Below are 65,507 nucleotides of genomic sequence, written 5' to 3'. Positions count from 1 at the left end.
AGGGCCCGAGGGGAGGTCTTTGGGATCTCCCCCACCCTGCCTGGACTCGGGTGCGTCCTGGGAAGACCAGACCGAGGTCCCGGCACTGGCACCCCAGAAACGTGCCCTCCTGGTCCCGGTGAATCCTAGGGCAAGTTAGGACAATTAGGCAGCCTCGAGGACAGTGCAGGGACCGCAGGAGAGCTAAGGAAGGCTCCAGAGAGGACAGCAAATTCCAAAGGGGACTCATCAAGCACCCCAGGACTTAGGACACTGGGGACTTACTTTATGACCTTGGGGCCAACAGGATATTCCAAACAGAGGACAGAGAAGACAGAAAGATAAGGGCTGGGCACAGAGACTTAGTCCGGGCACAGAGACAGTAGGGCAGTGACGAGACCTCCGAGGACTACCCAGCCCAGAGAGCCTGGGGGGCTTTAGAAAATTAGGGAGACAGGGTCCATATTCCCTGAGGCCGGCTCCACTTGCGTTTCCCTGCCCCTCCCTGCCTGCCTCCACGGCCGGGGTCCCACTTTATTTCTGTTTCTTTTCTCCTCGATAAACCTTTTTTTTCTCTAAACAAACCTGCCTCTCCTCGCCTGCTTGCCTGAGCGCCTGCGAAGTTCCTGCAGCGGCTTCATGAGACACCGGCCTGTGGGGGTCAGTGGCCGGGACTCAGCGCTGCCCCTGCGTCCTGGGGTCCGTTCCTGGCCGGGAGACTAGGCCTGAGAACCTGCAATGCCGGTGTCCCCGGGGCCCCTTCGCCTGGGCTGGCCCCCGCGGGTCGTGTAGGTCGACGCTCTGGACGCGACAGCTGCCGCGAAGGCCGTGTCCACCTCAGCACTCATGCGTGCGTTCTGGGCCAGCAACCCCCAGCGGTTTTGGGGGGACTCAGTTTGACCCGTGACAGTCACAGGCCCTGGGTGCCGCCCCTACCCCGGCTCCCGGTGTGCTCACGTGTGGGCAGGCAGGGCTTGGGGTCCAGGTGGGCACGCACTGGGCACAGGGCTCCCCCCAGGCCAGCCTCGGGGCAGGCGGGTGTGGGCGCACAGGGGGAGCTCGTGCTGGCCCCTCTGGGGATGCAGGAGCTGGTGCAGGGAGCTGATATGGGAGCCCCGGGGGCAGGAACGAGGCTGGGAGGGAGCAGTAGCTGCATCCTGGGACTTCCCACGTGTGGGGGCAACCGGGCCTGGAGAGCGTTTCAGAAGGGACAGTGGGACAGGGTTTTGGCAGGACCCCTCCGACCCCCCGAGGAGACAGGGCAGCCGGCGTGGTGGCCCCGCAGCCTGCTAGCCTCCAGCTGGGGGTCCTGGCTGAGACCCTCAGGGGCCATGCTGAGCCCCCAGCCCCGAAGCCCTGGCTGGGTCCCGGCATGGGGCCTCGGCTTTGGAAACAGGCTGTGCTGGAGCAGAGGCAGGTGCGAAGCGGAGCCTGGCCCTGCGTCCTGGCTCCAGCTGGCCACCGGCTCTCATGGGCTGCAGGGGCGGGTGGGTGGGGCGAGCGTCCCAGCAAGTTCCTGGCAGACAAAAAAGCCTGTGATGTGGCATTCTGCCTGCACCCCAAGAGTGCTGCCTGCACCCCAAGAGCGGCATGGGGCCCCAGGACTGCTAGGCCAACTGGTCCATGCCCAGCTCTCTGGTCCTGCGCCCCAGGAGGCTCCTGGCGGCACCTGTGTCTGCCCACCCTGTGTGTCTGACGCCCTGTGGGCACAACCTCCGAGCCTGGCAGGGGCTGGGCGTCTTGGGCTCTGCTCCCTGCACTGCAGGGGGTGTTGGGGCTGTGTCTGCAGGGGTGGGGGGGTGGGCAGGCTGTGTCTCCAGCGTCTAGAGCCCTGACTGCCCCTGAAGAAGCCCACCTCCCCCTGCCTGGACTCTGGGGGCCCATGGCCCCCCAGGGGAGGGGGTACATCCTGCCTGGTGGGGTCGGGTAGGGCCACTGCTGGTGGGATGTGAGGGACTGAGTCCGGAGGGGAGGCCACGTGGGTGCTTGTGGGGTGAGCCAGCGGTCACTGCCGGCCACCGTGGCGCTGCAGGAGCCTCCCCGCGGGGCTCCGACGCCCGAGCAGGCCTGGGGTGGGGTGCCCCTGGATGCACATGGCCTCGGGTGCAGCCCTGATTGGAGCCACGCCTGCTCCCAGCACCTGCCCCGCCCCACGCTCCCCCGTGCAGCTGCGCGGGCCCCTCCACTGCGCAGGCTCGTGCTGGAACCTGACGGACAGCTGGCAGGTGCGTGGGGGGTGCCAGCGTCAGGGGGCCCCGGCCCGGGGGCGCGGCTACTGGCCTCTGTCTGCGCTCAGGCTGCCCCGGCCGCTCACTGCCGGGGAGGGCAGCGCCCCCGGCCATGGCTCGGGCGGTCGGGCCACAGCCGGCTGGTCAGCTCCGTCCCCGCAGGGCGGCGCGTCGAAGGGCGAGTGTTCTCCTCCCAGGCGCCCGTCGCCCCCCGGTCTTTCTGCGGTCGGGCGAGAGATGGGGCCTGATGGCGGCTGCATATTATTGTCGAGACTTTTCTGTCTCATATCCCTGGACGTGACTGTCTCTTGAAACGCCTTCCCGAAGGGTGTTTGACTTCTGCAAAGGTTGCAGGATTTACTGACTGTTTGGGGTTTTTTAGTGAGCACCGCCCGGGGCCCCAGGCCGGCGAAGCTGGCAGGGTGCTGGGCTCGGGCCAGAAGCACCTTCGCGCGGCCTGCGCTTGCCTGTGCGCGCACGGGCCCCCGCCCCAGTGTCCTCGCGGTGCTCGCCCCTCCCCACCGCTGCGGCCCGGCCCTGCCCTCCCGGGCGGGCTCTGGACTGGCGCGGGCCGCGGCCGGGAGCCTCCGTGCCCCGGCTTGTGTGCCCCGAGAGCCTGCAGGGCTGGTCTTTGCCTTCCCGACCTCCCGTGCAGCCCACGGCTGTCTCGGCCTCCCCCACTTTGTGAGAACCGGTGCGTTTCTTCCTTCGCAAGGCCCCGAGGTGGGGACAGGCCTCTGACCCGGCGGGCTGGCCGGGGCGTGGACACGGTTCCCAAGGCCTGGCTTCTGCGAATCACGGAGTGTCCCCTGGTTCTCTGCACTGCAGCGCGGGCTTACTAGGGGAAACAAGAGGAAGGCGGGGCCTGCGCGGGTGGGCGGGCGGGAGCTGCACCGGCGTCCAGGCCGATGTCCCGGGCGGGTGCCGGCCATGCGTGGAGCCGGCAGAGACACACCCCCTGTGCCCGGGAGCGGCCGTGGGGCCGGCGGCCTTCCTGGTGGTCTGTCTGTGTTGTGTGGTCCTGAGAACCACGGCTCACGCCTCCGAGGCAGGCACGGCCTGCGGCCCAGGCAGGGGTCTCAGCCAGCACAGGCGCAGCCCTGCAGAGGCCAGCTCCTCCCGCTGCCCCCTCGGCCAGTGCGGCCGTGTGTGGGCTCCGGCTCCGGCTGGCGGGCTTCTCCATGGCTCCGCAGCGTTTATGCCCGTTGCACCGCCCCTGCCCTGCAGACACCCCCTCCTCGGCCCTTCCTGCATGGTTCCCTGCCCTGGTCTCTGCCCTGGCCTCTGGCCCAGGGCTGCTGTGACCAAGGAGCTCATGCTGGGCAGCCTGGACAGCAGAAAGGTCCTTTCTCACCACAGGGGGCCAGAGGTGCTGGGTGCCCCGGTGAGGCCCTGGGGTCCTGGCTGAGTACTTGTCGAGACTGGGGCCAGGTGGCTGGGCCCACAGGACTGTGGGCGGCGGGGGGCGGGGGAGGCACCCTGGCATGGGGCCCCCGGAGGTCCAGCTGAGGGGCTGGGCTGAGCATCAGGGAGCAGGTGCCCTGCCCCCAGGGAATGGTCCGGAAGGAGTGAGAGGGAATGTGGGGTGCAGGTCAGCGTGGTGGGGGTGAGAGCTCAGGTCTGCCTCTCAGTTTGGGGGCATGGGCACACTTCAGGGGCGCCAAGGGCCGCGCAGCACGGGCCCGCCAGGGAGACAGGCAGAGTCGCCTGGACAGGAGTCCTGCTGCGGTCGGGGGCAGAAACTCATGGTGTGGCCCTGATTGGAAAGTTCTGGAATTGCCGTTGGGATGCCAGACTTGAGGGGCAGAGTACAAGGGTGCTGCCGGGGGAGCCCCTGGGGACGGCGAGGGAGGTAAGGTCGGGGGAGAGAGGGGCAGTGAGTTCAGGTTTGGCAAGAGGGCTCGAGGCCGGGCCCTCCGTGTTGGTGCCTGCGGGGAGGCGAGGGGAGGGGCGAGCTGGGGAGGGGAGACAGCAGAGGAGAGCGGGGAGAGAGAGGGGTCCCCAGGCCCAGGCTGGGAGGGTGAAGAAAGCCCCCAGGCCCCAGGGAGGGCCCCGCTGGCCTCCAGCTCCGGTGGGGCAGCGTCCTTAGTGCGTGGTTGCCCCTGCTCCATTCCCCACGGCCCCTCCTCCCCGGTGCCTGCGTCTCCCCCTTCTCTGCTCCAGACGGTCAGCCCGGGCCAGGACAAGCCGCTCTCCAGCTCCCGGTGAGCCAGCTGCCAAGAGGTGGGCTTGTCTCTCCGGGAGACTGTCCACTGCTAAGGGGAGTGGCCAACGGTTACCGTGGCCAGGGAGGAGCCGGGGCCCGGTGCGGCCTCGGCCATAGTCTCCCCAGGACACCCTCACTGCCGCGCCGAGGAGGGCAGGAGACCCTGAGGCCGGCGGGCGCCGCCCCAGCCCCACGCCGACCGTCCCGGCTGGCGGCTCGGCAGTTCCCCTTTCTGTCTCCAGTCGCCAGCGCGGGCCACGGTGAAGGCGGCCGATAACCTCTCGGAACCCCGACTTCCTCATCTGCGGAAGGGCGATAACCCCACTTGCCGGACCAGGGGCCAGCGCGGGAAGGAGCTGGAATCCAGCTCCTCCCGGGGACCCCTGGTAGCCGGGCCCCCCCAGGGACTGAGGGTCCAGCCTCCTTAAGGGACGGCCCAGCGAGAGTGGAGGCCCCGATCTGAAAGTGCAGACCACGGGGAAGACCGGGCCGGTGGGGGGTGCGGGGAGCACTGGCACACCCTCGCCCGCCTCAGCCCCCCGCCTGGCCAGGGCAGGGGCAGCGGAGAGATGCAAGCGCGACCCCCTGCCCATGCAGACAAAATATTCCCTGCAAGACATTAAAATGAAGTAAATAAAAGAGATAAAAATGGAAATATCAAGGCAGCAACTTCTTCTCTTCTGATTACAAAGTGGCCGCGGTGGGGGTGCGGGCGGGGTGCGGGCGGGGTGCGGGCCCAGCGCAGCTGCAGCCGCCGGGCTGATAAGGGCAGCCGCCTGGGCCCTCGAGATAAGCCAGATAAGCCGCTGTCCCGGCCCTCCCGGCCATCAGTATGCGCAGCGCCCGGCCGCCTGGCGCTCCAGATAGAGCAAATATAGACGCTGCTCTTCCCAGCCCTTCTTAATCCGCTCGCAGGCATTTAAATGCCGCGGGAAATACGGCGTCTACGAGCGCCGGCGAGAGCGGACGCTCGTCTCTTCTCCTCGGCGTCCTCGCCGTGGTCTCTGGCCTCGGCTTCCACGGGGCAGGGACGTGGGGCGGGAGGCGCCGGACCCCTGGGGGCCGGGGGGTCCGGTGATGCGCCTGGCTTGGCGGGGCACAGAGCGGGGGCAGCGGTGGGCGCTGGCGGTCGGCCCCGTGTCCTTTGTCTGGGGGTGCGGCCTTGGGTCCTGAGGGGCGCCCGGGACTGGCACGGTCGCTCCAGTGCACGGTGGTCACTGCACAGGGAGGCGAGAGGGCGCCGTCCAGGCATTCTGCCCAACCCACCCTCTCCGCTCCTGCCCCGTCTTTGGGAAGCCCAAGCCCCCCGCCCACCCTCCCTCCCGCCCCGGGGAGCTCCGCCCGGCCTCCCCCAGCGGGTGCCCGCTCTCCGTCCACCCTCGCCCCACGAGGCATTGCTCCTTCTCAGAGAGGCTTGACCCCTCTTCTCCCCAGTGTGTGAGCTCGGCCATGGCCCGGGCACCAGGACCAGGAGCAGCGCGGTGTCCATGTGGAGGTCCAGGTGCAAGAGAAACCGCCTGGCGACCTGCCGGGGGCGGGATGGAGGTGATGCCCCGGAGGCACTCAGGCAGCCGGCTGTGGGAGGCCAGCAGCGGGGGGCCTGCGGTGGGCGAGGGACACGGCCTGGGCTGGTGTCTGGGGAGGGGAAGAGGAGCAGGGGAGGTGGCAGAGACAGGCGAGTCAGGCAAACAGACTGGGCCATGGAAGAACCTGCGGTGCTTCTCTCAAGAGAACAGGACAGCACGCCTCCCGGGCACTCCGCACGCGTGGCACCGCTCACAGCTCTGCTCAGCCGTCTGACTCAGGAGCCCACAGAAGCTTGTCCCAGGCGGCTGCAGCGGCCTGGCGGGGAGACATGGGCCGCTGGGTGGTCTGTCCTGGTGTGAAGTCAGGGCCAGCAGGTGCTGCAGGGTCTCCATGTTGGCGAAGGCGGGTTGGATCCTGACCCTGGTGACAGCCTGTGGCTGAGTGGACGAGGTGGTCTCGTGGGCTCGCAGCTGGACAGAAGGTCCAAGACGCAGATGCTGAGCCCCGCAGTGGGAGCCCCTCTGCCTTTCAGCTGCCCCTGTGCAGGGCAGAGCTCATGCACCCCTTGGTGGTCACACCCTGGATTCCTCATCAAGCCTGTGACCAGTTTCCATGGGGTAACCAAGGCGGGGACCACCCTGTTTCCCAAAATGAGGCACCAAGTCCCCCCAGGATGGGTCGTTGGAGCGTCCCCGCCAGGAGGAGAACCAGCTGACGTGCTGGGCCCCGTCCCCGTGGCGCTCTTCTGCCAGGCGGGTTCTTCTGTCTCTGTGGTCTGTGAGCTGACCACGCCTGACCAAAGCAAGCACTGTGGGCATGTGAGAAGGGCCAGCATGCTGAGTGCACTCCCTGCTCCCTCGGTGCCCGCAGCAGCACCCTCACCTCCCCACGCGGCAGCCCACGGTCTGCACAGGGCTCGCAGCTGGCCGTGGCTCCCTGGGGGGCCTGGAGCCCCTCCCCTGGAAAGCCTCATCTCTGCAGCGCTAGGCACCTGCCCACAGACGTGCAGGAGCGTTTCTGAAGGCACAAGGGCCAGAGGAGCCGCCAAGTCCCAGCGCCGTCTTTTTCCAAGGGCACAGGGTGTCGGTCTCCCGGTCTCCGGAAGCCTCAGCCCTGCGCGCCCGCGCAGCTGCTCCAGCGTGTGGCTGCTGCTCCCGGCATCCGTGCTCCCGGCGGCCAGGCCGCCCTCGTTCTCCATGCAGGCTGGTCTGCTTCTGCCCCCGGCTTCACTCACGAGCAAATGCCAAGTCGCCCAGGCCCGGAGCTTGCTGGCAGCAGGAAAGGGCTGTGCAAATATCAGCAGTCGTTAATAAGTATTAATGAGGACAATAAATAAGTGAGAACTGCGACTGGATGGGCTCTCTCACGGGGTGCTCGGGGTGCGGGGGCCTCGCCTGACGCACCTGCTCCCCCTCTGCCCCGCCTCAGGTTCCACCTGCCCCACCAGGCTGGACTGAGGGTGGGTCCTGGTGGCCGGGGCTGTCCGTGGTGGGTCCTGGCCAGCGTGGCTTCTGTGGATCCGTGTCCTCACGGCCTCAAGTGTGAGCTGGGGCGGAGGGCCGGTCGTGTCTAGGGTTGGCCAGCTTCCCGTCCACCCTCAGACTTGGCAAGGACCCGTGAGCTGGGGAGGGGTGCCTGTGTGGCCAGCTTTGGCCCTGGCCAGCTCACTTCCCATTCCGAGGCTTCTGTTTCCTCATCTGCAAAGTGGCCGTTACAGGGGCTCAACAGACTGACGCGTGAGGTGCGGCGCTGCTGGCCCGAGCATGTCACGGCCGTGCTGCTGTGGACGCAGCTGCTGCCCAGGGTTGGACAAGCGAGCCAAGGAGCCTGGGGAGGGTGGCAAGGGGTGGGGGCGGTTCTCAGGCAGCTGGGGCCGAGGTCCACTTAGGCCCGGGCCTCTGTCCGCGGTGCTGAACCGCCATCCTGTGCGAATGTTCTTCTGCCCAACCTCGCCGGCCATGTGAGCAGGCGACGGGCAAGAAGGTGTCAGGGACGACGGAAGCACAGAGGGAAGCGCTGCGGGAGAGCAGGAGAGAGACACGGAGATGGACGCAGCGAGGCCTGCGGAGATGCGGCTGGGGGAGCAGAGCAGCTTTCCCATCACTTTTCGACAAACCTGGCTACCGAAGAGCGTGTTTTCATGGGGTGACTGCCTGCCTGCTCTTCTCCAGCCCCCGGGGAGCCCCGACAGCTCGGCTCAGTAGCGGGGCAGCTCCCCTCCCGGTGTGTGCCTGTGTGCGCACGCGCCTGCGTGTGCGTCTCGGGGCTGGGGGGTGAGTAAGGGCTGGCGTGCGGTTCACCAGTCACATGACCACACGTGGCGACGCAGCTCTGGGGGCTGCTGCCCGAGAAGTGAGTGGCTGTAAGATGGGGTGGGAGGGTCAGCTGCACCCCAGCCTGGGCGGCGGATGGGGACAGGTCACCACAGCGGGGGCAGCCAGTCACTGGGACCTGGCAAGTTACCTGTGGCGAGAGGTCAGCTCCTCTCAGGTCAGAATGGGCCTCTTACCTGTCTGCGGGCAGCCCCAGGGAACTGCCCACCGGTAGCCGCCTGCTGGGCCCTCAGTGCTGAGCCAGACCATCCCCCCAACTCTGCACCCGGGCCAGAGACAGAGAAGCTGCCGTCCCTGGGAGAAGCTGGATCTTGGCGCGCTGAGCTTGGCCTCTTCTGCTCACCCGGGTGTGTTTTAAGTCTCCTAACCATTTCCCTGACGCCAGGGAGGACAGAGTCTTAGGCCGGTGGCCCCGTCCCTTCCTGCCGTGCCAACGGCACCCCGTCCCTTCTTCTGTTGAGTCTGAACATTGAGAAGGAGCTTCCGAGTGGACAGAGCTGTCCCACAACTAGATGCAGGGGACCTGGGCTGTCCATCAGAACCCTCCTGCTGCAAAGAGTAGAAACCCCCCCAATACTGGAAGAAACCAAAGAGCTCACATTCTGGATGATCGTGAGGGCGCCCAAGACAGATGAGGACTAACCTAAACTTGTCTTCTCGTCCACCCACCCCCACCCATCCAGCCATTATCCACCATCCACCCCCACCCACCCACTGCCCATCTACCCACCACCCCCTGACTCATCCACCTGTGCACCCTTCCACCCAGCATCACCCCCCACCCTTCCACCCACCACCGAGTCACCCACTATCCACGCACCCACAGATGTTTGTTGTGTCCACACCATGTGTCCAGGGACTCTGCCCGCCTTTGAGAAACACAACAGTAAACAAGCCCCCTTGTTGCCCTCAAGTTTCTGATCCAAGGAGGGGCTCCAGGAGTGACCCCTGGAGTGCAGGAAGGGGACACCAGCAGCTCCACTTGTTGCATTTTACCCCGTCCCAGGGCCCAGATGGCTCCTCCGTGCACTCCGTGCTCTCACAGCGCACGGGGCGGTGCTCAGTCGCTTCTTCCTGCGCGGCGTTTCCAATCAGGGTGTGAGTGGGGATCGCCAGGTAAAGAGCACAGCTGCACCCACACCCTTCATGCGGGGGCGCGAGGCTGCAGGACGAGTGGCGTTTGGAGACCTGGGCGCACCCCTCGAGGGTGAAGAGGGCGCACCTGGGTCTTGGCAGACGAGTCTGTGAGAAGGGAGGCTGGGGAGGCGCTCCCCAGGCGGAGCCGGCACGAGCGGCCGGTGCTGTGGTTCGGGCCGCAGGCCCGAGGCGCGGCAGCTGGGGTGTGGGGCTGGCCCGGCGTCGCCAGCCCGTGAAGTCAGCCGGTCGGGCCACTTGGACCCGCCGCCAGGTGTGGCGGGAGGACGGAGGCGGAGCCCGTCGGCAGGAGGCTGGCATGGCTGGTGCTGCCCAGGAGAAGGGGCTCGCAGCACCCGCGTGCTGGCCGCTCCCACCAGTGGCCGTGCGGGGCTCCTCGCGAATGGGTTTGCTATTTTGCCTGGTCTCGCGCCTTCCGCTGCGCGTCGGGGCCGTGGGGCGGGCGGGCCGAGAGCCGCACTCAGGAGCGTGTGCGTGGAGACCCTCGGGCGCCCTGGCCGCACGGCCCCCGCCCCGGTGACCTCAGCGTCCTCCCCGAGGCCGCCGCGGGCCGGGGCTGCAGGCGCAGGGCCTCGCTGTGGCCGCCACGGCCAAAAGACTCGAGGCCCGAGCCGGGTGCGTGGGGTCCTTCCCCCAGGGCATCTCTGCGCGTCCTCTGCGGCCGCACCGCATGGCTGAGAGCGCTGCCGGCGCGAGAACCGCAGTGCCGGGGCCGTGGCGGGAGCCGCCTGCAACCTGCCACTGTTGACACGTCTCCCCTTGTACCCTCCAGCGCTCGGAACCCCAGGCGTTTATTGTAGTGAATCCACAGTTGTTCCCGCGCCTGCACCCCTGCAAAGCCCTGGGCGCCGGGCAAGCCTGTCGGGGAGGGTCCCCGGAGCGGTGGACACAGGGGCGCTCGGACTCCAGTTCACTGAGCCAGGTTTGCCAGGCGGCGGGAGAGTGCAGCGGGCGCGCTGGGGCTGGTGTTGTGGGGGCGCAAGCTGCTGTGCTGCTCGGGTTCTCTGCGAGTGTGGACAGAGGGAACAGGGTGGACCGGGCTGGCAATTTCAAATCTGCCCTCGGGACCTCCCTTCCGCCCTTCCCAAGGGGAAGAGGCTGGAGTGGCAGGAAGCCCTCGGCCTTCTTGCATCCAGGCGGCTGCCGGGGGCCCGCAGCCAGGGGGTTCCCCAGAAGCTGGGGAGGTTCTGTGGACAAGGAGGGCCAGGCCCGAGGAGAGCCCCTCCCACCGGCCAGCGTGGAAGAGGCGAGAACCTGGGGGTGCTGGGAGGGCGAGGGTGGGCTCGGGGCCACTACAGACACCTGCACGGTCTGTTTTCCTTCCTGGCAGAAACCAAGGGAGGGAGGGCTGGGAGGGGAGGGGTCTGAGAGAGTTGGGGTGTCCGCATCATGTGGAACCCAGAACCTTCTAGGGAGGGAGGGCAGGCTCCACTCAGGGTGCCCACTGTGGGTGGTGTGGCACGGGTGTCCGCTGTGTGCCTGGACGTCCCTTAGAGCAGTGGGGAGCCCCTGGGCTTTCCCAGAGAAGGCGCAGCTGGGGTTCCAGGAGCGCCCACTGGGGAGGAGCGGCTGTGGCAGAAAGGAGGGCAAGCTGGGCCCACCTGGCAGCCTCGCTGGTCTTCCGGAAGCCTCCAGGGTCTGGGCCCTTGAGGATGGCCGGAAGCTCTGCAGCCAGAGGACCCAGATGGAATTGGGGCTCTGGAAGCAGTTGGGGGAGCAGCCTCGGGCAGGCTTCTGGGGCTGCCCCCACCTCTCCAGCCAGGAGGGCCAGCAGTGGTGGCCAGATCCCTCGCCAGGGGTGCAGCTGCCCTGACCCTGCCATTTCTGCCGGGCTTTGGTGGGGCACCAGGCCTGCACCCCATGCGCCTTCGCACCTTCCCTGCCACCTGCAGATCAGAGGCGCTGCTTCGGGAGGGCCTGCTGCTCGCTGGGCCCAGCGCGTGAGTCACGGCGGGCGGAGTCGGCGCCGGGAGTGGCCGTCAGCCGAGAGGCACGAAGCCCGCAGGTGAGGCTGCAGGTCTGCCCCAGCAGGTGGGCACAGGATGCTCCTCCTGGTCTGGGCCTCCTGGGGCCGCTTCCTTGGCCTCCCACCCCCTGCACCCCTCAGCTAGTGGGGAGGGCTTAGGCAGAGGTTGGGGCTCAGGCCAGGTGGTGGGGTCCCCCAGCCCCAGTTAGGGCCTGAGCGGGGCGCTGGGGGCTCAGGCCGGGCGGCCGGGGGACCAGCGTGGTGGGGAGGGCCCCTGAGTCGGGCCGGGCCCTGCTCCCAGCCGGAGTGGACGTGGACTTTGCCATTTGCCGCCCGTGGCCAGGCCCTCCTGCCTCGGGGCTGCCTCTGCCCTCACGGCCTGGTGACCCCTGATCTGTTGTGGCCGCCGCCAGCTTTGTGGGGCTGTGGGGGCGGGCGCCGGCCCTCAGTGCAGTTGCCGAGGTTTCCCCTTTCCTGTGCAGGGCCCCGGGCCGCGGCCTCCTCGAGGCCAGGGCAGTTCTGAGAGTGGAGAAGCTGCAGGGTCCGGCGGGGCCTCTCCGCTCGCGCGCGTGGGCGCCAGGCCTGTGCACACACCCTGCGGGACCAGGCTGGCCCGGAGCAGGCCCCGCCGTGGACGTCAGGTCAAGTTTGGAGCAGGGACCGGGGCTGCGACGCCGAGGCCGGGCCGGACGGCAGCTCTCCGACGGCGCGTCCCCAGCAACCGCAGGCCGGGGAGGGGACGTGCGGGCCGACAGGCGAGTCTGAACTTGCAGCTCCTCCGGCAGAGGCTTGATTTGCTTTCAAAGCTCTCCAGGCGGCCTGCGTGGCGCCGCTGGACTCCGGCGCGCCGGGCCGTGGGCAGAAAGCGGGCAGATGTCTCAGCATCAGCATGTGCCGAGCGGGAGGGCTGAGCCGAGGGCTGCCGGCCTCCACAGCGCTGCAGCTCGCGGGCGCCGGGTCCGGCAGCCGTGCGGCCAGCCTGAGGGACCCGCAAGTGTCCCCCGCGCTGGGGCTGCGCGCTGGCTGGGTGCTGAGGGGCGGGGGAGGGCGCGGGGGATGAGGCTGCGCACGGAGACGGAGGAGGGGACGAGGACGTCTGGGGGTGATGGAGAGGACCGTGCAGGCGAAGGGGGCACCGGGCCGCCGCAGAGAGGGAGGCCTGGAGGGCCGTCGCGCCGCCGGCTCACGCGTCCTGTGTTTTTCCTCTCTGAACAGCGAAGTCTGGAAATCGTCTCGGCGTCGTGGAGGAAAGCAGCACGGGTCACCCCAGCTTCGCAGCGGAGAGGCTGCCAGGCGCGGGAGGGAGGGCGGGCTCCGGGCCCTCGGGGAGACGGCCTCCGCCCTCTCGCCTGCTCCTGCGGGCGAGCGCAGCGCCCGGGGCCATCGGGCCGCGCTGGCTCTGGGGACAGGACGGAGGCCGACGGGTCAGCAGTGAGTGGAGCCCGGGACAGGAGCCGCCGACCCCTCCATGAGTGGGCGGGGGTTGGAGCAAAACCTGTGCCCGAAGACTGAGGCTGGTGGCCGGAGCCCACGAAGGCCGCCAGGGAGCGCAGGGCCAGCGTGTGTCCCTCTCGCCGCGGTGGGCGCACGGGCTAGAGAGAGGGACTCGGGAGACTGGGGTGGCCGGAGCGCACAGGGCAGTTCTGGGTCCAGAGGCGCCTTGTGAGCTGGCCGTCCCCACAGTGAGAGCCGGGGCGGGCGCGCTCAGCACCGCGCGGGCACCCCCGGGCACCGGGAGACGGGCTCCTTCAGCCATGCAGTGGCCGAGCCGACCCGGGCGGTCAGCTGCTCCGTGGAGGGAGTGCTCGCGACGCCGCTCCTGCCCGCACGTGCCCGCCGTCCTCCCCCGGGCCCCGGGCCTGCGTGTTGGCCTCGGCACCTGCGCTCACCTCCCCCGCGGGGCTGGGGCTGCTGCGGCCCGGGGCAGGCAGGGGCGGAGGGGCCGTCCTGGGACCGGCTGGGGGCATGGAGGGGGTACGCTGGGTGGCCGCCCCGGAGCTGCTCCCCCGTTGGCCGGGCACCCTGCCCTCTCGGGACAGAGGCCTCCCAAGGCTCCTCCAGACAGCACCCCGGGCCTGCACCCCGGACCTGGGGCCGTAGCCAGCGGGAGCAGCACCCACCACCCACTGCGCTCCCAGGAGGCAAAGGCCTCTTGTTTGACTCTTGGCCTCTCCGTCTCCCCAGAAAGGGGTTTCGCTTGTCAGCCAGAGGGGTGCTGTGGGGGCTGGGCCCACCCCCCTCCCTCCAGACCCTCCTCTCCTGCCAACAAGGAGATGGGCTCTGCGGGCTCCCCAGGTGGACGCACAGGCCTGCCCCCCCCCCCCCTGCCCCTGCCCCTGTCCCCTCGGGCGCCTGGTTTTCCTTCCCTGTGCCCTCCCTCCCCCTCCTCTCGGTCCTGCCCCTCCTCCCCCAAGCTCCCCCCACCCTCCCTCCTCTGTCTCCCTCTTGAAAGGCAAGACACACGCCAGTGAGGACCTTCTCCGGCGATAATTACTGAGAAGTTGGGTGCGGAGCTGGCGCTGCGCGGAGGGGCGGCATTAACATGCATGTGCACAGCTTGGCTTTGCAGCAGATGTTGGCATAATTAGAGAGGAAAAAATTATGAAATTAATTTGTGGTTCAATGTAAATTTCAGCGGTGGGGGAAGCTGGCTCCCGTCACCTCGTGTGCACAGAGCGCCGCGCACACGGGCACACAAGCACACGCGCACACACGCACGCCCACCAGCTGCCAGGGACCAGCGACTGTCAGAGCCTTTGGGGGGGCGGCAGGGAAACAGGAGGGGGCCGGGCGGGCTTCGTCCTCTTAAAGGCGCAGCGCCTGGCGGGCTCCGGGAGACGCTGCCCCGGGCAGGCAGGAGCCTGACCTGTCCCCCGCTGGGCCAGGGTGGCGGTGGCCGGTCAGCCAGCATCGGGGCTGCGAAGTCACTTTGCAGCACGTCAGAGGGAGAAGTGCTTGGCTGTAGGGGCAGGTGGGGGGCAGGACTTTGGGGTGCCAGGACCCCGAGAGCCAAGCCACACAGCGGCACACAGGGGCCGTGTGACCCTCAGGGAGGCCAGTTGTGAGGTGCCCAGAGGGCACGGGTGACGGCTGTGACATGGGCCTGCTGAGCGTCTGCCCCTGCTGCACCCCACACGGCTCCCAGCACCGTCCCAGCCTCTGCCCCGCCCTCCAGGAGCCCAAGCTCACACCTCCTTCGCCAGGGGGCCCCTACCCCTCGGCCATGCCCCTGCTGCCCCCGGGCTCCGTGGCCACCCACGTCTGGACAGGCGGGCCTCTGCTCCCACCTCCTGGGCCGGCCTTTCGGAGATGCAGGACCTCCCGGCTGACGCAGAGCTGGGCTGGGCAGCCCTGTGCAGCCCGATCCTGCAGGTGCTGGCGCGGGCCTGGCTGCAGCCCCCGGGGACCCTGTGCCGGGCGGGCAGCCTCGGCTCCCTGCTGCTTCGGCTGTGCCCCTTCACGTCACCCCAGCCCTCTGCACCCCGTCCTGTGTGACACCACAGGAGGCCCAGAGAGGGAGGCTGTGCGGTGAGCACGTGCCTGCCCGGGCGGCCCTCGGGGCGCGAGCGAGTGTGTGCGGGCGCAGGAGGCCGCAGGAGGCCGCAGGCCCCCGTCCATCGATCCATGCCGCGTCCATGTGGCCGTGGCCTGGTGTTCCCCAGCGCTCCCAGCGGCCCCCGCCCTCTGCGTGCAGCTCATTAGGCACCCCATTATTCTGACATTTGTGCGCGTCACGTACCGGCAAGAAGTAATTTACTTAGAAGAAATTAAAAGTTCATTTTAATTGAGCGCACACTGCAGTATGCAAATGGGCACATTATGCACCCACTGCAGAGACAAAGCTATAATCAGCGCTTAACCCTCCCCGCGCCGGCTCCCCGGTGCTGCCCGCCCCGCTGGCCAGCCCAGGCCGCGGGGGCCCCCCGAGCAGTCTGGGCAGAGGGCGCAGCCCCGCAGGCGGGCATCCCTCCCGGCCCTGAGGGCTTCTAGGTGGAGTGCCCTGGGGAGAGGCCCAGGGTCTGCGTCCACCTCACACCCCCCAGGCCTGGACGCTGCACAGCCTCCCTCACCAGGCTCCCCTCAGCCCAGCCAGCCCAGCACAGCGTCCTGAGGCCGACTACTGTCCACTGAAGGGGACCTACCCAGCTGTGCCCCAGGGGCCGATGTCCCTGAGCAACACCGTGCTCGGGCAGGGAGGTGCCCGGCCCCCAGCCCAGCGCTGAGCACCCCACCCAGCCCAGCCTGGGCAGAGCCCGAGGGACCTGCAGGCGGGCCACACGGTGGAGTGCAGGGGCCTGGGGCCGCGTGCCCCACGGCCGCGCAGCCGCACTCGCCCTGCCCTTCAGATGCACAGGGGCTGGACGGGCAGCGCGGGGATGGGGTCGCATGAGGCAGGCTGCTGTGCCCTCCTGCCCGCTGAGCCCAGTGCCCACCTCACGGTGCAGACCCAGCCAGTCACCTTGGCCACAGCCCCCGTGCCTTCCTCCTGCTCAGGTGAGGGACTGTCCTGTGGCCCGGAGGGGCCGAAGCCCAGGGCCAGCCTCTGCCACTCTGCCTTCCAGCCCCACCCCTCCCTCTGCCTCTTCTGTGCCTGGGGGCGCGGTCAGCCCTGGTCAGCTTAGCCCAGCCCCCAGACTGGGGCAGCCTGGCTGGAGCTGCGAGTGGCCCTTGGGGCATTTCACGAGGCCTTCCTGCCTCTGGGACCGGAGTTGTCCCGTCCAGTGCTGGGGAGGCGCCCCCACCCCCACCCCTGCCTCTGCCCTGGTCGCTGCACCTCGCACCCCACCCAGAGGAGGAGGGGGAGCCGGGCCGGTGGCTCCTGACCCCAGTGCAGGGTGGATCCTTAAAGGGCCTGGCCTGGGCCTCGTGTGGGCCTCAGTGCCCCCCAGCCCCGGCGCTCAGATCAGCAGTGGGGGAGAAGACCTGTGGGGTCCAGCTGGCAGCAGCGCCAGGGCGGCCGGGCCCAGAGGCGGGACCCGTCCCCCTCCCCCTCCGCTACACACGCCACGGGCACCCCCAGGCCCATCCCACAGTCGGCCTCGCTGGCCGCGTCTGATGCTGCGGGGGCCTGGGCACAGCACTGGCTGCAACACAGTCTGCCGAGGGGCACAGGGCGCCTCTTCCTGGGCACCGGACAGTCCACGGCCGGGCCCAGAGCCTGCTCCGTCGGCACTGCGGCCAGGAGGGAGGTCCTGGGCCACCTCCTGGGTGTGCGGGGCGAGGATGCCTGTGGCCCCTGGCGCTGCGGATCGTGGACCCTGTGACTGGCCTTGGGCAGAGCTGGTGGGCAGAGCTCCCCGGCGCCCCTGGGTGGTGGGGGCTGGTGCTGGGCAGTGATGTCCCCCAGCTCGGGGCCCAGCAGAGCAGCCCAGTCCCGCAGGGCAGAGCTGCTGCTCCGTGGAAGGGGCCAGTACACGTGGCGTGTCTGCAGATCCCCGGCCGTGACCCTGGGCTCCACACCCACCATGCAGGATCCCCAGCAGCGCCCTCGGGGGCAACGTGGGGGAGCCCCGTCTCTGCATGTGGCAGCCCAGCTATATGGAATTAACCTCAGGACATCCTTTCCCCCAACAGGAGGACCACCCCATTGCACGCTGGAAGCCAAGGGGCACCCTCTAGCTGCCGGTCACCCCAGGGCTGTGTCCGCAGCCCCAGGCCAGCCAGGAGCCCCTTCCTCCCCCAGCCTCCTCTCGCCCAGGGAGCCCTGACCACTGTGGGGGAGGCTGCCCATGTCCCAGGGGGGCCGGATGCCGGGGACCCTGCATTTCTGGTTCCCAAGAGACGTGCATAAGGGGCAGCTTGGCTCCCCACGTGCCCCCGCCGCCTGTCCCAGGGGCCCCCCACCCAGGGAAGCCTGCCGGGAGAAGACCCAGCTGCCTGGCCGTGGGCGGGCAGCTCTGCTGGACGGGCTGGGCTCCGCCATGCCCTCCCGCGCCCCGGCGCCCGGCAGCAGGCACGGAGGAGTTAAGTCCTCCCGAGTGAGAGGGAAGCGGTAAACAATTTTTCTCTCCCTTGGCTAAATTAATATGCAAATTCCTAAACCCTCCATTCCTTCTCCTGCCTGGAAATTAGCGAGGTAGAATGCTCGGGCTAATTACGCATTCAGACGAGCAGGCTTCGCGGGTGGGGCCGGGCCAACCCGCCCAGCCCTTGGGCGCATCTGGAGCTGAGGTGCTGGCAGCTGTGGCACCGCTGCCCTGCCCGGAGCTGGGGTGTGGGGAGCCACACCTCACGTCCCACCTGGAACAGCCCGAGGGCCCGGCGGCAGCAGGGTCCGGGCTGGTGGGTCCAGCCTCTGCAGCCCCAGGCCAGCGGGAGGATCGGCCCAGCCCCTCCCGCTCTCCCCGCTTCGCTGGCGTTTTCCTGCCGGACGGGTGTGTGGGGTGGCGGGGCAGGCGGTCCGCTATCCTGGCGGGCCCCAGCGCCTTTCCCAGAGGGCTTCTTCCTCCAGCTGCTGCCCGCTGGTTCTCCTAAAGTCTCTGTCTCCACGGTGGCCCCCCCTGGCGTGGGGTTCAGCGTCCCTAGGTCTGTGTCTTGCCTGTGGGACTCGGGGGCCAGGCCCTGTGCTGGGCCCCGCCTGGACGTGCAGCCAAGCAGCGGGTGGAGGCATTGGCTGCCGGGCGCCCTGCGGCCTCGGTGTCCCCGTTGGCATCCCTGTGCACGGTCCACACCAGGCCATCACCCCTCACACTCCGAGACCTCGGGTGCCGGGGCAGGCCTGGGCAGCAGGGCGGGGGCGACCGAGGGAAGGCAGTCCCGCACGGGCCTCCCGCCAGCCCAGGTTGGACCCGCCCTGGACTCCTGCCTCGGCCTCCAGGGAGAGTCTAGGGCGGGCGGTCCCCTTAGGAACCCACCGTGTGCGGTGATGTGCGGCCTGCGGCCTTCCTGACCGGGGCCACTGGTGGCTGACGGGGGTGAGGGAGGCAGACTGCCAGGGAGGCGCCCCCAACAGTGTGGGCCGGCGGCTCGGGCTGGACGAGGCTTGCCCCGCTGTCCAGGGCGGGCAGGCCCCCAGCGCATTGTGGGCGGTGGTGCGGAGGGACTGGGCTCCTCTGGGGGCCGGAGCACGGCAGCGGCCTTTGTCTCCTGGGGCGCGGCCTGGCCTGCCCTCCATGGCCGAAGCACGGGCAGCAGCCTCCCCACCTCTGCCCAGACGCCACAGAGCAGGCCGCTGGTGCTGCAGGACGTGGTCACTCCACCTCACACCCGGCCATTGCCTCACAGCGGGGACACAGGGTGGGCCAGGGCCCTCCACACCCCTCCCAGGGCCACTGCCTGAGCATCCTGGGCCCCCTCTGTGGAGGGCCGGCGGGGTCCTGTCTGCCGGCCCCACCGACGTCCTGGTCGCGTCCCTCTGCACCTCAGCCTGTGGCCTTGGGCAGGCGGCCTGACCTTGGAGCCTCACCCAGGGCCCCCGGACAGCAGCACTGACAAGGCCCCGCATGAAGGCCACCGTCGTCTTCTGTCCCTGGGGCCCGTCCTGGCTCGGCCAGGTGGGGTCGGGGCCGGCTGGAGTCCACGGGGCCTCAGCTGGGCGGCCCAGGGGTGGTGCAGGGCCGGCCGGGCACAGCGGGAGCCCCTCACCAGGGCTGCGGACGGCCGGTGGGTTCTCGGCGGGCCACTCCCCACACGAGGGGGCCACGCGTCCAGAACCCGCCGGCCCCGAAGGAACGCGTCACAGGTGGACGCCTGGGAGGGCGTGGGGGGCAGGCGTGGTGGGGCTGCGGGGCTGAGCCGGCCAGGCCCCGGCGCGCTGCTCACCCTCCAAGGTGTGGGAGCTGCGGGGCTTTCAGTCAGGAGCAGACACGCCATGAATATTTCATAAGGGAGAGCCTGGGGCCCAGGAACGTCTCGGGCGTCTCTGGGGAGCGGCCGTGGGGCGGAGTGCGAGGGGCGGGGCGGCCGAGGGAAGCTGCTGGCCGCTGCCCCGGGTGCTCTCCCGGCCCTGCCCCCGCTCTGCCCTGGCTCTGGCCGCACACCCCATTCTGTGGACAAAGTCCTGCCTGGCCAGGGCTGCTGCAGGCTGGTCGTGGGCACCTCAGGCTGGTGGCTGGGGGCCTCGCCGTGCAGACCTGAACGCAGGTCAGCACCAGGCCGGGCCCAGCCCCGGGTCTCCCATCTCAAGGGTCCGGCGGCCCCGGGCACCAGGTAGGAGGGGCTGTGGGGCGAGGCTGGCTGGGGAGGGGTCTGCACCCGCCAAGCTGCTGCCGCCCCCTGGACGCACAGTCCCCATGTCTGCTCAGAGCTGCATGGGCGGCTGTGGGGGCTGTGAGGGCCTGGGGCTGGGGCCACGCTTGAGGACCCGGCAGGCCTACAGGTGAGGGCCTCCCACAGCCCCCTCTGACCTCCATGGAGGGCACCCACCACTTCACAGCCCAGCACCCGAGGCCTGGACTCCAGGGCCCTCTGGGCAGCAGCCCCTGTAAGCCCCCCAGCGCCCAGCCCCGCGCGCTGCCCCCTGCGCCGAGGCCGGCCGGGCCCCTCTGCACAGCCCCGTTTTCCTCCTGCCACGGGGCTGCCCCTTCCTCTGCCGTACCCTGGGGGCCTGAGCCCCACGGATGCCGCCCCAGCTGGGGTCTCTCGTCTGTACCCACCTGCCTCACTATGGTCCAGCCTCCCTCCAGGGCTGGGTCTCCCCAGGTTGCTGCCCCTCATTCAGCACAGACCTTAGAGTCCCCGTTTTCAAGGTATAGGGCCCTCTGGCCCATGGGTGCCCCCAGATTCAGCCAGCGCCTGGGGTGCACAGCCCCTGGGCCCTTCTTGCTGGGTCTTTACGGGCTGCTCTGGGAGTGTCCAGCCTGTCCTGGTGCCACAACAGTATCCCCTCTGCTGGACCCCCAGCCCAGCCTCTGCTCCCCCAGCGTCCCTGAGGTGATGACTCCCTCCGCCCCCCACTCACGCCCCCCAGCCACTGAGCAGCCTCCCAACCTCACCCCATCTCCACGGTCCAGCAGGGCCGTGTCCTGGGCACAGCCCAGGGCATAGCTCCTCCCTACCGGGTGCCTGCTGGACCCTGGCAGCTGGGCTCCTGGCACAGCCGCCAGCCCCTCGATGGCTTGGCTGCGGTCCACAGTCTGCACACGGCGCGGGGCTCCAGCAGATGGGGTGGGCAGGGGCGCGGGCACAGCTCGCCAGGGCCTCCAGCCCTCTGGACTTGCTCCCCCCATGTGCCTGGCCCCACCGAGGCTAACCTTCAGGATGTTGGGGACACCTGCCAAATAGTGGGGCTGAGCGGGCCGGCCGAGCGCCTGGGGGGGGCTGAGGGCGGAGCATGAGATGCAGCTGTGCGGGACCCCACCTGCCGCCCACAGCCCGCTCTGACTAGCTGCGTGCAGGCCGTGGCCCCGCAGGACACCTGCACCGTACCTGCAGCAGGCCGGGTGGAGGCCACCCCATGCCAGCGCGTGCTCGCCCCCCGGCCTGTGCCCAGGAGGGCCGGGAGCCTGGACCAGTGCCCCTGGAGCTGGCTGCCACGTCCTGTGTGCGGCCGACATGCACCAGCCCAGAGCCCCTGACCTACCTGCAACGCCTACTGCCTCCACCGCCACTCCGGCGGGTCCCGCTCGGCTCCTCTGCCCGGTGGTGGCGCCTCCAGACAGGCTGCCAGCCGCCTGTGTGGGTCTCGGTCCCGGGTGCCCGCTGGCATGGGCACGCCCGCCCGCCGCTTGTCCATGGCAAGCGTCCATCTTCCCGCAGCCCCCGCCCTCCCTCCCCGCTGCCCATCCCCACGGGGCCAGCACGGAGGGACTTGGCACGGACGGAGCCGGCCGGCTCCCAGCACAGTGTCGCCACGCTGCCAGCTCTGTGCCCGAGACACGCGTACGCACGCGCCGAGCCCCGCCCCCTGCGCCCCGTCGGAGCAGCCCAGCGCCGGGAGGGGCGGTGGCGCAGAGCTGGCCTCGCCACGGCAGCCCAGGCGAGACCCCAGGGCGGCCACTCCAGTCCCTGGGCACAGGCAGGATGGGGCTGCTTCCCCAAGTGGGGTGCAGATCTGGGGGCAGCAGTGCTAGCAACACCAGAGTTGGGGACCCTCAGGTCAGGGGCACTCCGGAGCCCAGTCCCCACTCCCTTGGGAGGAGCAGGGACGGTTCCGGAGACCTGAGTGTTTCCACGGACCCTGGAGGGTCCCCAAGGTGCTCAGAACAGCTGTGGCCTGGGGCTGGGCCTGCCTTGGGGGGAACAGGATTCCTGGCGGGGTGCAGAGGAGGGGAGCCCTGGGTTCCAGGTCCCACTCACCAGGACCCTGGGGTCTGCACCCTCAGCGGGGCCCCTCTCCTTGGTGGGGCGGCCCTGGTGTCGAGGGCCTCAGTGCTCCCGCTCTCGCCGTGGGGATCCCCCCTCGCCCCAAAGGCAGGGCTGCTGACCAGCCCTCCCCGCCTGGCGCCTGCCGGGGCACCCCATGTGGATGTGGAGCATTCATTTGATGGAATCCGATTCTTTCCACACCCGAATAGTTACATTTGGCCAGTTGTCGTGTCTTCTGAGGCGGGTTTATGTCTTAGGGCCGTGCTCGCCGCTCTGCAACCATCCCAGTGGCCAGGGGTGGCTCTTGCCCGCGCGAGCCCCTTGCGCTGACCTGCCAGGACCCTCGGGCCTCGCCCTCCGCAGCGTCCTCGTCCCCAGCACCCGGCCGTGTGCGGTGCAGAGCGAGGCCGCAGGGCCGCGGTGTGGCTGCGCGGGGGGACCTGGACACCACGGGCCGCCGCCGGCCCCGCCCCGCTCGGGTGCTCCCTCGGGTCTCCCGGGCCGGCACTTGCCCACTCCCCGCACCGGCGCTTTGCTGCCTGTCAGCCCGCCTCGCCCCGCACGGCCTCTTGGGCCTCTGGTGTGAGCAGCCACCGTGTCCACTGCGGCGAGGGCGGGGACGGAAGAGACCACGGAGCCACAGCCCCGGGTGCGGCCCTGCGCCTGACCCGCCGCGGCCAGCGCCTCTCCTCCGTGCCCGGCGCGCCCTCAGCTTGGGGTCCCTAGTGGGCGCCCCGTGCTCTGTGCAACAGAGCGTTGGGATCCGGGGAACGTGTGTGGACATTCATTCACCTTTGGAAAAGTCCCTCAGAAGTGTCACCAGAAGCGCCACGTCCGTCATGTAACTTGAGAACGTGGCTTCTCCGGCATCCAGTACCCACCTAGGACCTCCCGGAGCGGGCCCAGGGCGGGGCGGGGCGCGGGGAGGAGGCAGGGCGAGGGGCGCCATCAGCAAGGGACACTCAGTGCACAGAGCGTGGGGACCACACAGCCGGGGCGAGGCCCAGGCGCTGCTGACCACCAGGGGCGCGCGGTCCTGGGGCTGCCTGGCCCGTCCGTAGACTTGACATTGCTCCGAGGAAACAGTCAGAGGAAGGGACCGGGCGGTCGGGGCCGTGCGGCCGGAGGCGGGCTCTCCCGGGCGCGGGGCTCTCCCTCGTGCGGCTGGGCTCCGCCAGGGCTGGGCACTCCTGGGCGCTGGGCTCCCCCGGGGCTGGGCACTCCCGGGAGCGTCCCCGCCACCTGTGGACCCCTGGGGTCCCGCCGTGTGTCATGCGGTGTGAGTCTGACTTTTTCTGCCTCGTTTCTTTTGTTTTACCTTCTTCGCTCCTGCTTTCCCCGGGTTTTCTCTTTCCCTTGCCACCCCAGCGTGGCCCGGGGCAGGGCTCCTGCCAGGGAGCTTGCCCAGAACGTGCCTCCTGGTCGGAGGGCAGAGCTTAAAGTGGGAGCCGCCTCATTAACCTGATTCATGGTATCTCTCGGCTCCTCTGTATTTTTTCGTTGCTGATTTGATTAGTCAAGAATGCAGGGAAGTGTGTTAAAGTGTCTCAGCACCCACGGGCGCCTCGGGGGCTGCGGGCTGCGGCCTCTGGCACAGAAGCCGTCTGTCACCACAGAGGGACAAGCCGGCGAGACGGCCAACGGGGCGGGGACCAGCGGCCCTAGGGGATGGCGCGGGGGCCAGCACAGGCCCGCAGCCCCGCAGAGTCCGGGCGCAGGCATCACCCACCCACGCTCCGCCCGTGCCCGCGGCCCCGCACTCGGCGGAGGAGCAGACGGCCCCGAGCCACCGGGAAGCCACACCGGAGCCCGGAGCTCCCCAGAGAGACATTCCCGGGTCCAGGTATTTTCACTGGAGAATTCTAACACTTTAGGGAGGTTCAGCCCCAGCCCCCCCAACTCTTCTGCCCAATGGGGGGCACTGCCCTGGCACCCAAACCAAAGGCAAAGCAGAGGGAGGCACCGCGGCCGACGCCCACGAGCCCAGACGCAGGCCCTCGGCGCGCACAGGCTGGCAGACCTCGCCCAGCGGGCTTGCAGGTGCCCAACCCTGCCCCCACCGGGAGCGGCTCCAGCTGCGCGAGGCCGGCTCAGCGCTGGAGACTCACCTCGGGGCCAGAGAAAACCCCGACATCAATCCACGTCGGAAAGGCCTTGGGTGAGGCCCAGGACCCCTGCTGATTAAAAAAGGAGAAGACCCAGCTATCGGGAATAAAGGGGGAGCGACCTCTTTGTGCTCAAGAGCACCCACCAAGCCGAGGCCCGAGCTCGGACACCGCGGCGAGAGGGCAGCTGGCCCCCCGAGGCCAGGAGCCAGGAGCGGCTGCCCCGCCCGGGTCTTTCAGCGCAGGCAGCGCCGCACGAGCCGTGGCGAGAAGGGACGGCTCACGGGGCGCACAGCAAGCTGCCACGGGGCCCCCGTGGGGGAGAGGAGGCTGGAGAAGGGAGGAGGAGGTTGGGGAGCCGGGAGGAGGCTGGAGGCGCGTGGAGAGAGACGTGAGATGCTGCCCGGGCTTCTCAGCCTCGCCCCAGGGACGCGGGGACGTGGAAGAGACACTCGAGCCCTCGGGGGCGGGCGGCGTGGCTCGGACCTCGGTGCTGATGCGGCCCCGGCACCATGTTCTAAACACCGCGGAGGTGTGACCGGCCAGCGTGGCCCCCGGTTTAAGACACGCAAGTCCGCTTTGACGTGTTTGGTCACGAAACCAGCTCGGTCCGCGGCCGTCCGCCCTCTGCTCCCCGAAGCCCCCGCAGACGACAGGGGAGAGGAAGCTGGGGGCGAGGGCAGCCGGGGGCCACAGCCGAGGTGGGGGCTCGTGCGGTTGCCTTCAGGGAGACCCTGTCCCGGCAGCTGCGTGGAGACCCAGGATGGCCAGGATCCCCCAAAGGGACCACTCCCGTGCCCGACGGCGCCCCCTCCACCTTTCCCCTCGTGCTCCCCTTCCCGGTGGAGCCCCAAGGCCACGCTGACAAGCCAGTGGCCTGGCTCTGCGGTCAGGCCCTTCCCTCCTGGGGCCCCCGGCCACGCTGGAGCAGGGCTGAGGCCTGGGTCCCGGGAGTGAGACGCGGTCAGGGCTGCACAAGCTCCGGGGGCCGTCCCTGCCGCCACCCGCCCTCCGGCCGTCCCGGGCCTGCACTGGCTGTGAGGAGACGCCGGGAGCTGCTCCCGCCACGTGGCTGGGCAGGGTCCTCACCCTCTTTGTCTCCCCTGCGGCCCCGTGCGGGTGCCCAGGTCCCTGAGGGTGCCCCCGCCACAGACCGTCCTCCAGGAGGAGAGCGCACTGGGCCCTCGGGCGCTGGCCCACGCCCTGGCCAGGAGCGAAGGGCGGGGGGGTGGCGCGGCTGCAGGCCGCGGCCCAGGGTGGGTGACCAGGTGTGGTCCTCGCCCGGCCAGGCCGGGGGAAAGAGGAAGGGAGAGTGGGGAGGCCCCGCTGGAGTTTCCAGGGCTCGGCGGGCCCCGGAAGCGTGGGCTGCCTGCGACCTGAGCCCGTGACCCCGGGCCCGCCCACCAAGCCCCGGGTGGCAGGGTAGGTGGGGGTCACCCGTCACTCTTGGGCACCCACCCCCGCCGGGGCGGAGGCCGCCCAAGCCCGACGCAGACCCGGGTGCCCAGGGCTCGATCGGCCGGCGCTGCTGCGGGAGCTGCCTTTGAGGCCCGGTGCAGCGTGCGGGTGTCCGAGCCCCCCGCCCCTCAGCCGCCATGGGTCCAGCGGGCACAGCATCCACTCAGAAGCCCGGTCTCCTCCCCTGCCCGTGGGAACGTGTCCCTGGTGCTGCCGCCCCTCGCCCTGGGGGCATGAGAAGCCCCTCCCTCTTCTCCCGGGAGGAACTCGCAGGCCACGCGGAGGGCAGGGCGCCTGTGCACTGAGGCGGCACCCTTGTTGCGGCCGCCGGTCCCTGGTCCAGACCTGCCTCGGTGGGCCTGGGGCCAAGCCTGGGGCACACGCTGCCCTGGGATGGAGCCTGAAGGAGCCACAGCTGGCCCAGGGAACCCCGCCCCCCGTGCCTGCCCACCAGGTGCCCCAAGAGGGTGCACCTCTGTGGCCCCACAAACCAGGCCTTGCGTCCCAGAAGCGCTTCCTTCGGGATGGGAGCCAGAAAGCCCCCAGGGCTGCAGGAGTCCAGCAAGGAGGTGCAGCCTCGGGCCAGGTCGTTCCGTCTCTACTTCTAGAAACTTCCGTGAACTCAGACATGTTCAGACGAGCCCCTTGCTCTGCTGATCACATACCTGCTGTGCCCAGTGGCCCGAGGCAGGTGACCCAGGTCCAGGGCTTGGTTTGGAGGGCGGGACTGTCCCTGACCCCTGCATCATCACTTCCGTGGTTGTGGGTGGCCTGCAGCTTGTCCTCACCCGGGGCAGGGAACGTCTGCTCAGCTGCCGCCCAGCCCCTGAGAGCGAAGGGCCGGCCCCTAGGCCCCGCACACCGCCAGCCTCCTCGACAGCCCCCGGCTCCTGGAGGCCCCCGCCCAGCTGCTCAATGTGGGCAGTGGCTTGGGCTGGGAAGCGAAATGGCCTTTGTACCGAGCTTGTGGGTAAGGGGCCAGGTGCCCCCGGCAGGACTTCAAGGATGGCATACAGCCAGTCTTCTGCCAGGGTGTCCAGGCCCTGGGGAGCCCAGCTGTCCTCAGAGGAGGATCTGGACAGACCCTGCCTAGCCAGCTGCCCATGTGGCCACCCCAGCCTTTCTGGCCTCATGTGGCTCTGCTGTGCTCTGTTCAGGCACCCACTGCTAGGAGAGGGTCTTTTGCATGGTCACCTAGTGATAGGGGGCAGTCACCACCCCCCAGCCAGAATCACTTGGCTACCCACGTGCTGGGGACACTGACCTGTCCCTCATCCAGCACCGTGCTCTCCTGGAGTGCCCACCCCAGCCTCACCAGGGGTAGGGCAGGTGGCAGTGACTTGCGGGCGTCCAGGGGCCTGTGTCCCTTTGCTTCTGCCAGAACCCACCGGGGCCAGCTGCCTGGGTGGACGTCTGCCAGGCTGGACGGCTCTGGGCTGCTGACTTCGGCCACTTGCTCCGTGGTGCCCACCCCATCAGTTTCTTGTCTTAGGATCTGTGAGATAGAAGACCCCTGTGTCTTCTGTGATGTGTGCAGGAAAGGGGTGCTGGGCCCCACAGGCTCCTTCCTGGGGCATCCCCTCCCTCCACCGAGAAAGACAGAGGAAGGGCAGGGCCCTTGGTCTGGGCCCCAAGTCCTTACGCAGACCGAGGCTATTCCATGATTGCGTGAGACCCCAGGGCAGCACTTGGTCACTGTCAACCCTCGTCCTCCCTGAGCCTCATCAGCTCCTGGAAGCCCAATCCACGTGGGCCTGGACACTGCTTGCAGCCGGGATGCCCTGAGAGCTGGGAGCGCTGGGCCGCCTCCTGTGCGTGCTCGAGCGCAGCTCTCCTGGGCCGCCCGCGGGGGGACAGGTAGGCCCCGCGGCCAGGGCCTGGGAGCACAGCTCTTGGGAGCACGTGGGCAGCAGCAGGGAGGGCCCGCGGGACAAGGGCCAGGACCACCCGGCTGTCCCTCTGGTTAAACCCAGGAGCCCCTCACCCGCAGAGCACGGTGGGGCGGGCACTGACCAGAGAGGGGCTCCGGGGGCCCGGGGGGAGGTCGGAGCCCAGGGCAGGCCCCTGCGCCACCGGCCGCGCCCGCGCTCCAGCCCTCGGGGGCCAGTGGGACCCCCGCCCCGAGGCTGCCGGGGGGAGCCTGGCGGGCGCGGCGGCGTCTCCCGGGACCCTGCGCGGACAGCAGGCGTGGGGTCCACGAGACCGACCGGAGCCAGACACCCCGGGGGCGGCCGCGGGCGGGGGAGGCCGGCCCGACCCCGCGCAGGGCAGAGCCCCGGTGCGCCCGCGCCTCCCGCCGGGGCCTCGGGGCCGGCCGCCCGCAGCGGCCGCGGGAGGAGCCTGGCTCGCGGCGGCCCCGCGGCGGGGAGAGGGGTGCGTGGCGCTCGGCCCCGGCCCCCAACGTCGGCCCCATGGGCTGCGGGCGGCCCCTGAGGCGCCCCGCCCCGCTTCCCGGCCTGACGCGGCCCGGCTGCGCCCCTCGGCCGGCGCCCTCAGACCCCGGGCACGGGGGGCCGGGGGGGCACGGGGGGGCACGGGGGGGGGGCACGGGGGGGCCGGGGGCACGGGGGGGGCCGGGGGTACGGGGGGCCGGGGGACCGGGGGCCGGAGGGCCGGGGGGTACCGGGGGGCCGGGGGGTACCGGGGGGCCGGGGGGCGCGGCGCCGGCCTCGGAGGGGGCGAGACCGCGGGCTCCGCGCGCTCACCCCCAGGCTCGGCCGGCCCCGCCCGGGTCGCGTCCCGGCCCGCCGGCCGGGGCCTTCCTGGGGGCCGCGCCCGCCCCGGGGACCCGCCGACCGCCGGAACCCGCGCGCCGGGGCCGCCGCTCCGGGGGAGCCCGCCCGGACGGACGCGGTGCGCGCCGGTTCCGGTTCCGGCCCGAGCGGCGGCGCGGGACACCCCGGCGGAGGTAGAGCGCCCCGCCCCCGCGGCCCGCGCCCCGCGACCCCCGTCGCCCCCGCGGCCCGCGACCCCCGCCGCCCCCGCGGCCCGCGCCCCGTGACCCCCGCCCCCGCGACCCGCGGCCCGCGACCCCCGCCGCCCCCGCCCTCCGCCCCCGCGGCCCGTGACCCCCCGCCCCCGCCCCGTGACCCCCGCCCCCGCCCCTGCACTGCCGGGACCCCGCACCCGGCCGCCCGCTCCCTGCCGGGGCGCCTTCCCGCGCGGGTCGGGGCTCCCGCGTGCGGCGAGCAGTCTGTTCCCCAAGACGCAACTTGGGGCGCCCCCACCCGCGGGCTGCTGGCGGGACCCTCGCCGGTCGCGGGGGGACCTGGCCGCGGGGCGCGGGCGGGGAGACGGGGCCTCGGCGCGGGTGTCCGGCGGCCGCGGTCGGCGCCCGGCGCGGGGGAGCCCGGACCCCAGCGGCTGCCGGGGCCTCTGAGGGGCCGCGGGTTCCGCCCGACAGCGGGCAGTGTGGAGCGCGCTGCCCCCCCCCGTGGGGTCCCCGCGCAGGAGAGCCACCCTGGGGGCGTGGGGGGCGCGGGGCCTGGCTCCTTGCGCGGCTTGAACTGCAGCCGTCCAGGGCCCGGCGGTCCTCCAGGGCCGGGCCTGCGCCCCCTCCCCGTCGCCAGGACCGCCGTGGGGTGGGCCCCAACTTTGAGTTTTCCCCGGGTCCATGGGGTGGGAAGCGGGCGCCGAGCTCATTGGCCAGGGGGCCGCCGTGCGAGCGCGAGGTGAGGACCGGCCGGGCCTAACTGCGGCAGCACCCGTGGGCCAGCGGCCGCTCGGGGTCAGGGACGCTCTCTGGCCGAGGGGCGGCACCCAGCGGCTCCCCTTCTGCCTGGGGGGCTGTGTTGGGGACACTTCAGTCCCCGGGCGCGTGACACTGAGGATCGCCGCCGGCCGCCCCGGCTGCGGTGCTCACGGCGCGGGCAGAGCAGGCAGACTCCCCGGGCCCTGCCCGGCCCTCCTGTCCTGCAGGAGCTTGGCCGCCCGGCCGCGGGCCCAGCTTCCTGCTGCTGCTGCTGCTGGCTCGGTGGTTGTCCAGTCCTGCCAGCCCCGGGCGCCGCGGAGCCAGGTTCCAGGTTGGAAACAGTCCGCCCCTCACCCAGGAGCCTGCTTCCAGGCCTCCGCCGGCCTCCCAGCGCCCACTGTGCTGCGGGCCGCCCAGGGCGGGGCCCGCCTGAGCCTGCTGGCGCCTGGTGTCCAGGCTGCCCGCGGGCGCGTTCCCGCTGAGTCCCGACTCAGACCCCGGAACACTGTCGTTCCGAAACAGCCACAGGTGCGTCGCGCTCCAGGAGCTTCTTCGGTTTTGCCTGGTTCGGTTCATTGTTTCAGGGTGTTTGAGGGCCCGGGGGTCCTTAAACTCATGCGGCTAAGCTAGCGCCTGAGTGGTAGGCGTGTCCCGGGGCAGGCGCTCTCCTTGCTGGGGTGCCTCCTGACTCGGGGGCGGGGCGAGGGCTCGGCAGGTGACCGCTCTGCATCTTGCTCGCTCAGGCCGCTCTCACCCCAGCGCCCTCTCTTTCAGCTTCGTTCCAGTCACCATGTTGGTCAGCGCGGTGTGGCCCCACGTGGCGATGTCCTTCCGGCGCCTGGTCCGGGCCCTGGCCCCCTGCCGGCCGGCTCCCCAGGCGCGGCACAGCCGGAGCGCCTCCCTGCACTTGGCCCCGGCATCCCAGCCCGACAGGAGCGCCCCGGTGTTCACCCGTGCCCTGGCCTTCGGAGACAGGACGGCGCTGGTGGACCGCCATGGCCGCCACACCTACCGAGAGCTGTACCGGCGTAGCTGCCGCCTGGCCCGGGAACTGTGCGGGCTGCGTGCCTGCGCGGGTGGGGACCTTGGCGAGGAGAGGGTCGCCTTCCTGTGCTCCAACGATGCCTCCTACGTGCTGGCCCAGTGGGCCGTGTGGATGAGCGGGGGCGTGGCCGTGCCCCTGCCCCGCGGGCACCCGCCAGCCCAACTGGAGTACTTCCTCCAGGACTCGCGCAGCTCCGTGGTGCTCGCCGGCCTGGAGCACGTGGAGCTGCTGCGCCCCGTGGCCGGGAAGCTGGGTGTCCCGCTCCTGCCACTCACGCCCGAGGTCTGCGACGGGGCCGAGGAGCCTAGCGAGGGGGCCATGCCCGAGCGGGACTGGCGGGACCGGGGCGCCATGATCATCTACACCAGCGGGACCACGGGCAGGCCCAAAGGTGTCCTGAGTACCCATCACAACATCAGGGCTGTGGTGAGTGTGCGGCTGTTGGGGTCCCCGCGGTGCAGGCCAAGTGCCTTCCCGGTGGCCGCTCACTTTCCCAGGGCTGTCACCGCCTGCCAGCCCCCCGAGTCCCCCCGAAGGACCTCTGAGGACGCCGGGCTGGCGAGGGGGGCTGGCCTGGAGCAGCCTGGGGGGTGGAGGGCTTTAGGCCCCCTGAGGGCTCCCATGGGACGAGGTGGACGAGACGCACGGTGCTGGGGGTTTGCAAGGACACCAACTGCAGGTCCCTCTTGGGACCCACGGGATGCTCTGGCCACGGCCACGTGCCCTGCTTGTCTTCAGCCTCGGCCATGCCGCGAGGGGCGCCGGGGGGCGAGGGGGCAGTAGGAAGGGCAGATCCTGTGTGCCTGCGGTGGACACAGGGCGAGTCGAGGGTGTCTGCTGAGGACAGGCGAGGATGCCTGTTTTTTGAGTTGGGGGCACCCTGAGATTAGGACATGGTTGTGGGGTGCTGCCTGCCAAGGCCTGGCAGGCCCTGCAGTTTGAGAACTTACCCCAGGCTTCGCTGGGTGCAGGGGGCGGTGAGGTCCCGTCTCAGCCATATCTCGGGGCCCCCCGTCTGCCCAAGGCCTCCGCGTCAGCTCCCCTCCTCGGCTTAAGCTCCTGTCCCATCTGCCAGGCACAGGACTGAACTTTAGCCCCCAAACCCCGGCTGCAGACTCCCCGGCCCCTGGGCTGACTCGCTCTCGCGTCCAGAAGCGCTGACGTGCCCACTGCGCTGCGCAGCAGGAGCCAGAAGTGAGCTCGGACTCGGAACTGGCGTTCCCGGGCCACGGAGCCGCAGCCCTTCTCGCGTGGAGGCCCAGGTGCCCCCCGAGAGCTGCGGTCGCCTGGGCTGAGCAGAGCTTGTCTGCAGGTGACCGGGCTGGTGCACAGATGGGCCTGGACCAAGGATGACGTCATCCTGCACGTGCTCCCGCTGCACCACGTCCACGGCGTGGTCAACAAGCTGCTGTGCCCGCTCTGGGTGGGCGCCACCTGCGTGATGCTGCCTGAGTTCAGCGCCCAGCAGGCGAGTCTGTGGGGCCGGCTGGTGGGGGCAGGGGGAGGCCCCCATGTGAGCCCCCGGCTCTGCCTGGGCTGGCGGCCCCTGAGGCCAGGTGGGCTCGTGCAGGCCTGAGCTGCTGGCGGCAGTGTGCACCTGTCCTCCGTGGGCTGGAGTCCCGCTGCACGGTGGGGCTGACCTTGGAGGGGTGAGCGGGCGACTCCTGCCAGAGTCCCCCTGGCCAGGTCACTCCCTCCACCTGTCTCTCTTGAGGGCCTCCCTTTTTCTCGCTCAGGTTTGGGAAAAGCTCCTGAGCTCGGAAGCCCCGCGGGTGAACGTGTTCATGGCGGTGCCCACCATCTACTCCAAGCTGATGGACTACCACGACAGGCACTTCGCCCAGCCGCACGTGCGGGACTTTGTCCGCGCCGTCTGCGAGGAGAACATCAGGTGAGGGCGGCCCGGCTTCCCGCGCGGAGCCCAGCGCCGTCCGCGCGGCCAGCTCTCAGGAGGCTGGCCTCTTCCGCGCGCGGCTCACCCGCACCCCGGGGCGCTCCGTGTGCCCCCGCGCCTGCGTGCGTCCGTCTGTCTGGGGGCAGGAGAGGACGCCGAGGGGGCCTCGTCCCCATGCTCCACGGGGAGGGGGTTCCCAGACGCCGCCTCTGCAGGACGCCCCGCCCTCCCCCTCCTGGGGCACGCACCCTTCCCGGCAGGGACGCCCCGTGGGTGTTCCCGGGCCAGGGCCTCGCGGGGCCTTCCCCTGCTTTTCCGCAGGCCCCGGCTGCTCTGCCTGCTGGCCTGGCGGGAGCCCTGCTGGCGCGGCTGAGACACAGCCCAGCAGTGGGCGGGGGCCCTCAAGGAAGGCCGCGAACCCCCGTTGCCTCCTTTTCCTTGAGCGGCCGCTGCCATCAAGCGCGCCGACTTGTTCTTTTCGAGGAACAAAGTTTGAGGTCCGCCCTGACTGCGGGTGTGACAGGCGTCCCGAGCGGCAGTGTGGCCAGCGGGGCGCTGTCCCTGCCGCCCCGTCCAGCGGCCCGTCCCGGCGACGCTCAGGCCGCCCCTCTCGCCGGCAGGCTGATGGTGTCGGGCTCGGCCGCCCTGCCCCTGCCGGTGCTGGAGCGGTGGCGGGCCCTCACGGGCCACACCCTGCTGGAGCGGTACGGCATGACGGAGATCGGCATGGCCCTGTCCAACCCGCTGAGCCCCGCCGCCCGCCTGCCAGGTATGCCCCCCACGCCTGCATGCGGGGGCCCGGCCCGGGGCCATCCTCCCGGCAGGGCCCCAGGTCTCCTTCCCGCCGCCCCTCCTTGCAGGATCCGTGGGGACCCCGCTGCCTGGCGTCGAGGTGCGCATCGTCTCGGAGCACCCGCAGAAGGACGGCGGCCCCTATGTCCTCCACGCGGAAGGCAACGAGCAGGGGACCCAGGTGCACCGCTGTCCCGGCCGGCCGCCCAGCGGGCTGGCGACGGCTTGGGAAGGGTTCTCCATGCCCGGCACCGCCCCCGGCCTCAGGGGTGCGCGCTCTTGGGTCAGGCCTTGCCCACCCCGTACGGCGGACACAGGCGCTGCTGGTGGACGGGCTTGGACTGGCGACTCCACAGCCACGGCCGGGGCAGGAGGGCTGCACGGTCTCGTGTCAGCTGCAGGCCTGCTGGGGCGGGAGCAGGGCCCAGAGCCCCAGGGACCCAGGAGGTGGCGCTGGATTTCACAGGCAGTTGCTTTCTCTTGGCCGACTCCCAGGCTTATGGCCCCATGTGGCTCAGAGGAGGGGCCTCCAGCCCCCATGCTCGCCCCAGCTGGCCGTTCTGTCTTCCTCTGAGATGAGGGTGGGACGTGGCAGCTCCAGCAACTAAGACTCGGGTGCTTTTCGGTGTAACTTTATGAAATTTCTTAGAAGACAGCAAGAAGTAGGTGTCCTGTTTGCCCAGGAAAATGCCTCCCCTGTGTCCACCTGCTACTGACCACACACCGAGTGGTGGCCAGAGAGCCCCCTCCCACTGGCTCTCGGCCTCTGCTTCTGAAACCACGGACGTGCAGGCCTATGCTTACTAGCCACCTGGCCACCTGCCCGGTACCACCCCAGCTACCCACCTGCTCTCCCTGGGCCCCGACTCTGGTAACCACTGTCGCCCGACGGATGCCCTGCTGGGTGCCAGGGCAGGGACAGGTGCCGGCCGGGAGGCACGCGTGAGGTCTGAGAGCAGTGGCTCCTGAGAGCTGTCAGTGCCAGGACACTGGGCTGGGCTGTGGTGCTGGGCGGGTGCGGCCTGGAGGTGTGGGGCTGGAGGATAGGATGTTGGGAAGGAAACGTGTTCTGTTGGCTCCGGGCTGCCGTGTCGCCCGTGGCCCAGCCGGGGCCCCCCTGTTAGGAGCGCGGCCGAGAGGCGTGGACGCTGCCCCCCAAGGGCTGGCCGGCCGCTGTGGGTTCAGTTGCCCCCACAGTGCCCGCTTCCCAGAGGCTGGCAGCCAGGGCAGGCCAGGGAGGACAAGCCCGTGTGTGCCCGGCTCACTGCTGCCCCCATGCTGCAGGTGACCCCGGGGCTCAAGGAGAAGGAAGGGGAGCTCTTGGTCAGGGGACCCTCTGTGTTTCGGGAGTACTGGGACAAGCCGGAGGCCACCAAGGGCGCCTTCACCCCGGACGGCTGGTTCAAGACAGGTAGGAGGGCCGGGTGGGGTGTGGCCACCCCGGTGTCTGCCCACCAGGGCCCCTGGGGTCTTCCAGCCGGCAGGCTGGGCGCTCTCTCCCCAAGCGGGGTGCTGTTCGCAGCTGTGCACCCCCACTCCAGGGTATGCCTGTGCCTTCAGAGCTGCCGCGTGGGACACAATGTTTGTGATGCCTTAAGGTAGTTTTGTTCAAAACGGAAAGCCTTCTCCCGGCCTCCCGCGCAGGCCTGGTCCCCGCTATGGGGCGGAGCCTCCTGACAGCAACAGTGAGAGGAGAGGCCAGTGTCCAGTGCTCAGGCCGTGTCCTCTGTCTACTGGGGTCACTAGTGATGGACTGGGCACTGTGTGGAGCCCCAGGCATCTCGGTGTTCTGGGGACCCAGCTGCTGGACGTCTGTGAGGCCTGGGGGGCTTTGGGGGCAGGTGGCACCTCGGGCCATGCTTGCTGGTCCGGCTCAGCCCCACGTCCACCGTGTGTGCCCACAGCCCTCGTGGACGCTCACCTATGTGGGTAGAGGACCCTGTCCCGGCCTCCACGCCTGTCTGTGCCCATGGCACCTGGGAGGTGCGTGTCCAGGACTGGTCAGAGCTGGGAGCAGGGCTGGGCCGATGGCCTTCCCTGTGGCCTCCGCTGTCTGTGCAGGTGCAGCTGGCCCAGGGCTCACGGCTGCCTGGCGGCCTCGTCACATCCCTTCACTGCCCTCCAAGGTGGTGTCCTGGGCATGCGCTCGAGCTGCCCTGCTCTGTTGCGCAAGGCTCCCAGGGGCCGGGCCGTCCCGATGGGGCACCCAGACTTGCTCTGACCTTCCCCTTCCCCTTAAAGTCAGCTGGACAGCTACGGGCTCTCCCTCTGACCACGCAGGCCGCAGAGCCCGTGGGCATCGCTGGCGGCAGGGCGCGGGGTGCGGGGTGGTGGTTGCTCGGGTGGGCGGGCGGGCGGTGTGGAGGTGGCTCAGCGCCCTCCTGAGGGCCGTGCCAGCTGAAAGCGCGTCGCGTGCATTAATTATTGTAAAGAGATGTCTTTAGGAGAAAATGATTTTGAAATTCGGTTTAATTTCATTGTAATGCACCGCAAACAGGAAGGGAGTGTGTGTGTTTAATTGGCTCTCGGGGGGCAGCCGGGAGCCGCACGCCTTTGTCACAGGCCATTAGCGACACGGGCTGCGTGATGAGGCCGCGCAATCAGCTCCCAGCTGCCGGCTCCTGCGGGGACCGCGTGGTGCTAAATAGAAATCAGGGGAGATGAGGTTTAACCCTTTCCTGGCCAGCCCCTCCTGCCCCCGCCTCGGGGCAAGCTGCGGGCGCAGGCCCCTCGCCACCTTTTGTCTGACGAGGGGAGAAGTCGGGGCCCGTGATGCCACCAGCCCTGGGCCCTTGGTCCCCGCTCCTGGCTCTGCAGGGACGCATGCAGGCGCTCTAGCCACGGGCCCTGGGGCCCCCCACTGCCCGAGGACACCCGAGTCGCGGCCCTGCCCCAGGCCCCCTGATGCTGGCCCTTCCCTCGCCCGTTGGGTCCCTCCTGAGCAGCACCGCCCCCACCAGGCCGCGGGCACATGGCACGCAGGCACGCGGCACAGGCGGTCACAGGCTTAGGCGGGCACAGGCTCACGCAGGCACGCGGCACACGGCACAGGGCACATGCATGAGCACACGTGAGCGCGGCATGTGGCGTCGTGCACTGGGCCTGCACACGCGCTCATGGAGCAGAGTGAGTGTGAACAAGCACACAGGCAGGGCACACGCACACGCTTCAGACAAGAGACCGCCAATTCTAGGGCCAGAAACCCTCAGGTGCTCCTTGGCCCCGCTGCCAGGGATGAGGCCCGGGACAGACGTGCGGGCGCCCTGAGCTGCGTGTGCTCTGTCCCGCGAGCCCGAGCAGGCAGGGGCTCTCGCTGCGTCCGCGCCGAGTGCTGCAGGAGCAGCCGCCCGCAACACTCCGCCTCGGAGCGGGGACCCGCCGGCAGGACAGAGGCCAGACCGTGGGGGCCCAGGGGCAGGCGGGCGCCAGGCCTCGGGCCTCCCGGGAGAGGCGGTGGGTGTGCGCGTCTGCTCGAGCGCGTGGGTGGTGGGTGGCGCTGCCCCACCAGCCGGTGCCGAGATCCTTCCAGCCAGCGCCGCCTCGGTCGGGCAGCAGACCCGCCGCTCGGAGCCACCCAGGCGCCCGCACCCCTCAGCGCGAGTCACCGCCCCGGGGCACGCGGCACAGGGAGAGCGTGCTCCACACGCGTGTGCCTCACCCCAGCCCGCCCGCCTGCGCCTGTGTGTGCACCTGCATTCCGGGGCCAAGGGAGCGAGTCCCTGTGTCCACCCCCAGCTGCTCAGCCGTGACGCCCCAGCCCCGTGGTCACCACGGCCGCCCGCTGTCCCCGGGGGGCGGCCCAAGAGGCTGTGGCTGAGGTCAGAGCCCTGGATGTCTGTTGGCCGTCTCCTCCCAAGGGCCGGAGGCCACGTGTGGGGAGGGCACTCAGGTGGGGGGGCCTCCACCCCGCGGCTGCCATGACCCAGCCCGCCCGCAGGTGACACGGCCGTGTTCAGGGACGGCGCCTACTGGATCCGGGGCCGCACCTCCGTGGACATCCTCAAGAGCGGCGGCTACAAGGTCAGCGCCCTGGAGGTGGAGCGGCTGCTGCTGGCACATCCCAGCATCACAGGTGGGCGCCCTGTCCAGGCCGGCTGGGCGGGGGCTGCGCATGTGGGGACCGGGTCTCCTTCCAGGCCCGAGGCGCCTCCTGGCCCATGGGCTCTGCCTGGCCTGGGGGCTGGGGGAGGACAGGAGGCCCGGGGGTCCCAGCAGGGGGTGAGCCAGGTCACAGCTGCAAGGGCCCAGGCAGCCGTCTCAGGCCGTCCATGGGCGCAGGCAGGAGGAGGGTCTTCTGGGCTCGGGCCCTGGCCGCCCTGCCCCTCCCAGGTGCCCTGCAGCCTGAACGATCATCCCAGGTGTGCAAGACCCCGACCATTCCCCTGTTTGCAGATGTGGCCGTGATCGGAGTTCCAGACATGACGTGGGGGCAGCGAGTCACCGCCGTGCTGACCCTTCAGGAAGGACACACGCTGTCCCTCAGGGAGCTCAAGGAGTGGGCACGGTGAGGGCGGGCCTGTGGCGGGAGTGGGGGCGGCCAGTGGACTGTGATCTGGGGGTGGTGGGATCTTGGGGCTGGGGCTGGGGGGCGTGGTGCTTCCGGACACCCTGAGACGCAGGTGGATGTGGGGATGAGGAGCCTGGAGGGCCATGCTCCCAGCCACCGCTGCCCACTCTCCGCGCTGAGCAGGCCCCGCTCGTGCCGGGCAGCACTGGGCCGCACCCAGCTCCCTTGGCTCCCCCGTACCCCACTCACCCAGTGCGGCGTCCCTGCTCCTCAGGCCGCGGGCAGCTGGGCACCAAAGCGTTCTTCCCAGTCGGCCCGGTGGGGCGGGGCCCTGGCTCTGGCCCCGCCACGTACAGTGTCCTCAGCCCAGAAGGAAGCTCCAGGGGCTGCTGTGCTTCGCTCCCCCTCACTGCTCTCCCCAGCCTGCCCGCCCCACTGCCCGGCACTGGGGATGTTTCTGCGGGCGCAGCAAGGCCTCTCCAGCGGCCCCACCCCCACGGCCGCACCTGCTGGGGTCCCTGTGGCCCAACCCCTGGGTGACCGGTTACTCGGGTCTCACAGCCGAGGCGGAGCCTGCGCCCGTGCTGAGCTGTCCCGGGCACAGGCGCGTCTCCATTCCCAGCTCTGGTCCCTCCCCTGCTCAGGCCGGGGCAGACGACTGTGGGCGACCAGACCCTGGACACGCCCCGGGGGGTCTCCAGAGGGGCAGGGGCCTTGTGTCCACCTCAGCTTCCCCAAGAGCACCGGGGAGGGGGGCTAACACCCAGGGTCCTTTCTGAAGGGCTCCCCTCTATTTGCCACCTGACTCTCACGCGGAGACCCAGGCCCTGGCTCTCGCTCCCTGCGTGGGGGCCCCGCCCGCTGCTCCCAGGGCCAGCCTTCCGGCCTGCATCTCTCACGGCCACCACACTCCCTCCCCACGCTCTGCACATCGAAATGGCCGCGTGGGGTGGACACACCAGCGGCGTGGGGAGCCCCTGGCTTCCACCCCACAGTGGCGGCTGCCGGCCCCAGAGCAGAACAGTCCTGCCTGCCGAGCCCCCTGCCTCCCCAGACTCGCCATCCAGGGGCCAGACCAGCTTTCCATGCGGTGTTTCTGCCGAGCAGCTTGGCCTGCTGCCCGGGCGGCCCCCAGCGTGGCCTTCACCTTAGGGCGCATACTGCCCAGCAGAGCCGACAGGCCAGTCCTGGACTCGTCCCGGCAGAGCCTGGCCTGGCCCCTCGCGGAGCCTGAGCTGCCGGCAGCCGGGCAGGGCACCAGGTCCCAGCCAGCCCCGGCCTGGGTGTGCCTGGCAGCGGGCCGAGTGCGCTCTGGGGCGGGTTGGTCGGGTACCAACCCCAGCCCGTGGCCTGGAGCCGCCCCGCGAGGGGGCCAGAGGCCCGGGTGGCTGTGCTCAGGCCGCCTGTCTCTGCAGAGGGGTGCTGGCGCCGTACGCCGTGCCCGCGGAGCTGCTGCTGGTGGAGGAGATCCCGCGGAACCCGATGGGGAAGATCAACAAGAAGGATCTGCTCCGGCAATTCTACCCAGATGCCCAGGGCGCCCCCGCGGGCCCAGCCTAGAGCCCTGTGCCTGGACAGAGGTGGGTGGCTTGGGGGGCAGGCAGAGCCCCAGCACCCTCCCACCCCCTGCAAAGCGCCTGGGCCGCAGGTGCCCAGACACAGCCAATAAAGACCCGCAACAGTGCGACGCGTCTTTGCCTCTGGGCCCACGGGCCTGAGGCTCCTGGGTGGGCACGCAGGTGCTGAGGGGACGCTGGGTGTCGGGTGAGGGCGTACCCCACCATGTTTCCTGTGGGCACAGGCTGTAGGGATCCGGAAGGCGGGAGGGCGTCACAGAACCCCGGGAGCCTGCAGGGCCTGGACTGGCCGGCGAGGGACGCCGCTCGGGCAGGGGCAGGTGCCAGGGGGGCTGTGGCTGCAGCGGTGGGTAGAGCCGCCTCTCGCCTGCTCACACAGCAGACCTGGGCGAGGCTCAGGCTACGTGGACGCCAGAACCTGGCCCCGGCAGCCCCAGGAGCCCGTCCTCCGCCCACACCGCTCTGCCCGTCGCCCTCCCCTGGGACGGAGCAGGTGTGTCCCTGCACTGTCCGCTGCCCCCGGAGTGAGGGTTTGCTCCCCAGAAAGCCGCCTCTTCAGGGGCGGCCCCCATCCTCCTTCCTCGGAGCCCCCCAGCCTGTGTGGGCTGTGCTGGGCGCTGCACGGAGACCTGTGGCAGGACTCGGGCAGGGCGCGCAGGAAGGCCCAGCCACCACCCCCCAAGCTGGAGCCAGCAGTGCCCTCATGTCGGGTAAGTCCTGGCTCAGGGCAGGGGTTGGGCTCCGTGGTGCCGGTGGCCAGGCAGGAGCCAAGGGCCCATTTGGGGAACAGGGCCCGTATCCACCTGCTGAGCTCGGGGTCGTGCCCAGGACAGTGCCCCTGGTGGCTGAGCGGGCGAGGGTGCCACTGGGTCTGCGCCGCGCCCAGAGACGGGGCCTTCCACGGCCGGGCTGAGAGCCCCGCTCCTGTGCACATGGCCAGCAGCCACCTGCTCAAGGCCGGCTCTGCAGGGGTGCTGGGCGTGCGCATGCCCATGGGCAGGCGTGTGTGACGGGCTGGACTGCCAGGCAACAGGGCCGTGCCCCGAGAAACCCCAGGTCTCCGCGACTTAGGAAACTTCAGCTCCGTTTCACATCAACTTTCTACGTGAGAGTATTTTGAAGGACTCCAGCACTGAAGAGTAAATTCATGTATTAGTTTTCAAAGATTGGTTTATTTATGCATGCGAGACCTGGGCTGCAGGCCAGAGGTGGGGGGTGGGAGACTCGCCAGAGCCAGAGCGGGGAGCAGAACAGGCAGACGGACCGAAGGACACTGCTGGGGGGAGCAGCGGGCGGCAGGAGAGGTCTGCGCGCCATGTGGGACCCTCCTCCGGTGGCCGGGGATCGAACTGGTGCTGCAGCGGCTGCGGACAGCTCCATAGGTTGCGTCTTAACCCCTTGCGCTGCCGGGGAGGCCCAGCAAAGCAAATTTAAAACTTTTAGTCCATAAAGGATCCTCTCCTGGGACCTCTCATCTCCAGACCCCTTCCCCTCACTCTGCGCTGCCACACCCACCTCTGCCTGCTCCCCCTACAGCCCTGGGCCGGGCACCTCTCGTCCAGTCTCGTGGCCATGCCCTCGCCGGGCACTCGGTGGTGTCCACAGGCGGCTGGCCACTTGGCTCCAGCACGAGTTCCTGGAGTGCCGCCCCGGGGACCCGGCATCCCAGCCAGCCTGGCCATGCCCGGTCAGCAGTGCCCCCGGACCGACAGGTATCGGCTCCCTCCACATCCTGGGAGGGCACACTGGGGTGGGGCTGGGCCTGAGTCGCCCGTGTGACAGGCCCTCACCCGTGGCCTCATCCCACGTCTGCATGCCCCGCGTAGCCGGGAGGCCGCGTCCTGGCACCTCGGCCCCTGTGTGGGGAGATGACGAGCGAGGCAGGCCGTGCCCTGTAACAGAGGCGCCAGTGTGCGCAGTGGGGCGCCCGTGAGCCAGGAGACGCGGATTCCCAGGCCTCTGGGGTCGCGGCCCGGGTCCGGGCTCGGGAGCCCGTGCGTGGTGTGGGGCCAGGGTGGCTCGCAGGGGCCTGGTGGCTTCAGGGTCTTCGTGGGGCCTCCCAGGCCAGCTGACCAGTGTGTGCCCTGCGCCCAGCCAGAGGCAGCGCCACCCCATGTTCTGGCCCACCTGCTTCTCACCCCAGGGTCGGGCATGGTGCTGGGCCGCACTTTATCTCGGGGGTGGGCAGGCTCAGCCAGTCCTGGTTTATTCGGAGCCTGACTCCCGGCGAGCCCACCTGTGTCTCTTGCGGTGCCACTGCCCGGGCCCAGGCCCGCTCTCCCGGCGCCCCCGACTGCTCCGGTGCCTGGTCCTCGGCCTGTGGCCACTTCCATTCCTACACTCCCGGTCCTGGCCCTGGCTTCACCCCAGACACATACAGGGGGAGCGGGCCCTGCCCTGGCCTCGCCCTGCTGCTGCCCCCTGAGGTGACCTCTGTCCCTGCAGCACTCACGGTGGCCGTCTCGGGGGCCCTGTAGCCTGGTCCCCGCCCGCTCCGCACATCTGGCGTGGGCCGAGGGCGCCCACGGGGTGTTCTCCCAGGCTCGTGCTGTCTCTGGGTGACTATAGTGACGTCCTGGCCGGGCGAGGGCCTCCCCACATCACGGTGGCCGGCCAGAGCCTGGGCCTCCAGATGGGGGGGCTGCACCTGTCTCGGCCCGGGCCGGCCGCATCTGTGAACGCTCCCCGACTCTGCCAGGCGCCGGCCCCCGCCCCCCGCATGCCCACGCAGCTTCGCTTTGTCTCAGTCACACGCGCCACTTCCTCGCCCTCCCGAAAACCGATTTCTTTGCACAAAGCGCCCTGGGATGGGGCCGAACCCTGTGCCCCCTGCTGGCTCTGGGGGCGGCTGTCGTCCTTGCGCCTAGAGGGAGGGGCTGGCACGGGAGGACCCGCGCATGTCTGGGCCGGCCCAGGTGAGTGGGCAGAGGGGAGGGGCCGGGAGCTTTGGGCCAGAACGGCCACCTGGTCCCTGAGCTGGGTTGGGGCACCCGCCGCACAGGGGCCCCACGTGGAGGGGGCAGGAGTGCGGAGAACTGCTGTGAGGGCCCGGCCTGGCCTCCCTGACTGCTGCCTCCTCGTGCCCTTCCTTGGCACCCAGGGCCTGCGAAGTGGCCCCACAGGGGGCCGACTCCCCAAGGGAAGATGCCTGCTGAGCCCATGAGCCCCGGCTGCAGCCGGGCCCCCATCCCCGGCTCCCTCTCCCCAGCTAGCTAGAGGGCAGTATCCACCCGGCCTCTGGCCCTCAGCACCCCAAGCGGGTTCATCCCCACCGGCCTGAGGGCGCTGGGTGGCCTGAGCGGCTGGCGGCCCCCCAGGGTGGACGCGGCAGGACTCTGCCAGCCTGTGGCACAGCCGTGCCCCCCAGAGGAGGGCTGCGGTGGAGGGCGCCCGCGGGTGTGGGCAGGCAGGGAGAGGGGCGGGACCAGCCCTCCCTCCCGTCGTTTGTCTGGCTCTTCACCCCCACCCTGTCGCCGCGGGCCTTCCCTGGAGCCACACTGCCCCCTGCTGGAGCCGGCAGGCCGGGCGCCGGCCCGAGGTGCGTGCAGCTGCCTGTGGGCTGGACAAGGGAGCTGCCCCAGGGTCCCTTCGGGGGGCCTCCGGCGGTCACCCCGCCCCCCCAGCTGTCTGCGCCCACCCCCTGGTCGGTGGACCTCCCGCGACGGCTGGAGAGCAGCTCTTCTGCTTGTACTGGGGTGCTGGAGAGTCCAGGCCCAGCCCACGGCCGCCCTGCCCGCCCCACCCACAGCCCCAGCCCCCGCCCAGTTGCGGCCCCCGTGTGTCCTCCCGCACGGCCTCCCACTCTGCCCCCCCCCCTCGCCTGACTGTCGCGCCCTTGGGGAGCCCTCACCGCTGCTGCGCCATCCCGGTGTGGGGAGCCTCCAGCTCGTCCCCCAGAGCAGCCCCAGCACTTCCTCTGCGCTGAAGGCCCATGGCCTGGGAGGGGCCTGGCACCGGGGGCCGCGGCACAGAGTGGCCAGCGGCAGGCTCTTCCCGGAACAGGGCAGCGTCCATGCCGCACGCCTGGCCTTGGCCAGCGCCCTCTGGGCTGTGGGTCTGAAGTCAGGGCTGCTTAGCCCCAGGCCTGCCTCAGCCAGCAGCACCCGGATGCCTGTCCCCGCGGGGCCCTCTGCCCCCAGCCCTGCTGGCCCGGTGGCCCGGTTGCCACACCCCCTCCCTCAGCAGCCCCGCTCCAGGGCTGGATTCCCCAGCGTCCCCCGGAGGCCCCCAGCCCACCCAAGGCCCAGCCTCGGCCTCCGGTGTGCAGTTGGACAGGGGACAGATGGCCAGAGGCAGGTGGGGGAAGGTGGGGGGCCCGGGGCTGGCTCCCCTGAGCTTGGGGAGGCCCACAGGCTGCGCCCTCGGGGGGAGCAGGGCAGCAGCCCCGCCCGCCAGCATCCAGGCAGGAGCCGGGTCTCGCCATCCCTGGAGGCCCTGACCCGAAAGGCGCCCAGGGCCACCCCCCAGCCCTGGAGCCATCCCGTGGACGGAAGGGCCCGCCCCGGCAGCAGCAGAGGGACCGGCCCCTGCCAGAGCCGCTCCGAGCCCCGCCCCTGCTGGGCCAGCGTCCAAGCAGGTCAGGGCGCAGATGGCGCGGCACCTGCTCGCCTCGGCCTGCCGCGGCCCTGCCGCCCGCGCCGCGGAGAAGGCCCGGCTCCCACGCAGGGCCCGGGCGGCCGGCAGCCCCCACCCGCGTGCAGGGAGCACGTCAGCGCACGCCGAGGGCCTAAGGAGCCCAGCCCGCGGGGAGAACGGGGGGCTTGGGGGCAGGGCGCTCGAGCCTGGGTGTGTGGGGGCGAGCCCGGGCCTGGAGCGTGGCGGGACGTGTCAGGAGAACGGGGGTGGGGCCGCGGGGAGCGCCTGGTGGGAAGGGGCGCTGGGGGGCTGAGGTGGCCTGCAGAGGGGGCGGGCTCCGCTGCGCCCGGGGGTGGAGCGAGGCGAAGGGCCCGGCCTGCATGGGGCTGCGGCTTGGCCCCCCGCACCGGGCGCTCACGCCTGGCAGGGCAGGCTGGGGCGAGACTCCGCGGAACCTCAGGCCTCCACCGGGCAGAGGGGCTCGGAGAGGGGCTCCGAGGGGGGCTCGCCAGGAGGCGTGTGGGTGAGCCCTCCACCCCTCTCCCTGGTGGCGCGGCTGCTCCCCCATCGCCCGCCCGCGCCCCTGCCAGACCCGGAGGTCCAGAGTGGCTGGGGTCAGCCCTCCCGCGCCGGGCTCTGGTCTGGAGCTTCTCCTGTGCCTCCTCGGGGGGGGCAGATGCCATAGGTGAACCCCTTTGTCCTCCCAGCCCCGCCGCACTGCTGGGGTGAATTAAGGCACAGCCTCTTGCACCCTGGGGTTCACAGTTGGGGTGGCCGGGGTGCAAGAGGCGGTGACCAAGCGCAGGATCCAGGCCCCCCAGCCAGGGTGTGGAGTCCCAGCCCTCGACCGCCAGCTCTGCACCCCAGGAGGGGCAGTGCTCTCTGCTGGCCCGGGCGGGCTCGCCCCAAGGCAGGGACCCCACAACAGGAAACAAGCTGAGCCCAAATGTCCTTCGGCAGGTGCAGAGGAGGCGCCAGGCTCGCGGCTGGGAGCAGCACAGCAGGCAGGGCCATGCGGGGCGGGAGCCAAGGGCCGGTGGGCCCCGGGGGCTCACCCCCCGCCTGGCCTCCCACCAGCCCCGCACCGGCGCCCCCACCGGTCCCCAGTCCCACCCGCAATCCCCACAGTGCTGTCGGGCAGCCAGCCCAGGCCCCACACGAGTGCTGTCCATCAGCTCTGGCCCCCCCTCCCCAAGCGTGTGCTGTCCATCACCCTGGCCCCGCCCACAGTGTGCTGTCCATCAGCCCAGGCCCCACCCCACACATGTGCTGTCCATCAGCCCTGGCCCCGCCCCCGCACATGTGCGGTCTCCCGCCGGACCCTGCACTTGTGCTATCACTCAGGGGCCGCGCTGGTCACCGAAGCGGACACTGACCACGCTGCCGTGCTGTGGCCCATGGACACCATGCTCCTCCTCACAGTCGGGCTGCTGGCCCAGGTAAGCGGCGGCGTGCGTCCGGGCAGGGCTGCTGGCCCACGGCGCTGGGCTGTCCGGCTTCGTGGGGCCAGAGGCAGTGACCATCCAGACAGGACGGGGAGCCAAGCCGGGGACCGGCAGAACCTCGCGGGCCATGCTCTCTCCGGGGTGCACCCACCCCTCAACTCTGCTGGGTCTGAGGGTGCTCATTGTCACTCTCGTGGGGAACGGGGAGACGTGGGCAGGAGTACCCCAGTCTGGGGAGCCAGGCCACATTTCCCAAGGGGTTCATAGGCCTGCTTGGCAGTGACCCTCAGTCCTGGGCAAAGCCCCCCTGGCCCAGCCAGCGGCAGCAGCTTCTGATGTCCTGCAGGACCTCGTGGTCCCTCCCTGGAGAGCCCGGTGTCCCAGGAGCAGGCCCAGCACCCCCACACTCGCTCCCAGCCCCTTGGCCTGCTGGTCTCCCCAGCACAGCCCGATGGGTGGCAGGGGGCTGAGGCCGCTGCCCTCATGTGGGTGCCCTGGGTGGCCGCGCCGCTGTTCCCTGGCTAGGGCAGGCAGGGAGTGAGGGCTTGTCTGGGCACAAGCAGGCTGAACTGGGTCCCAGGCCAGGGGCCGGGCCAGGCCTGTGTCCACTCATCCGTTGCAGCTGCAGTCGGGCCTTCCCAGCAGAGCCCCGCTGATCGGCTCAGGTTTCAGCCCCTCTAGCAGCTGGCCCTGCAGGGCCCCCAGCCCTTGGCGCCCGCTCGCTCTACCCGTCTCGGGGCCTTCCTGCTGCCCCTCAGTGGCCCCACCGCCTCCATGGCCAGCTGGTTGGCATGGCTGCCCCCAGCCGCACCCATCAGCCCTCTGCTAGGGCAGCAGCCATCGCAGTGGCCCTCCGGCTGACCCCCGGCCCTGTGCCCGCACACGTTGGATGGGTCCCTGAACTCCATGCCCTTGTGTTCCTCCCCACTTCTCCGTCCATCCCTCCAGTGGGCCAGGGCCTCCTTAGGGTCTGTGGCCGTCTGCCTGCCCCCGGCCCAGGGGCCCTGTCGGGAGAGTCAGCACCAGCTTGAATCCTGAGGCCCTTCCCGGGGGCCTGGCTGGAGGCTGTGGGGCTCAGGCGCGGGTGGGGTCTGTCCCCGGCCTGGCCTCCGCCCTGTGCTATGTGGCTCGGCCTCGCTCCCCCCTGGACCAGGACTGTGTCAGGACCCTGGCCTCCCTGCAGCCTGCTGCCCCGCAGATGTCTGTCCCGCCAAAGTGCAGGCTTCGGGTACCCGACTGCCTGCCGGGCACCCCCACCTCTGTGGGCCGCAGGGCTCAGCAGCACCATCAGGGCCAGGGAGGGGGCTGCGCTGGTTGGTGGCCTCTGGGTGCCTTGGACCGAGCTCATCCCTCCTTTGCTGTGGCCCCTGGGCTGGGGTGAGACCCTCAGAGCCGGGTCCTGCCAGCCCTGCCTGTGCCCTGGGCATCCCCAGCCGCTGAGCCTGCCTGGGCACGGGGAGGCCTGCCCGCTCCGTGGCCTTGTGGTCTCTGGAGGGAAGCCTGGGCCTCTGGGACTCTCGGGCTTGGCAGGCTGTGGGGACCCGGGTCGGGTGCCCCACGGCAGGGCACCCGCCATCTGCTCTGCGTTGGTGTGGGCATCCCAGGCCGGGAAGGCGGCCACCTCTGGCCACTGCCCTCCACAGGCAGGACGTGTTCTGTGTCCCAGGCCGGCTGGGGAGGAAGTCGCTCCCCGGTCCCAGCTCCCGCTGCTCTGAGGCGCGGGGCGGCTGGGCAGGAGGGGCGCAGGGGGAGGGGCGCAGGGCCAGGCAGACAGCTGGGCTCATTCCTGGCGTGACTGAGCCGTCCAGGAACGGGTGGCTTGGATTCCAGCGGGGTGGGGTGGGGGCTGGCATGGTGGGGAGGGGCTGAGGGCGGAGAAGCCTGTGGGAGCCCCCGGCTTTGCCCAGCTCGCGGCCCGCGTTCCACCGGGCTCCCAGCCTTGGGCTGGGCCCTGGGCCTGCCTCGCCAGGGTGACGGCCACACACCCGGTCTCCGCGCTGGGTGGCCTGTGACCTGCCCGAAGCCGCAGCTGCGTCCGCGTCCCAGGTTTGCTGCATGGGGCGACCTGCGGCCCCGCTCCCTGCCCTGGCCCCCGGGAGCCTGCCTCTCAGCCTGCCTGGGCTCGCGGGGCGCCCCAGGTCACCAGGCAGAGCCCCCTTTGTCTCCATGATTTCTGAGCAGGGGCCGGGCTGGCCCTGGGCGGCTGGCGTGACCCGCGAGGGCTGTCTAGAGCCGCGGGGCCGCAGGTAGAGCGGGGAGGGTCCCTGCATGCAGCAGCCCCGGCCTTTCACGCCTTTTCCCGAGCGCCCCGTGACTCGCCCGGAGGCCCGTGGTGAGGCGCCAGGGCTCCGGGCTGCGCTGCGCTCTCACTGGGGGGGGCGGGCAGACTCGGGGATTCCCTTTAACTCCTCAGGGGTCCTGGGAATTAGCTGATTGAGAAGCCCGGTCCCCTGCGTTGTTGAGTCCTGGCCCTCCTGGGGGTGCTGGGGGTCAGCCAGGGAGGGGCCTCGCCTCCTGTGATGAACCTGTTACAGGGCAGGGGGGCCCCCAGAACCCCCAAACCTGCCTGCTCTAAATAGCTTTTGCCGTCCGCCCCATCAAGACAAAACACGCTGGTGCGTGAGACCGTCCGCGGACGGGGAGTTGAGCGCCGGCAGCGTGCAAGGGAGAGAAGGGGAAATCCGGCTGGCCCCCCAAGCCAGCCGTCCCCGCGCGGTGCAGGCCCAGCCCGACGGGGCGGCCCAGGGCAGGGCCGCGGGGCCCGGAGCTGCCCGTCTGAGGCCCTGCTGGCGGGGCCCACGGGAAGGGGCAGAGGGGCCGGGCGGGGCTGGGGCGGAAGGAGCCGCGTCAGCCCCGAGGTCCCGGCGGCCGCCGTCCGCCCCCGCGGGGCTCTCACCCGCGTCTGTGTCAGGTGTCTCCTTCCACGTCCCCGCGTCCCGGGCCGAGGCCGAGAAGCCCGCGCGCGTCTTCACGTGTCTCTCTCGCCACGCGCCGCCTCCGGCCTCCTCCCGGCTCCCCGTCCTCCTGCTCCCTTCTCCAGCCTCCTCTCCGGCCTCTCCTCCCTGCTCGGCTCCACCCCCTCGGGTGGGGCCGGGGGCCCAGAGCCCCCCATTTTCCCTGGGGACCCCCCGTTACACTCCCTGCCCCTGAGGCCAGGGCAGCATCCAGGAGGAAATGTGGCGGCGGGAGGGTCTGGCCCGCCCAGCAGCCAGGTCTTCGGGGCTCCCTTTGCAGGGGGCTGGGGCTGGTGCAGACCCAGTGGGGGCCCATGGCCGAGTGTCTCGAGAGCTTCCGGGCTGTCCTCTCGGGTCCTTGGTCAGGGCACGCACGGCCCAGGACAACTGTGGGGGTGTCCCAGACACCCGCTTGGGGAGGTCGGGCACCCCTGGTCGCGAGGTGCCCGCTGCTCCCAGCCTTCCCCCGCAGCCATCCCCGGAAGGGCGGTGGAGCACGCCGGCACGGCCCGGGGACCAGCAGCCTGGCCCCTCGGCGCAGCCTCTGATCTGGGCGCTGGGGCTGGGCTGATCTCACGAAGGGGCCGGGGCTCTGCCAGGGCCTCGCCAGGCTGCCCGCAGGCCGAGAGGCCGCCAGGGGTCACAGGCAGACTCGGGGCGTTCTTGGGCGCGGGCGCGGCCTCCCAAGAGCCTGCGGACCAGGTCCTGCCCCCGGCCCAGCCAACAGCTCTGCTGCCCAATGGCCGCGTGGCCTCGAGCCAGTGTCTCAGCCTCTCTGGGCCGCCAGGGACGGAGGGAAGTGGTGGGGGGAGGTTGGCATGCCTGGGCCAGCGGAAGGGGGCGTGGGGCACTCTCCGCCCGGCCGGTCCTGGTCCCTTGCTTGCCCGAGCACAGCCTCGCCTGGAAGTGGCTGGCGGCCCAGCGGGCGCTGCCATCTGTCAGGCTGTCAGGAAGGGGCAGGGAAGCCCCTCCTTTCTGTGAGAGGGGCTGCTGCCACCAGGACTCCGGTGGGCGGGCGGGCGGGGCCGACCCCGGGAGAGGGAGGGCGGCGGAAGTCCGCCTCAGGGGCACAGAAACGGCTGCTGTTCTGTCCACAAAATGAGGACCCCTGTGTGCCGCAGACCGGGGGCCGGAGCACAGGAAGGCAGAGCCAGCAGGCAGCAGCCTCCCGCCAGGCTCCCCAAAGCACCCCTGACTCACCAGCCCCGCACCCCTCCAGAGGCTGCCAGCCTGCCCATCCCAAAGGCTGCGGGGAGCCAGAGGAGGAGGCCGTCCAGTGCCCTGTCCGGGGACAGGCCGTGGGGGCTCGGGGGTCGAGGTGGAGGCAGCCGGGGCGGGGAGGTGGCCTTGGCCCGCCTCTGTGAGGAGGGAGCCTTCCACACGGATGGGTGGCTGGGTGGGCGCCCCCGCAGGGTCTGCCAGTGCACCGTGAGGGGGCGGGGGGGGGCTGGACGCAGGAGGTTGCTGTCCAGCCCAGTAGCCTTGCCCCCAGTGCCGGCACCATGTCAGCCCCCCTGGTGAGCTGGGGCGTGTGAGGACCCCAAACCTTGTGCAGCGGGCCAGAGCCAGTGCCCTGGGTGGGGGCGGGTAACGCAGGCAGCTTCTGCCCAGGCAGCCAGTGGGCTCGGGCCTTCCACTGCTGCCCGCCCAGACCTGGGGGTGCTCCCAGCCAGTGGGGCCACTGTGGGGGCCTCCAAGCCCTTCCTCGCATGCCTGACCCCCGCCTGCCATCCACTCCCTCCCCACAGAAGGCCCCGGGGAGGGCCCAGCTGTTGTTCCAGCAGCTTAGCCCTGCGCCTGCCGCCCCCCCTGGTTCCAGGAGCAAGAGCACCCTCCTCCTGAGCCCCCCAGCCAGTCACGGGCTGGGGGGAGCCCCCGGTGCGCGGGCAAGGGCAGGAGGCCATGCCGGCCTGGGGCTGTGGGCACTGCCCCCGCCCACGGGAGCGGGCCTGCTGTGTTGCAGAGCCTGGGTCCGTGTGCGGGGGTCCCTGGGCTGAGGAGGCCCAGCACCCTGTACCCCTGGCGCCGGGCGCCCGTGCCGGGCCGCGTGCGGAGGGCCTGGGTCATCCCCCCCATCAGCGTGTCTGAGAACCACAAGCGGCTGCCGTACCCCCTGGTGCAGGTGAGGCCGGCGCGGGGCTGCGCGGCGCGTGGTGGGGCGGGAGCACCTGGGGCCACAGCGGCCGGCTGCCGGCCCGCGTCCAGCCCCGCGCGCTGCCCGCAGATCAAGTCCGACAAGCAGCCCCTGGGCAGCGTGATCTACAGCATCCAGGGGCCCGGCGTGGACGAGGACCCGCGGGGCGTGTTCTCTATCGACAAGGTCTCGGGGAAGGTCTTCCTCAACGCCGCGCTGGACCGGGAGCAGACCGACCGCTTCAGGGTGAGCCCCGGCCGGCGGGAGCAGGCCTCGTCCCAGGCTCCCCCGGCAGGATCCGCCCTGGGGCTGAGGACCTGGAGCTGGGAAGCCGGGGTTCCTGTTCAGCGGGCAGAGCCGAGGCCCCCGGAGGCAGGATTGGGCCTGGCAGGGAGGACCTGGCGGCCCGCGGCCGCTTTCCCCGGCAGCCCCCGCCAGCCAGCAGTGCCGGAGCTGCTCCCACAGCCCCTCGCACACCGGCCCGGCCTTGCGGGCAGGGGCAGGGCCACAGGGAAGCCAGGGCACTGGTGGGTTGCAGGGTGGGGCTGAGAGCCAGGCAGGTCTGGACCAAGGAGGAGCGCCCCGCCCTCCCGGGGGTGCCCTCCCAGCTCGGCAGAGGCCCGATTTAACGTGCCTCCGCCGGCCGTCGCCCTCCACCTCGGTTTCTGACGACAGAAAGACGCCAGAGAGCGTGTTTTCACCGGGAAATTATATCCTGTCCCTTCTCCAAAGGAGCAGGAGGCAACTTAATTTAAAGTTTTACCTGCACAGAAGGATGAACCCTCAAGAGGCGCCGCCGCTGTAGAGAAGGGGAGGAGAGGGCGGCTAGTGAGCACGTTTCCCGCCCCCGCGGCCCCCGCGGCGCCGTGCGCGCACCCTGGGGGCCGAGGCAAGAGGGGAAGCTCGGCTGTAGTTCCCCCGCTGCAGGAAAGCAGCCCCGCGCCGGCAGAGCCACGTCTGCCTCACGCCGCCCACCTGCCGCGGCCAGCGGGCTGCGCCTGTGCCCTGGCAGCGTGGGCCGGGGCCGAGAGCGGGGTCCACGCTGCCAGCCCACGCTCGCTTGACAGCTCCGGGCCTTCGCCCTGGACCTGGGAGGGTCCGCCCTGGAGGAGCCCACGGACCTGGAGATCGTGGTCGTGGACCAGAACGACAACCGGCCCGTCTTCCGGCAGCAGGTGTTCACCGGCCGCGTGCTGGAGGGCGCCGCCCCGGGTGAGGTGCAGGGCTGGGGCGGGGGCAGGGCAGGGGTGGGCCGGGGTGAGGGGCAGGGCCAGGGGCCGGGTGGGGCAGGGCGGGGCAGGGGCGGGGCAGGTCCCCCGAGGCTGGCCGCCGCCCCAGCCGGTCCCTGGGCTCCCGGTTCTGGCCCACTGGCCGGCGGGTCTCCACGCCAAGACCGCACTGCCTCGGTCACTGTAGCTTGGGGCTTCCTCGGTCATGAGACGCCGGGGGAGCGGTCGGGGCGCCCACCCCACGCCTGGGTGCTGCACTCGGGCTCTGCCCTCTGGGGAGTGGGCGTTTCAGGGGCGTCTGCCGGGCCTGCGGGCCACAGGGTGAGCCCAGTCCAGTGCTCGCAGGCACCTGGCCTGGGTGGCCTGCTGGCCGGCCCCACGATGGTCAGCCGGCCCCACAAGCGAGTGTGGCCAGTGGGGCCAGCGGGTCAGGCCGTCGGCTGTGGCTCTTCATAGCTGCCGCATCCATTCACGTCCACGCACATGTCACAGACGGGACCAGCGTCCAGGTCGCAGCAGACAGCAGGGGAGAGCTGGGCACACAGGCGTGGGCCTGCATGCGCCCGTCCACACCGGGCTTTACACGCATGTCCCCACCACAAGTCACAAGAGTTGCTAACATCTCCACCTACTCCGAGCACCCCCTGGGCCCTCTGTGTGGCAGCCTACCCCCAGGGCACGGCTCCCGCTGCAGACCCACCCCCGACTCTCACCTGAAAGCACCTTTCGGCTTGCGCCGGGGGGCCCTGCTGGCCAGAGTTGCCTGGGCGTAGCTGCCCACCTCTCACAGGCCCTAAGAATGACACAGGCTGGACTCACCACCTTCCCCCAAAACCAGCAGGGCTCTGGGGCGGGCCCTGCCCATTCCAGGCGGGTGGGGAGGCCCCAGCGCCAAGGAGCCCCCAGAGAATCCCCACTGCTCGGAGCTGCTCCCAGTGGCCCCAAGCCCCCCCACCTCTCTGGTTTACCCTGCCACGCCCCCGAGCTCTCGGCCCCTGGCACACGCAGATGTGGCCCCGGCGGCAGCCTCCTGGCACTTCTCTGTGGGCTTGCCAGGGCGCCCTCTGCGCGGGCGGTGTGGGCCAGCCCCGGTCTCCCCAGCCGCTGGCCCAGCCTGACTTGTGCTCCCGGCCCTGCTGGAGACAGTGGGTCAGCTCTGGCTGGACCAGGCTCTCCTGCTTCTTACCCACACAGTCCGGGCAGAAGGCTTGGATGTTGGGGGTTGCACAGGCCTCGTGGGGGCCTGTGGCAAGGTTAAGGGTGGGCGCTGTGGGCCTCACCCCCACACATCCCTCCCAGGCACCTACGTGACCAGGGCCGAGGCCACGGACGCCGACGACCCCGAGACGGACAACGCGGCCCTACGGTACTCCATCCTGGAGCAGGGCGGCCCCCAACTCTTCAGCATCGACGAGCACTCGGGCGAGATCCGCACTGTGCAAGTGGGCCTGGACCGCGAGGTGCGCCCCGCCTGCCCCTCCCCGCCGCGCGCTCCCCCGCCTCGGCGAGGGCTCAGACCACTGCGCCCACCCAGGGGCCTGGCGGAACGGAAACCCACAGGGAGCCCTCAGGGCCGCTCCAGGCCGAGGCAGGCCCGCCAGGGCTCCTCCCCACTCCCACTCTCAGCGCTGGGCCCGCAGCCCTGCAGCCTGGCTGTCGTGTGGGCTGGCACCTCCAGGAAGCCCTCCTCGGATCCCCCACCACCGGCTGACCAGCTGAGCCCCGCTCCTTGCAGGAACGCAGCTCAGCGGGCTCAGCCTCCGGCTCGGTGCGGCCTGTTGGGGGCGCTGCGGGGCCCGTTTGCCGAGGGGCTCAGGTGCCACCTCTCCCTACCGAGGCCCTCAAGCTGGCGCCATTGGGGACCCAGAGCATAGGCCACTGGCCCCACGGCTGCCCGTCTCCCTGCCCCAGGTGGTCGCCGTGTACAACCTGACCCTGCAGGTGGCCGACATGTCCGGAGACGGCCTCACGGCCACCGCCTCCGCCCTCATCTCCCTGGACGACATTAACGACAACGCCCCGACCTTCACCAGGGACGAGGTGCTGCGGGGGAGAGGGGGGCAGGGGGGCAGGGTCTGTGCGGGCCTCGGTGTGTCGCCCAGCCCCTGGGGAGGGGCTCGCGGGGCCCTGGGAGCAGAGCCTGAGACGGTGATGCCAGAGGACACCAAGCAGCTGGGCCGCAGGCCCCAAGACCCTCGAGGGTAACCTGTGGGGCCCCCAGGTCTCTCTGCAGGTCACAGAGGCGGTGAGCGGCGTGGACGTGGGCAGGCTCGAGGTGGAGGACAGGGACCTGCCGGGCTCCCCCAACTGGGCAGCCAGGTTCGCCATCGTGGAGGGCGACCCAGATGGGCACTTCGCGGTCCGCACGGACCCCAAGACCAACGAGGCGGTGCTGTCCATAGTGAAGGTGGGAGCGGGCTGGCCCCACTGCTGCTGGGCTGGGGGCGCCCCGGGCCTGTCGGACCCTCCCGCATGCTTGGGAGAGCGCGGGGGGGCGGGGCCAGGAAGACTGGACGACAGGTCAGGCCACTCCAGCCGCTGGGAAGAGGGGCCACAGCGGGCGCCTCCCAAGCCGGCTGAGGTCACTGTCCTGCCGCGGCGGCCGTGGGCTACATGGGCGGGGGGCGGCGGGGGTTGCGCGTCCAGGCCCACTGCGCGGCGGCGGAGATTTGAGGGGCACGGGCCTGTGCAGGGGCTGTGGGCTTCAAGCATGAGGTGCCTTGGGGATGGCTCAGTCCTGCTCTGTGGGACCCTCGGGGGCTGCCCACCCGTCTCCTCTCTGGAGAGCTCATCGCCACGTCTCCCGGAAGGCTCCCTGGCCACCCCCGCAAGCTAGGTCCCGGTGGCCACGGGGCTTCTGTCCTCCTGGGGCTAAATGGGACCGAGGCTCTGGGGGCAGACCTGCGGGTGCGTCTCAGCCCAGAGCCGCCTCCAGGCCCCCGAGCACTCGCCTGTCCCCCCAGCCCCTGGACTACGAGGGTCGTGAGCAGTACCACCTCACCGTGGTGGTGCAGAATGAGGCCCCCCTGCAGGCGGCTGCCGCCCGGGCCGAGCGGGGCCAGGTCAGGGTCAGCGTGGCGGTGCAGGACGTGAACGAACCCCCCGTGTTTCTGGAGAACCCGCTGCGGACCAGCCTGGCTGAGGGGGCGACCCCGGGAACCCCTGTAGTCGCCTTCTTGGCCCGAGACCCAGATACACAGCAGCTGCAGAGGCTCAGGTGGGGTCAGGGCCCCGGGGTCACAGGCACCCGCTGCCTGGGCGTGTCGGGCCGTGCCCACCGTGGCAGGCCTGTCCTCCTGTCCTGGGTTGCCCGTTCCTTGCCCCAGGCCCCGGGGATGCGTGCCCAGGGCGCATGTGTCAAGTCCTGGATGTCACTCGCCTGCCCTGGACTGTCTTTGTCCACTGGCAGGACCGACACAGACCAGAGCTGACACTCGTCGAGTGTGTCCTGCGGTGTGTTGTGTGCGCGTGTGCTGTGTCTGGGGTGTACGGTGTGCTGTGGGGGGGTGGGGGGTCATGCTTTCCTGTGTGTCTCGTGCCATCGGGGTGTCCATCTGAGACGGGAGTATGTGGCTGCGTGTGCTTGGGGGTGTCTGCGCGTGACCACACCTCCGGGGAGGCTCAGGACGCCCTGACCCTCCTCCACCCACAGCTACTCCAAAGACTACGACCCCGAGGACTGGCTGCAGGTGGACTCAGCCACGGGCTGGGTCCAGACCCAGCGGGTGCTAAGCCGCGAGTCTCCGTTCCTCAAGGACGGCTGGTACAGGGCCATCGTCCTGGCGCGCGACGATGGTGAGCTCAGGACTCGCGCCGGCCCTCAGCCCCTGGCCGGCCGGAGGGTGTGCCCGGGCGCAGGACACGGGCTCCAGGGCCCGAGATGCCCACCCGCCTTTCCCGCCCGCAGCCTCCCCGCCCTGCACTGCCACGGGGACCCTGTCCATCGAGATCCTGGAGGTGAACGACCATGCCCCTGAGCTGGCCACGCCGTCCGGCAGCCTGTGTAGCGGGCCCGGCCTGGGCCCGGCCTCCTCCTGGCAGCCACGGATGCGGACCTGCCCCCCCACGGGGCCCCCTTCCACTTCCAGCTGAACCCCAGGGTCCCAGCGCTGGCCCAGAACTGGAGCCTCAGCCAGATTAACGGTGAGTGCCCCTAAAACCCCAAATCCAGAGCCGGGAACTGGGGTGGGGTGCCACTGGACACCACAGGCGCCCCCGGGCGTGCCACCACCTGCCCAGAGCAGGCCCCTCATGGCTGGCTGTGCGGTGGGCAGCTCGGGCCCTGCTGACTGGCGCGCCCTGCAGTGAGCCATGCTCGCCTGCGCCTGCGGCACCCACTCCAGGAGGGTCTGCACCGTCTCAGCTTGCTGCTCCGGGACTCGGGGCAGCCGCCCCAGCAGCGCGAGCAGCCCCTGAACGTGACCGTGTGCCGCTGCGGCCAGGACGGCGTCTGCCTGCCCGGGGCTGCCGCGCTGCGCACAGGGGCCGCGGGCATCAGCCTGGGCGCCCTGGTCATCATGCTGGCCAGCGTCATCCTGCTGCTCCGTGAGTGCCCTCCGGGACACACCCCGCCCCGCGGCCCCCACCCCGCACGCCCACCCTCCACGGCTGCTCCCTGACCTCCCCGCGCGCCCCGCCCCCGCCCCCCCCCCCCGCCCCGCGCCCCCGGCCGGCACCAACCTCCCGCCGCCCGCCCAGTGCTCGCGCTGCTCGTGGCCCTCCTGGCGCGGTCCCGGCAGCGGTCGTGGGACAAGGGGCTTCTGCGAGGGCTGCAGGACGACCTCCGGGACAACATCCTCAACTATGACGAGCAGGGGGGCGGCGAGGAGGACCAGGTGAGGGGCGCGCTGGCCTGCTGAGCATGGGAAGGGCCTGCAGGGGCCGCCCAGCTGCCAGGCAGCCTCCTCGCGGCCCCACCCGGGAGCCCCGTGGCCACCCCAGGCAGGTGCGTGATGGGGGCGCCGCTTCCCCCGCCTCCCGTGGATGTAACTCCGCGCCTGACCCGCAGGAGGCCTACGACATCGACCAGCTGCGCCACCCGACGGGGCTGCCGGTTCCGAGTGTCCGGCTGGGACGGCCACCCCTGCGCCGTGATGCCCCGTACGGCCACGTGCGCCCCCAGCCCCCACGCGTGCTGCCCACCGGCCCGGCCGACATTGCCGACTTCATCAGCAAGGCGGGTGCCAGGAGTGGGGGTGGCGGGAAAGTGGAGCTGCGGGCGCGCACCACACTGAGCTCGGGAGCCCTTCGCCGGCGCCCTGCCAGGATGGCGATGGGGCGGGCGAGGGAGCCGCAGAACCGGTGGCCGCAGGTGGTCAGGAGACCGCGGGCACCACCCGCTTCGACCCATCAGGACCGGGCTGGGGAGGGGCTGGCCGGCCGCATGCACGCAGGGCAGGGGCGCCTGTTCTCTTCGCCCGCCCCTGGGCCAGGGGCTCCCACCCCGATGGGTGGAGGCTGCCCCGAGGACTCTCAGATCCCTGCGCGGCCACGGGCCTCCCCTTGCTGGGGACTGGCGCCCGCCCGCAGCGCCCTGAGTGCCCGCGCCTCTCCACAGGGCTTGGAGGCCGTGGACAGCGACCCCAGCGTCCCCCCTTATGACACGGCTCTTATCTACGACTATGAGGGGGACGGCTCTCTGGCGGGGACGCTGAGCTCCATCTTGTCCAGCCTGGGGGACGAGGACCAGGACTACAGCTGCCTCCGGGATTGGGGCCCCCGCTTCACGCGCCTGGCAGACTTGTATGGCTCCCCATGAGCCAAGTGGGGCGGCCGGGGAGGTGCTTTCGCCGGGCATCCCACCTCCCTGCTGCGAGCACAGCGGTCACAGCGGCCGGGCAGCCTCTCCAGGCCCCCTGGACAAGCTGGTCTCTGCCAGGCGGCCAGGCCACCCGCGACCCTCACAGAGCAACCAGAGGGCGGGCCTGGGGAGCTCCCCGCGCCCCCAGCCCCGGTCCCCCGGCAGGCTCCCCTCTGGACGCGGGAACGGCCCAGGCCCATTAAAGCGTTTTCATCTCCACCTGCCACGGCGAACGGTGTGGGGTGGCTGTGGGCGGGGCCCGAGGGGGCCCCAAAAGCCTTGTCATCCGCGCGAGAGGGAAGAATGCACGAGAGGGCCAGTCCCACGGATCTTTATCTTCCGTCACCCTACACGCTGGGGGTGCCCCTTCACAGGCCCCCACGCCTCCCCGCGTCCTGGGCACCATGGGGTCCCCTGAGGGGGCGCGGGCTGCCCGGTGGGGTCTCCACCGCCGGGCCGGCCGGGTCCCGGCTCTCGGGGGACGTCCAGGCCGGGGCAGTGCTGCAGGGGGGCGCGCCGGCCCGGGGCAGGGTGGCCGGCAGCAGCGGCAGGTGGTCCTGGGGGCGGCGGCCCCGCAGCAGCGGGGAGCGGCGCAGGCGGTCGGCGTCCTGCAGCGCTGCGGGCAGCTGGCGGCCGCGGGTCTCCGGCAGCAGCAGGACGCACAGCAGCGCGAGGATGGCGAAGGAGGAGAAGACCACTTGTTGCAGGAAGAAGCCGCGCCGGCCCGGCAGGTCGGCGAGGGGGGCGGCCGCCTGGCCCAGGAACCCGGCCCCCAGCACGAGGCCCAGCCCGGCGCCCCTGCGGGACAGCACGGGGGGGCGGCTGTGGGGCGGCGGCCCCAGGCAGAGGCTGCGAGACGGGGCTGCCCCGCTCAGAAGGGGTAAGGCCAGGGCAGGAGAGCTCAGCCGGACCCCACAAGGGAAGCTGCCCCCACCCTGGGACAACTCTGGCTCCCATCGGGGCGTCCCCTGGAACCCCCCTCCAGAAGTCTCGCCGCTCCCCTTCCCGGGCTCCCGAGCTGCTGGGCCACGAGGCGGGCCGTCCAGAAGGGGCGAGGGACAGCCTGATGGGGGGGCCTCGGGGTGGTGGGGACCCCGGCTCACCTGGTCACTGTGGGCAGGACCTCGGCTGCAAACAGGCTGCTGAGGGAAGACACGGCCTGGGAGCCCAGCAGCCCCAGCACAGAGAGCGTCCGCGCGGCCCAGCCAGGCAGGTCTGGGGACAAGGAGGGGGGCTCCAGGGCTGTTCAGGACGGGGTGCTTCCTCCCTCCCAGGGCACCGTCCCGAAATGCCCTGTCCGGGTTCCCCACACCCCACCAGGCGTGCTGGAGAGGCCTCGCCCCTGCAGCTGTGCCCACCCCCGCCCCAGCCCAGCCCACTCCCTGCCTCGCAGAGGAACGTGCCGCCAGACCGTGCTCCAGGCGCGCCGCCAAGACCGCCCCCTCGCCGGGCTGGCGTCCCAGCCTTTCGCCCCACGCCTGCTCGGGGCTCGGGGTCAGGTGTCAAGCTCTGTGCACACCCGGCCCTTGCGCCCAGCCCCTTCTCGCGCGAACCCTTTGGCCTTTTAACTCCATGGGCCCCGACTTCCCTCAGTGCACAGAGGCGGACCCGTGTCCTGTGCCCGCCCAGGTGTCCCTGGCGGGTGCTGGCCCCAAAGCCCTTCGGGGAGCAGACCCTGCCCAGGACCCCAGGCTCACACTGGGTGCCGGCGAGGAGCAGCAGGGACGCCAGGCCTGTGACCAAAGTGCCCAGCAGCAGGACCGGGCGGCGCCCCCAGCGGTCCGCCGTCAGGAGCAGCAGGACTGTGGCCACGGCCTCCAGGCCGGCGGCCAGGAAGTAGGGCAGGTAGAAGGCCTCTCTCGGGGCCAGGCCCCGCAGGAAGCTGGCAGCAAGGCCCCCGCCGATCAGCCTGGGAGGGAGGGCGAGGCTGAGGCCAGCGACACGCAGGGTCTCCGGCGACCAGCCACCACCGGGCGGAGGGCCCTGCCCACCCCCACCCTAACCCTGACCCTCCTCACGAACTGAAGCCCAGGATGAGTCCGTTCCTCCAGGCGACGCGCGTGTGCCGGAGGTCCAGGATGGAGTGGTGGTGGGGCGGGGGGCTCCCTGCAGACAGCACGCCCAGCTCTGCGGCCCAGGGACACGAGGGGTGAGGGGGGCCCTCCGGCCTCCGGCCCCTGCCCGCCCCTCTCGCGGGCTGGGGTGGTTACCAGTGGCCAGAGAGCGCTCCTCCTCCGAGCTGTCCTCGGGGTCCACGCCGCTGGCTTCCGCAAAGCGCCACAGCACCTTCCTGGCTCGCGCCAGCTGCCCCGTGGCCAGCAGCCAGCACGGAGACTCGGGGAACAGTGTCGGGAACCTGCAGGGGCAGAATTTGGAGCAGGACCCAGTGGCCGTGGCCAAGGCTCCCTCCCTGGACCTGTCCCAGACCATGTGCCGGCCCTGCCGGCGTTGTCCAGGCCCCCGCCACACTTACCCCCAAAAGGGCAGCAGGAGTCCTGTCGCCAGGGCACCCAGACCCTGCAGGAGGCGCCAGTCCTGGGCCAGCAGTGCTAGGCCGGGCAGCAGCAGCCTGCCTGCCACCAGGAAGAGCCCGGCACCCGCGGAGAAGGCCAGGCGGTGCGGGGGGTCGCACAGCTCCAGGCCTGGGAAGGCACACGGGGCCTGAGGCCGAGGCCCAGGGTGGGGGACTGTCCAGGCTGATGGGGGTCCAGCCATGGTCCAGGGATGGCATTTCTGAGGCCAGTGTGAGGTCGGCACCACCCCCAGACCCTCCCTGCCCATGCAGCAGCGCCCACAGCAGTGCATCTCCACCTTCCAAGCAGAAAGTCCCCCAAGGGTGCTGGGGGGCCAGTCCCTGGGGTCCCCATGGTACTCACGAGCCACGTAAAGGGTGAGGAAGACGCCTGCCAGGACCCCTGCGTGCAGCAGCCGCAGGGCCACCAGGGCAGGGAAGCTGGCAGCCAGGGCCTCGCTGGCCCCCAGGCCCGTGGCCAGCACCAGGGACAGCACAAACACAGCCCGGCGGCCAAACCTGGCAGGAGCGGGGACGCATGGATGCAGTCAGGACAGCCTGAGGGCGCCCCCCGAGGGACTGGGGGGTGTCTCACCGGTCACAGGCGGCGCCTAGGACCACGCAGCCCAGCAGCCAGCCCAGGAGGTGGCTTGTCTGCTCCAGGGGCACCTTCCACGCGTCCTCACACACCAGGTTCCACTGCAGGGACATGAGTGTCTGCTGAGGGGACCCCTGGCCAGCTGGGGCTGGGGGCCTAGACATGCTAGGGGTCCCCAGGCTTGAGGGGGCCCAGATGTCCTGCTCCTGCGCCTCTGGAGAGAAGGTGCGACTAAGGCACAGGAGGGTGAGGCTGGCTCGAGGCCCCTCAGCGGGAACTGGCGCGTTCCTGACGGAGCCCCAGTCTGGCCAAGAGTGTGGGGGCCCTGCCTGCTTTCTTCCAGATGGGCCTCACCCTCCGCTCCCTGGCTGGGGCCCAAGCTGGCCTCCTGTGTGCCCGCCCTACCCCCTTCAAGAGTGACTCCGGGAACAGCTGGAGGGCCCTGCTTGCCCGCTTTCCTGCCAAGGGCCCTTGACCCCAGCAGCGTGCCCTTCCCGGCGGCTCCTGCGCCCCAGCTTGCCGCCCACTTGGGGAGCGTGCTGCAGCAGGGCTCTGCTTCCGGGCCGAGCCCTTGTGAAGGATGCCGGGCCCACAGCACAGGGCAGGGAAGGGGGCAGGGAGGGGGGCAGGGAGGCACCCGCAGGGATGTGGCAAGGCCGCTGTTTCCACACACCTGGCAGGGCAGGCAGGGGTGCAGGGGGGCGGGGGTGCTGGCAGAGGCAGCCAAGAGGGAGGCAGGAATGGTGGGGTTCCGAGGGTGGGGACAAAGAAATAGGGTCAGGGAAGTGCCAGCAGCCCCCTCTTCCCCCCCAGACGGCCAAGTGCCCCCCCAGACACCTCTAGTCCAGCTGGCGCCCCGGCCCAGGGCAGGGATTGCCCTTCCGGAAACTGAACTGACCGGCTCACGCCTTGATTCAGCGCCCCCAGCTTTGCCACCCTATGGCCCCAGGCCCAGGTTGCTCAAAGTGCTCTGGGTACGAAGGAAACTCCAGGCTGCGCTCACCCGTCGGCCGAATCCTCCTCCCTGGCGCCCCACCTACCTCACCAGCGCTGGCCTGGCACCTGCCGGCGTGGGCCCCGGCTGCCCGCCGGCCAGGAGGGCGAAGGCCCAGGCGAGAGCCCCACAGCCCAAGGGCAGGCCAGGCCGCGGTCCGGTGGCCTCCTCCCGCGGGGACCCCCCCCCGCCCGGCCCGGCCCGGCCCGGCCCGCCCGGCCCGGCGGCGCACCTGGGTGACCGGGCTGCTGCGCAGGCCGGCGGCGGGCAGGGCGAAGTGCCAGCCGTGCGCGCAGGGCCGCGTGCCGTTGGGGCGGGCGCGGGGCCCGGGCTCGGGGTAGCGCGGGAGCCGGCAGGGGCTCGGGGGCGCGCGGGGCGCGGGGCGCGGGGGCAGGCGCGCGGGGTCCGGCCGGCAGTGGTGCGCGGGCAGCGCGGTGAGCAGCGGCTCGGAGCCCAGCGCCAGCCCCAGCGCCACGCACGGCAGCCACGAGGCGGCGGCCAGCAGGCGCCGGGCCCGGCCGAAGCCGCCCGCCGAGCGCAGCACCCGCGCCTCGCGCTCCATCCGCAGCCTCTGCGCCGGCCGGCAGGGCGCGGGCCTGGAGCGGCCGGGGCGGGGCCCCGGGCCAGGTGGAGGGCCTGCGGGGCGGGGCCACGGGGCCAGGTGGAGGGCCTGCGGGGCGGGGCCCCGGGGCCAGGTGGAGGGCCTGCGGGGCGGGGCCTAGAGCGGGCGGGGGCGGGGCCACGGGGCAAGGGCGGGGCCTGCGGGACCGTCGGTTCCGGGGAGCGGGGCGTGTAGAGGGCGAGGGCTGGGGCTGCGCGGGGCGCGGGGGAGGGAGCGCCCACGCCGCACGGAGTGGGAGCGCGGAGACGGGGCAGGACTCGGGGCAGCTCCCGAAGTGGGCGCGGGGCGGGCAACGGGAGCGCCCTGAGAGGGCGGGGCCGGCACGGCGGGGGGCGGGGCCTGCGGGCGGGGCGGGGCCTGCTGGGTGGGCGGGCGGGGCCTGCTGGGCGGGGGTGGGGCGGGGCCTGCGGGCGGGGCGGGGCCTGCGGGGCGGGTGGGCGGGGCCTGCGGGGCGGGGCGGGGCCTGCCGCGGAGCGGGTGGGGTGGGAAGCTCGGGCGCGAGGCCGGCGGGCGGGCGGGCGGGCGAGGTCGCAGCGCCAGGGCCAGGCGCGAGGCGGGTGCGGGCGTGTGTGGCCGCCCCTGGGTGCGCGGGAGGCCGCGTCTTGAGTGGGGCGTGGCCCCGCGAGGCTCGTGGGCGGGGCGGGGCGGGGCGGGCGCGTCAGGTGCGCGTCAGGTGCGCGTCCAGCGGCGTCGCCGGCCGCCTCTCCTCAGACCGCGGGCGGGCGCGGCCCTGGGCGGCCGTGGGGCCCGCGCTCCCCGCGTCGCAGCGGCGTCCGGGCCGGAGCGGCGCGCGGTAAGGCGGGTGCGCGCGGCCTGCGGGGGTCGCCGCGGGCGGGCGGGCGGTGGTGGCGTCGCGTTGCGAGCGCGGCGGCCGGTTCGCCCCGGCCGCGAGCTCCGGGCGCTGCGAGGCGGCCGCGGCCTTCGGCGCCCTCCCGACGGGCCCGCGGGGACGAGCCGCGCGCGGGCGTGAGGGGCCGGAGGGCGCCCCTGGTCGGCGCCGGGACCGCCGCGGGCCCTGCCGTCGCGCGCTGGCTCCCGAGGCGCGGCCCGGCGGCGTTGGCGGCTCCGCGAGGTCGCCCTGCCCTCGGCCGGCGGAGGCGCGATGTGGGGCCGGCCCCCCGGGGGCTGCCGGGCGCCCCTCGCCGGCCCGAGGCGCGGAAGCCGCCGGCGGCCCCTGAGTGGGCGCGCTCGGGGCGCGGCCGCGGGGCCTGGGGCGCCTGAGGGGCGGCCGGGACGGGCTCGCGGCGCGCGCGCAGGTCTCGTTCGCGGCCCGATTCCGCGGGGGCGCCAGGGCCCCGCCGAGACCCTGAGGCGGGCGCGAGCCCCCCGCGCGGCTCTGCCGAGCAGGTGCGTGTTTGACGCGCGCGTGCACCCGGCAGACGTGGGTGTGCGGACACGCGCGTGCACGCTCACAGTGCACACGCGCAGCACGCGCACGCATAGCGCGCACGCACAGCGCGCCCACGTACTGACACGCACAGTGCGCCCACGTACAGCGTGCCCACGTACAGGCGCGCACGCACAGCGTGCACACGTACAGGCCCGCGCTCGCACGGCGCACGCACGGTACACGGCGCGCACATGCACGCCGCACACGCACGCACGCCGCACACGCCAATCCCTAGAAGGGCTCGGGGCGTCGGGCGCGGCCCCTCCGGCCCCGCTGCCCCGCGAGCCCGTCCGGGCCTGGGGGCCGGGTCGCCGCCAGCCGCGGGCGCGAGGGACGCGGGCGGGCGGGCAGCCGGCCCGCCGAGCGGTGGCAGCGGGCGGGATGGGCGGCGCCGCCCCGGGAGCAGCGGCCACGCGCGGCCGACACACTCGGCGCGGGCTCGAGGCCGGGGCCCCGCTCCGGCATGTGCCTGGGGCGCCGGCCGCTGACGGGGTTTAGTGCCGGTTCCGACCCGGGATGCCGACCCGGGGCTCCCCGGAGCCGCGGCGGGCCGGCGCAGCCTCTGAGCGCCGGTTCGATCCCCGGCCAGGGAGCGACCCCCGCGCCCGCCGACTCCCGGCTCCCCGCCGCCCCGCCCGTCCCGCGCCCGCTGTGTCGGGGGCTCACCCCGCGCCCCTGGCCCGCGCCGGCGCTTGCGCGCGAGCACGCCCTTAGCCAGACGGGACGCGGCCCCGCCGCGGCGCCCGCCCGGGCGGTGAATCACGGATTCGTGCGAGTTTTGGCGCGTTTGGGACACCGGGCGGGGCTCCCAGGGACAGCGGGCAGGACGGGCGCGTCTGCCGAGACCCCGCCGGGCCGGGCCGGGCCGGGAGCTCCGCTGCGCCCTGCGGCTGCCTCCGGGCGGGGCGGGCCTCGCGCTGCAGAGGCTCGGTTAGGCCCGCGCCCCCAGGGAGCCCCCAAGGTGCCTCGAGAGCCGTGCGCTCCCCGCGCCGCCAGCACCCGGCCCGCCGCCGCCCTGCGCCCTCTGCTCGCCGCGGCTGCCGGGGTCGGGAGCGGGAAGTGGCGGCGGCGTCCGTCCGGGTCACGCGCGCCGCAGAGGCTGGGCCGGGCGGGCGCTCCTGGCGCCGGGTCGAGCTCCGCGCTCCGCTGCCGCGTCCCGGCGGCCTGGCCCGGGCGGGCGCTCGCGGGTCGGCGTCTTGGCGGGGCCCACGGCGCGCCTCCCTCGCCGCCTGCCCTCGCGGCCCGTGGGGCCCACGACAGACCCGCGTCTAAGTGTTTTTAAGGAACCTCCGGGCTGTGGAGCGTGAGCGCGGCGGGCCCGTGTTCCCGGCGGCCGTGGCGGGCGCCTCTGCCCGTCCTCGCGGGCGGGTCCTGTCCCGATTGTCTCACGACCGCCGCTTGGCCCGGTGCGAGCTGACGTCTCGTCTTTTCCTTTGTGGTTTTTTTCCTCTCTTGTTAGTTTATTTTCCTAGCTTTGCTCTCCCCCTTCCAACCCTCCCGCGCCCCCGCCCCACCTGCCCCCACCTCTTCCTCGCTGTCGGCGCCGAGTGCCAGGTCTAGCCCTTCTGGTCTTTGTGTGTGGACGATGCTTTCATCTGTGCTGCGCGGAGGAGGGCAACCCCCTGCGGGCCGGCTGCTGCTCTGCGGTGACTGCTCGCCACAGCGCCATCCGTTCTGTCCCAGAGGCCACCCTCTCCTCCGTTGCGTGTGTGTCCCGGCCTGCCCGCCCGTCTGCTGAAGGGCACGGGTCCTGGTTCGCAAACGGCAGCCGCGGGAGTCCTGCTGTGTGATAGGCGTAGGGGAAACTTTTTTTTTTTTGAAGATTTTATTTCTACAAGAACCGGGTACAGGCCAGAGACGCGGGAGGGTGTCTCGCCAGAGCCAGAGCGGGGAGCAGAACAGGCGGACTGACGAAACCCACTGCTGAGGGGAGCAGCGGGGAGACAGGAGGGGTCTGCTGCGCCCTGTGGGTCGCTCCTGGCCGGCCAGGAATCGAACCCGAGCTGCAGAGGCCGCGGACAGCTGCACAGCGCGGCGCTCAACCCGCTGCGCCGCCGGGGCGGGCCCTGGGTGAAGCTCCTCTTCCTAGAGTGCTCCGGTGCTTGGGCCAACGGCTCACGGGTGCTGCTGGGCCACGCGGGATCTCCAGCCATATTTCCTCGAGCTCTGCGCGCTGCTCTGCGCAGGGGCTGCCCGGCGTGGGTGCGGCGCCTTCCCCCGCCTCGCCGGCTTTCCTTCCTCCAGCTCGTGGCCGCGCGGCTCCTGCGCGCAGGGGGAGGGTCTCTCTGCGCTCGGCTGGGGTTGGCGCTTCTGTCTCCGGAGCATCTGGTCGGTGGCGCCGAGTCCGGGGACCTTTCTCTGCACGGGCGGGGACCCCGGTCCGGCCTCATGCTGCTGGGCGGTGCGGGGTGGCGCCCGGTCCCTCGGTGCCCCGCGTCTAAGGCCGCGGCTGTCGTCCGGCAGGGCCGGGCTCTGGCGTGTGTGGGCCCAGCGCTGCCTGGGGGCAGGCCCGGGCGGGCAGGACCAGGGCGAGGCCGGGAGAGGCC

The 65,507-nt window shown here is 71.3% G+C and overlaps 3 protein-coding genes across 8 annotated transcripts; 2 read left to right on the top strand and 1 right to left on the bottom strand.

Annotated features, from left to right (window-relative positions):
* The first annotated feature begins 28,081 nt into the window (after positions 1-28,081).
* Positions 28,082-40,269, top strand: ACSF3 (acyl-CoA synthetase family member 3). Of its 6 annotated transcripts, none has more exons than XM_037515737.2 (11): positions 28,082-28,110; positions 29,668-30,364; positions 31,251-31,406; positions 31,675-31,829; positions 32,453-32,601; positions 32,693-32,805; positions 33,909-34,035; positions 36,562-36,696; positions 37,017-37,128; positions 38,547-38,711; positions 39,088-40,269. In XM_037515737.2, exons 2-10 carry the CDS (start codon positions 29,684-29,686, stop codon positions 38,689-38,691), a joined length of 1,773 nt encoding a protein of 590 aa, XP_037371634.1. In that variant the 5' UTR covers positions 28,082-28,110; positions 29,668-29,683; the 3' UTR covers positions 38,692-38,711; positions 39,088-40,269. The 6 variants fall into 6 exon arrangements, 4 of the variants coding, with proteins under 4 accessions (XP_037371634.1, XP_037371635.1, XP_037371636.1 ...); XR_005125995.2 differs by lacking the exon at positions 28,082-28,110 and having other exon boundaries at positions 29,041-30,364; positions 39,088-39,418; positions 39,678-40,269; XR_005125994.2 differs by lacking the exon at positions 28,082-28,110 and having other exon boundaries at positions 29,041-30,364; positions 39,088-39,418; positions 39,652-40,269.
* Positions 40,270-44,484: 4,215 nt separating this feature from the next.
* CDH15 (cadherin 15) lies at positions 44,485-56,884 on the top strand. Its single transcript, XM_037518084.2, is given in 15 exon segments — positions 44,485-44,722; positions 49,646-49,804; positions 49,907-50,062; positions 50,884-51,028; positions 52,345-52,505; positions 52,957-53,085; positions 53,267-53,452; positions 54,009-54,262; positions 54,698-54,840; positions 54,953-55,057; positions 55,060-55,188; positions 55,351-55,590; positions 55,744-55,880; positions 56,054-56,221; positions 56,603-56,884. Coding segments are annotated over 15 exon segments (2,355 nt in total). The 5' UTR covers positions 44,485-44,680; the 3' UTR covers positions 56,804-56,884.
* Positions 56,885-57,213: 329 nt separating this feature from the next.
* SLC22A31 (solute carrier family 22 member 31) lies at positions 57,214-61,511 on the bottom strand. The gene is made up of 9 exons (XM_054697614.1): positions 61,265-61,511; positions 59,953-60,169; positions 59,722-59,876; positions 59,319-59,487; positions 59,056-59,201; positions 58,864-58,972; positions 58,543-58,754; positions 57,949-58,060; positions 57,214-57,643 (listed from the first exon to the last, which is right to left on the bottom strand). The coding sequence occupies exons 1-9, from the start codon at positions 61,509-61,511 to the stop codon at positions 57,214-57,216; spliced, it is 1,797 nt and encodes a 598-aa protein (XP_054553589.1).
* Between the last annotated feature and the right edge of the window lie 3,996 nt (positions 61,512-65,507).

The sequence above is a fragment of the Talpa occidentalis genome, unplaced genomic scaffold (assembly GCF_014898055.3).
Source record: "Talpa occidentalis isolate TD23 unplaced genomic scaffold, MPIMG_talOcc4v2.1 talOcc4.17, whole genome shotgun sequence".
NCBI classification, from domain to species: domain Eukaryota; kingdom Metazoa; phylum Chordata; class Mammalia; order Eulipotyphla; family Talpidae; genus Talpa; species Talpa occidentalis.
Note: the sequence above shows the minus strand (reverse complement) of the source record. Positions and strands in the feature narration are given on the sequence as shown.

Excerpts from the sequence above, each read along its gene's own strand:
- ACSF3 (XM_037515737.2), top strand. The coding sequence starts at position 29,684 with ATGTTGGTCAGCGCGGTGTGGCCCCACGTGGCGATGTCCTTCCGGCGC. Across the intron at positions 31,407-31,674 it reads CTGAGTTCAGCGCCCAGCAG|GTTTGGGAAAAGCTCCTGAG; the intron begins GCGAGTCTGTGG and ends TTTCTCGCTCAG. Across the intron at positions 34,036-36,561 it reads GGACGGCTGGTTCAAGACAG|GTGACACGGCCGTGTTCAGG; the intron begins GTAGGAGGGCCG and ends GCCCGCCCGCAG.
- SLC22A31 (XM_054697614.1), bottom strand. The coding sequence starts at position 61,511 with ATGGAGCGCGAGGCGCGGGTGCTGCGCTCGGCGGGCGGCTTCGGCCGG. Across the intron at positions 58,973-59,055 it reads GGAGCGCTCTCTGGCCACTG|AGCTGGGCGTGCTGTCTGCA; the intron begins GTAACCACCCCA and ends CCTGGGCCGCAG. Across the intron at positions 58,755-58,863 it reads CTCATCCTGGGCTTCAGTTC|GCTGATCGGCGGGGGCCTTG; the intron begins GTGAGGAGGGTC and ends CCTCCCTCCCAG.